This window comes from Triticum urartu, chromosome 4 (assembly GCF_003073215.2).
Source record: "Triticum urartu cultivar G1812 chromosome 4, Tu2.1, whole genome shotgun sequence".
NCBI classification, from domain to species: domain Eukaryota; kingdom Viridiplantae; phylum Streptophyta; class Magnoliopsida; order Poales; family Poaceae; genus Triticum; species Triticum urartu.
Window position 1 is genome coordinate 528744426 of NC_053025.1, and position 72089 is coordinate 528816514.

The following is a 72089-nucleotide window of genomic DNA, read 5'->3' on the forward strand; positions in this document are numbered from 1 at the left end:
TGAATGTAGGACACGACCACTAAGATGAGCCATAGGTCACTCTTCTCTACTCATTTCTAACTCCTCTCCATTTTCTACTCTATAGGATGGCGGACACAAGGAATAAGTTTACACAGCCAGATGAAGACACATCTTTTGAACGACACTTGAAGGAAGGCACTAGGTACCTGAACATTCGAATACCAAGCTTCGCCGGGACCTACACCGCCACATTACCAGAAGAGGAGCGATGGATGATTTGAGTTCAAGTTCCTGGAAGGACATTCACGCTAGTAACTGAGCCCATAAAGTTTTCCTTTGATGCACCAACCTGGAGTCTAGGCAAGAGCATGGCAGCCCACATTGCTATGGGACGCATCAGCGAAGTTTATCACAAGGATCTTAAGGATACTATCTACCAGATATGTGGGCGCCGAGATGAGCAATGGGAGATGACCAGCACCAGGAAGGACAGGTCCATTGCAACCTTCATCCAGGAGTTAAATCATCACATTCGTTGCCAGGAGAACCAGATGTGTGCAAGCATGATAGATCTGAAGAAGTTGATGACTAGGAACATGGAGCTGGAAGAGGAACTCAAGTCTACACGTGACGGATATGAGGAGGAAATCATCATACTAGTGGAGAAGAATGACGACCTGGCAAGGAAGCTAGGAGTATTCATGGGAGACCCTGCGCTAGGAGGAGATGATGACCACCCCAAGGACTACATCATCATCGACGACACCGACTCTGACCCCAGTGATGATGATTATGAAGACGAAGCTGGAGCAGATATCATGGAGTCTTCTACCGATCAAAATTTCTAGTAGACCACCATATTATTAGTAGTATTCCCCCTATGTATATATTAGTATTCCGAGCACTGTAATGATAGTTAGATTGATTGTATGCCCTTGCTTGATATTGTTTTGGAGTGATATTGATTGTGATTGTCTCATGTGCATATGGGTAGTGCTTTCTCACTAGACCTTATTCTATTCTAATCTCTCCCCTCTAAAACCCACCAGATGCCTCCAAGATGTGATCCCGGATTTGCCTTCCCACCGGAGCTCACTCAGTTGATCCAACAATAGAATACACTCATGCAGTTGCTAGTTCAGAATCAAGGCAACAACAACAACAACCCACCGCCACCACCTCCAGTTGACAACTTAGCCCGTTTTCTAAGTTTACAACCGCCGGTGTTTTCCAGTAGCACCGAGCCCATAGTTTCGGATGACTGGCTACGCAGGATTGGAAGGGAGTTAACCACTACAGGTTGCACAGATGCTGAGAAGGTGCATTTTGCCGCACGCCAATTGGATGGACCTGCAGCCTCATGGTGGGAGAATTACACAGCCACCTTCCCCATAGCCAATGTTACTTGGGAGCAGTTTCAGCAAGCATTCCGCACTGCTCATGTCTCAACTGGAGCTATGAGCATGAAGAAGCATGAGTTTCACAACTTACGCCAGGGCAACCGTACTGTAGGGCAGTACGTGGAGGAGTTTAGCAAGCTAGCTCGTTATGCCCCAGATGACATGGCCACCAATGCCGCGAAACAGGAGAAGTTTATGGAAGGGCTGAATGATGAAATGAGTATGCAGTTAATGGTGGCAACATTCAACAACTACCAGGAGTTGGTAGATAAGGCTCTTATGATTGAAGGGACGCAGCAACAGATTGAGAGCCGCAAAAAGGAAGAATGGACAAGGGAAATACAATTCTGGAGCTCAGCAGAAACCCCGTTTCACCCTGAACCCGGGAGGATATACCCATAACCATGGAGGCCATAACCACAATGGAGGAAGTTCGCATAACCACAATGGCCCTAGGAATGGAAATGGGAGTGGAGCAAGCAGTCAGAACCGCTCTAACCCAAGCACACCCACCAAGAAGGACCAAAGCCGCGTTACTTCTTTCAAGTGCGGGAAGACTGGACACTATGCCAATGAGCGCCCTGAACTCAAGAATGGAAATGGCAATGGAAGCTCTCGAAAGAAGCCCAACCCTTTCAACAAGGGACAAGTGAACCAAGTGAATGTGGAGGAGGTTAAGGAGCAGCCAGATGCAATTATTGGTAAGTTTTTGGTTAAGTCATTTACTGCAATAGTTCTTTTTGATACTGGTGCATCGCATTCATACATATCAAGGGGATTCATGGATAAGTATAAGTTGCCCACCAAAGTTCTTAAGACACCTATGTTAGTAAGCTCACCTGGAGCGGAGTATATGGCAAGCAGTGGATGTTTTCAGACGCCATTGACCATAGGTAGGCATGTTTTCCCCCCCAGACTTAATAATTTTGGAATCACAAGGATTGGATGTGATAGTCGGTATGGATTGGCTATCAAAGTATGGAGGAAACATTGATTGCGCCAGTAGGTCAATTCTACTCACCACACCGGAGGGAAAAAGGATTAAGTATGTATCCAAGCATACTCCTAAGAGTACTCACATAAATTCCCTCACAAGAGTTGTTCAGGAAGAAGTGCCTATAGTGAAGGATTACCCGTATGTATTTCCAGAGGAACTACCAGGCATGCCCCCAGATCAAGACATTGAGTTTTTGATAGAGTTATTGCCAGGCACTGGACCAATACCAAAGAGACCATATCGGAAGCCTGCAAATGATCCGGAGGAGATTAAGAAACAGATTAAGGAGTTATTGGAGAAAGGTTACATTCGACGAAGTTCGTCACTGCTACCTCTTTTAGCACTGCCTTGGTTTTCCCCGAAGAGGAAGGGATGATGCAGCAAAGTAGCGTAAGTATTTCCCTCAGTTTTTGAGAACCAAGGTATCAATCCAGTAGGAGGCTACGCGCGAGTCCCTCGTACCTGCACCAAACAAATAACCACTTACGAGAGTGAGATCTGATAGATATGATAAAGATAATATTTTTTGGTATTTTTATGATAAAGATGCAAAGTAAAATTAAGGCAAAGTAAATAGCAAAGTAAATAACTAAGTAGTAGGAGATTGATATGATAAAGATAGACCCGGGGGCCATAGGTTTCACTAGTGGCTTCTCTCGAGAGCATAAGTATTCTACGGTGGGTGAACAAATTACTGTTGAGAAATTGACAGAATTGAGCATAGTTATGAGAATATCTAGGTATGATCATGTATATAGGCATCACGTCTGAGACAAGTCGACCGACTCCTGCCTGCATCTACTACTATTACTCCACTCATCGACCGCTATCCAGCATGCATCTAGAGTATTAAGTTAAAAACAAAGTAACGCCTTAAGCAAGATGACATGATGTAGAGGGATAGACTCATGCAATATGAAGAAAACCCCATCTTGTTATCCTCGATGGCAACAATACAATACGTGCCTTGCTGCCCTTACTGTCACCGGGAAAGGACACCGCAAGATTGAACCCAAAGCTAAGCACTTCTCCCATTGCAAGAAAGATCAATCTAGTAGGCCAAACCAAACTGATAATTCGAAGAGACTTGCAAAGATAACCAATCATACATAAAAGAATTCAGAGAAGATTCAAATATTATTCATAGATAGACTTGATCATAAACCCACAATTCATCGGTCCCAACAAACACACCGCAAAAAGAAGATTACATCGAATAGATCTCCACAAGAGAGGGGGAGAACATTGTATTGAGATCCAAAAAGAGAGAAGAAGCCATCTAGATACTAACTATGGACCCGTAGGTCTGAAGTAAACTACTCACACTTCATCGGAGAGGCTATGGTGTTGATTAGAAGCCCTCCGTGATCGATGCCCCCTCCGACGGAGCTCTGAAACAGGCCCCAAGATGGGATCTCGTGAATACAGAAAGTTACGGCGGTGGAATTAGGGTTTTGGCTCATGTTCTGATCGTTTGGGGGTACGTGGGTATATATAGGAGGAAGAAGTACGTCAGTGGAGCAACAGGGGGCCCACGAGGGTGGAGGGCGCGCCTGGGGGGGGGGGGGCAGGCCCCGGGGGGGGGGGGGGGGCCGGGGGGGGGGGGGGCAGGCGCGCCCCCTACCTCGTGGCCTCCTGTTAGTTGGCTTGACGAGGGTCCAAGTCTCCTGAGTTGTATTCGGTGAGAAAATCACGTTCCCGAAGGTTTCATTCCGTTTGGACTCTGTTTCATATTCCTTTTCTTCGAAACCCTAAAACAGGCAAAAAACAACAATTCTGGGCTGGGCCTCCGGTTAATAGGTTAGTCCCAAAAATAATATACAAGTGGATAATAAAGCCCAATAATGTCCAAAATAGTAGATAATATAGCATGGAGCAATAAAAAATTATAGATACGTTGGAGACGTATCAAGCATCCCCAAGCTTAATTCCTGCTCGTCCTCGAGTAGGTAAATGATAAAAACAGAATTTTTGATGCGGAGTGCTATTTGGCATAATTTTAATGTAATTCTTCTTAATTGTGGTATGAATATTCAGATCCGAAAGATTCAAGACAAAAGTTCATATTGACATAAAAATGATAATACTTCAAGCATACTAACTAAGCAATTATGTCTTCTCAAAATAACATGGCCAAAGAAAGTTCATCCCTACAAAATCATATGGTTTAGTCATGTTTCATTTTCGTCACACAAGAATGCTATCATCATGCACAATCCCGATGACAAGCCAAGCAATTGTTTCATACTTTAGTAATCTCAAACCTATAAACTTTCACGCAATATATGAGCGCGAGCCATGGACATAGCACTATAGGTGGAATAGAATATAATGAGGGGGGTTTGTGGAGAAGACAAAAAATGAGAAAGTCTCACATCAACGAGGCTAATCAATGGGCTATGGAGATGCCCACCGATTGATGTTAATGCAAGGAGTAGGGATTGCCATGCAACAGATGCACTAGAGCTATAAATGTATGAAAGCTCAACAAAAGAAACTAAGTGGGTGTGCATCCAACTTGCTTGCTCACGAAGACCTAGGGCACTTGAGGAGGCCCATTGTTGGAATATACAAGCCAAGTTCTATAATGAAAAATTCCCACTAGTATATGAAAGTGATAACATGAGAGACTCTCTACTATGAAGATCATGGTGCTACTTTGAAGCACAAGTGTGGCAAAGGATAGTAACATTGTCTCTTCTCTCTTTTTCTCTCATTTTTTGGGCCTTTTCTTTTTTATGGCCTTTCTTCTTATTTTTTTATTCCTCACATGGGACAATGCTCTAGAAAATGATTATCATCACACTTCTATTTATTTACAACTCAATGATTACAACTCGATACTAGAACAAAGATGACTCTATATGAATGCCTCCGCCGGTGTACCAGGATATGCAATGAACCAAGAGTGACATGTATGAAAGAATTATGAATGGTGGCTTTGCCACAAATACTATGTCAACTACATGATCATGCTAAGCAATATGACAATGATGAATGTGTCATGATGAACAGAATGATGGAAAGTTGCATGGCAATATATCTCGGAATGGCTATGGAAATGCCATAATAGGTAGGTATGGTGGCTGTTTTGAGGAAGATATAAGGAGGTTTATGTGTGAAAGAGCGTATCATATCACGGGGTTTGGATGCACCGGCGAAGTTTGCGCCAACTCTCAATGTGAGAAAGGGCAATGCACGGTACCGAAGAGGCTAGCAAGGGTGGAAGGGTGAGAGTACGCATAATCCATGGACTCAACATTAGTCATAAAGAACTCACATACTTATTGCAAAAATCTACAAGTCATCAAAAACCTCGGCACTACGCGCATGCTCCTAGGGGGATAGATTGGTAGGAAAAGACCATCGCTCGTCCCCGACCGCCACTCATAAGGAAGACAATCAAATAACACCTCATGTTTCAAATTTGTTGCATAACGTTTACCATACGTGCATGCTACGGGACTTGCAAACCTCAACACAAGTATTTCTCAATTTCACAACTACTCAACTAGCACGACTTTAATATTATTACCTCCATGTCTCAAAACAATCATCAAGCATCAAACTTCTCTTAGTGTTCAACATACTCATAAGAAAGTTTTATTATTAATCTTGCATACCAAGCTATTAGGATTTTAAGCAAATTACCGTGCTATTAAGACTCTCAAAATAATCAAAGTGAAGCATGAGAGATCAATAGTTTCTATAAAACAAATCCACCACCGTGCTCTAAAAGATATAAGTGAAGCACTAGAGCAAAATTGTATAACTCAAAAGATATAAGCGAAGCACATAGAGTATTCTAACAAATTCCAAATCATGTATGGCTCTCTCAAAAGGTGTGTAAAGGAAGGATGATTGTGTTAAACTAATAAGCAAAGACTCAAATAATACAAGACGCTCCAAGTAAAACACATATCATGTGGTAAATAAAAATATAGCTCCAAGTAAAGTTACCGATAGAAGTAGACGAAAGAGGGGATGCCTTCCGGGGCATCCCCAAGATTTGGCTTTTAGGTGTCCTCATATTATCTTGGGGGTGCCATGGGCATCCCCAAGCTTAGTATCTTGCCACTCCTTGTTCCATAATCCATCAAATCTTTACCCAAAACTTGAAAACTTCACAACACAAAACTTAAAGTAGAAAATCTCGTGAGTTCCGTTAGCGAAAGAAAACAAAAGACCACTTCAAGGTACTGTAATGAACTCATTCTTTATTGATATGGGTGTTATATCTACTGTATTCCAACTTCTCTATGGTTCATAAACTATTTTACTAGCCATAGATTCATCAAAATAAGCAAACAACACATGAAAAACAGAATCTGTCAAAAAGAGAACAGTCTGTAGTAATCTGTAGCTAGCGCAAGATATGGAACCCCAAAAATTCTAAAATAAATTTCTGGACGTGAGGAATTTATCTATTAATCATGTTCAAAAATAATTAACTAAATATCACTTTCCAAATAAAAGTGACAGCAGTTCTCGTGAGCGCTAAAGTTTCTGTTTTTTACAACAAGTTCAACAAGACTTTCCCCAAGTCTTCCCAACGGTTCTACTTGGCACAAACACTAATTAAACACAAAAAACACAACCAAAACAGAGGCTAAATAATTTATTTATTAAATAAAAGAAAGTAAAAATATTGGGTTGTCTCCTAATAAGCGCTTTTCTTTAAAGCCTTTTTAGCTAGGCATTGATAATTTTAATGATGCTCACATGAAAGACAAGAATTGAAGCAAAAAGAGAGCATCATAAAACATGTGAAAAACACATCTAAGTCTAACATACTTCCTATGCATAGGCATCTTATAGGCAAAAAAATTATCACGGCAAGCAAAAACTAGCATATGCATGGAAGAGGAAAGAAACAATAGTAATCTCAACACAACGAGAGGTAATTTAGTAACAAGAAAATTTCTACCACCATATTTTCCTCTCTCATAATAATTACATACAGGATCATAAGCAAATTCAACAAAATAGCTATCACATAAAATATTTTCAACATGATCCACATGCATGCAAAGTTGACACTCTTCCAAAATAGTGGGATTAACATTAACTAAAGCAAAGATTTCATAAGATTGAACATTTTCCAAATATGTGGGTTCTAAAGTTGACACTCTTCCAAACCCACTTTCAATAATGTTGCAAACACTATTATCAATCTCATATTCATCATGGGGCTTAAATAAATTTTCAAGATCATAAGAAGAATCACCCCAATCATGATCATTGCAACAAGTAGAGGACATAGCAAAACTAGCATCCCCAAGCTTAGGGTTTTGCATATTATTAGCACAATTTACATAAATAGAATTCATAATAAAATCATTGCAATCATGCTTTTTATTCAAAGGTCTATCGTGAATCGCTTCATAAAGTAATTCATCACACTTTTCAGATTCACGAATTTCAAGCAAAACCTCATAAAGATAATCTAGTGCACAAAACTCACTAGCAATTGGTTCATCATAATTGGATCTCTTAAAAAGATTAGCAAGTGGATGAGGATACATAGGTCTTAGGTTCTCTGTTTAGTAATAAATAAACAACTATTCCAACCATACGAGCAAACAAGAAACGGGCAAAAGGGGCAAACGGGGAAAGAGAGGGAGGATAGAGAGAGAGGGCGAATAAAACGACAAGGGTGAAGTGGGGGAGAGGAAAACGAGAGGCAAATGGCAAATAATGTAATGCGGGAGATAAGGGTATGTGATGGGTACTTGGTATGTTGACTTTTGCGTAGACCTCCCCGGCAACGTGTAGCGACCCGACCCGAATGGATCAAGTCTCTGTGCTTAAGTGTCATCCCTAGATCGGTATGCTGACACACAAAGTACTCGAGGATTTATAACAGAGGTAAATCACATGTAAAAAGTAACGTAAATACTATTACCTCAATCCAAATAGCGGAAGTAACAAGGTTGTGGATTCCCATCAACACCAACGGCAAAGTTGAGTGTAGAAATCGTAACCCTAACGTATCACTTACTCGTCGTAAGATTCCTGCAACATGAGACGTTGCAGCCACAAAGGGTCAGTACATTGAATGTACTGGCAAATTCACACCATAGAGAGAAATGATGAACAATGGCTATCACTACATGCATATTTGGCTGGTGGAAAAGCTCTATGGTTATAGTTTTTGCGAAAAGCCAATTTTTCCCTACTACAAAGGAATAAATTTTATTTAACTATCATGGTGGTTGTTGAACATTGAGAATGGTTGACAGCATTCTCAATCCCAATTAAATAACATCATTAAACCCAACAAATTTAATTTAAAGTAACGTGATGAGATCAACAGGATAATCCAAGTACCAGAGACTCAAGATGTCCATAACCAGGGACACGGCTAATCATGATTAGTTTGTACACTCTGCAGAGGTTTGCGCACTTTTCCCCACAAGACCCGATCTCCTCCGTTGGATTTCTCGCACTACAAGGTGTTTGAGAAACGGATGGCCGAGACATAGTCTTTCAGAAGCGTTTGCACCTTACGATGGGTAGACCGTTCCACCTACAACCCCTACATCTACTAGTCTACCACTGTAAGAGTTCACACGAATTAATCAACTAAGCTAGAGCCCATAATAGCTTGTGGCTGCACACGGAAGTTTCTAGCATGAATAATCTTATGATCCCTTTGAGCCTGGGTGACGGACCGTAGGATGATCACACGGTATATCCCCGGGATCTCCAAGGACAACACTGGTATTTCCCCAGGTGTCCGGGCAAGTCCACTGGTATATCCCCAGGGTGCCCCTAGCAATCCACCCAGATGTGTATTAAAGTTGCCACCTTAAGTTGAACCATTAATTAACAATCTCACATCTGTCATGAAATACTCTCAAACCCAATCCACGTCTACGAGCATAGCATGGCAATGTAAGCATAACGTAATAGTAACTCCCAAGGTTTGAATGCAGGGAAATAGGTTCCTACCTCATCAACTACTTCCCAATACCCACATGTTATCAATCCTACTCATGCAATGTTTGAGGGTGAAACTAATGCATAAAAACTGGGTATGAAAGGGGATATGATCAAAGTGTGAACTTGCCTGCAATGTTCATGAAGATGATTCACACTCAAAACTCTTGATAGATCTACTCGTCTCACTTAGGTCAATCTATCGTAAGCAAGCAATAGTAACCACACATAAGCAATCACTCAAAGATCAGAAAGAACGAAGAAGGCGATTCGGAGAACTTCAAAACCAAATGAATGACTCTTGCAACATAAAACAATTTCTAATAGTACCAAAATTATGTGAATTTGGCCTTATCATAATGTTTAGGTCAAGAGCTTCGATTTGCAAAAAGAATCAACTCAAACAGAGTTACGAAACTCAAGTTATGCTCAAAAGAAGTTTGAATTCAAATCTGATCTAATTCAAATTTTAAAACTTTCAAAAACATGTTTGAGTTGGATTACTGGTTGGAGGGGATCATAACGAAGATGTGGGCGTTGGTTTTGTTGGATTTGGACTAACGAGTAAAAAGTTGTGATCGTTTGAAGAACAAGGGCCAATCTATAAATAAAATATTCACAAACGGGTCCCTGACAGAAAACTAAAAATAAAAAGAAAACTAAAAATAAAAAGAAAAAGACTAAATAGCGAACGTTCATTACCGAATGCTAACGAATGAAAACCGTTCGCTACAAACCCTAAACTAGCGAGCGTTCGCTATATAACTAAACCTAAAAAAACAGATCTAGGTTTTCTGAATAAAACCGAAAACGAATAAAAAAAAATAAACCCGGGAGGTTCGCGGTTTATACCGGTTGGGTTTTCTTCGAAAACCGGCGGTTTTCGGCGGCGGATCGAGTCCGGCGAGTCGGCGCGGCTCCGACGAGGGCAGCGCGCTCCGGCACGGCGGCGGCAGCGGCGCAGGGCGGCGGAGGCAGCGACTATGCAGGGCGGCGAGGGGCTAGGCTAGGCGCGGCTGCGGCGGAGGGGCGTAGTGCGGCGCGCGGCGCGGAACAGCGAGCAGCGAGGCGGCGGCGGCAACCAACGGCGGCGGTGAGTGCGGCAGAGGGCGGTGGCGACGAGAGGCGGGGAGGAGGAGGCGGCAGGGCTTTAAAGGGGGTCACGGGGCCTCAGGAGGCGTGGGGAAGGGGCGACGGCGGCGTACGGGCGAGGGACTCCGCCCGGGGTCGGTGGCGATGGTGCAGATGGGCTGGGCCGCGGCCTGGCTAGGAGCTGGGCCGGCTCGGCTGGGCTGGCTTGGCCTGGCCCGGTTGGGTGTTGGGCCGGCCCAGTCGGCGGAAAAGAGATTTTTTTAATAAAGATTTTTTTCCAGACAAACAAAACAGAATAAAACAAATAGAAATAAAAAAAATTATATAGGCATATAATATACCAAAATTTGCAGAAAGAGATTTTCTACAACATGGACATTCTTATAATGCCAAATAAAATCCGCACAAATTCAGATAATTCAAAGAGTGCTACTGGTCTATTAAAATCCAACAAAAATCATTTTAAAAAATACCAAAATGATTTCAAATTAATTTTTCTCCAATTTTCTATTGTAGGGAATCATGTTACCCTATTTTCCATATATTTTTATTTTGGAGAAAAATAATTTGAATAAAACTCAAATAACTCCAACTTGAAAATAAATTCAAAAGAACTTTGAATTTAATTCTTTGAAACTCCCAACTCATATTTCATATAATTTGAAGAAGTCATTTTATCTTCTCTCATGAAAATCATTGAGCTGCATGAAGTTTATGAATTGAAATATTTCCAAATGAAATTCAATTATTTTCAAATACCCTTTCATTTAATTTAAATGGAAGAAGTCATATCATCTTCGCTCAAGGGTTTTGTATTTGAAAATAATTTGAATTCATGGAGATCAGAAAGAAAATATGAAAGTTTGGGAAAGTCCTTTTATTCCCTCTCATTTAACTTTCAAAAAGTTTTGAATTCACTCACTTTCAGACAATCAATCAAACAATCAATCAAATCTATCTATTTATTATAACATTCCAAAATTTAGAATTTTGGGATGTTACAAACCTACCACCCTTAAAATGAATCTCGTCCTCGAGATTCGGAGAGGCTAGAAAGAAATAGGTTAGGTTCGGGGTCTTCTCAAAATCCATCGATCGTCTCCGGGGTCTCGGGTGCTACCACCCTTAGAAAGATTGTTACGGTCCCATCAATATTCATATACTCCATCCTTATTCTTGACAGGGTCGGTCTTCTCAGATCTTCAGTATAATTCCTTTCTCTGGGCTCTTCCGGTAACGGCATAACCTTTTCCTCAATTCTTTTGTCCTTTCATCATGGTAAGGTTATTCCGAGACTGGGTCTTCTTACCTGACGGGTCTGGCGCCAGTACTAAACAACTAATCGATATCTCATGGTGGTTAACAATTTATGGTTTCTCCTGCAGGAAATGGGTCTGGGTTGATCCTCACCGTATAACCTATGTTTGGCAAAGCTGCCTTGTACAAGGGAAAAAATACCTATACCATTCTAAGGCTTAAACAAGGTTAATATCGTCGTCTCTCTACTATAGGTAAGTCACTCAGATTTACCATCCCATATAGCAAGGCGAACAATAAGAGTAAGTCGGTATGGTGATCAATCCATCCCGCACCCAAATCATTACCTTGTATACGGTTTAGCGAATCTCGCATTCTAACACTCGGTCATCCTCACAAGCATTGCAGAATTTCTCTTGTCCGTGAACTGCGTTCGGAATAATCCATTGATTCTGCAAGCCAAACAAACATCTATCGTTCCTTCACAACTCTCAGGTTTTGCGTTACTCCTATAAAATCGTCTGTCGTTAAACGTCGTATCTTCCTCCAGGGTTTTTCCTTCAGCAAGAATGTGCTTGCTTCTTGGCAGGTCCTGGGGCCTGTGGGTTATGGCCCATCTCATCACTTGTAGTCCTTGAACTTATCATCGGGCAACTGATCATTATTCCAACTTCCAACTTCCTAGTATTTTTAAATCCATCCAATTGTAATGTCTTCCTTCCTTCTATTGGCACCAAACTAGGACATGATTACTCAGACTCATCATGGAGTTTCCATTGATCCATATTTTCGACATCATACCTCCTTTATATCCATTGGTAATTTATCTCCATCCTCGTGGGATATCCCACATACCGAGATAAAACTTATACTTATGGAGTCCATATTCCACTTCGTGGAACATCATTATCCTTTCCAGGGTCAAGCGTCCTTACAAGGGAATATTGGCCATCTCTGCATGGCACTTCTTCAACTGGGAAACGTGAAACACATCATGAACTCCTGACAGTCCTTCGGATGACTCCAACTTGTTGACCACTTCTCCCATACGTTCCAAAACTCGGTATGGTCCTACAAATCTTGGGGCTAACTTTCCCTTAACTCCAAATTGTTTATCTCCTCGCAGAGGGGACACACGAAGACATGCTCTATCTCCAATTTCATAGACTACCTCCTTGAGTTTTTGACTCTACATAACTCTTCTGCCTGGACTGGGCTACCTTCAGTCTATCTCGAATCAACTTAACATTCTCTTCTGACTCCTTGATCACATTTGGTCAAAACAACTGACGGTCTCCAACTTCATCCCACATACTCTTGGGGCATCACACATATCGAGACAAACTCGTATTCATTTTGTCCGAAATCCACTCAGTGGAGTATCCTTATCTTTTCCAGGGGTCAACGGTTCTTACAGGGTACTACCACCCTTAAAATGCACAAATCTTCCATAGACCATATTTCTCATATCCTTAGAATGGCCAAAATTCTTCTTCATAGAGTAACAACTCATAAAATCCATATCAGTTCCAACGATGCTAACTTTATTCATTCTCAAATGATTACAATCTCTTGCTTTTCCATTACATGTCTCAACTCAACACCTCAATATAAAAGAAAATGTTCTCACTTCTACTACTTCATTTCTTTTGTTGCAAACTCAACTATCTAGCACAAGTTTCCTTCTCCTTGGGGCATTCTCTGGCAAAGTGCCCTGCTCCATTACAATTAAAACACATTACTTCTGACAAGTATCGAGGTTTCCTTTTTGGGCAACTGTTGAGGTAGTGCCCTGACTCCTTGCACCTATAACAGGTGATATGAATCAGATCCTTCTTAGAATCCACTCTGCTTCTCTTCCTGGACCTTTCCATGCCCATCATGGCTTCTATTTCTTGTGGGTCATATTCTACTTCCTCTGTCGGGAATTCTACTAGATCCCCATTCATACAATTCTGGGAGATTTGTCCTTCTTCTCCACATGAATAGCAAGACTTGGTGCAGGGTTTACTTAGTTCTTCTTTGGGTGTGTCCTCCACCTCTTCCTTCATCATAGCTTCTTCTAAAATTTCCATGAGGGCTTCTTTCATTATTTTTTTCTTCTGCTGGATGGTTCGTTGTACCACGGGGTAAATGTGACACTGAGCAGGATAGTGGGTAGTCCCTTCACACAAGAAACAAGTAATCTGCCTAGTTGTGCATTCTTCAACTGGGTGACTTCCTTCACCATTTGGGCATTCATCCCTGTGTTCTTTATGGGTGTGTCCAATTTCTCCACAAATCTTGCATGCACAAGGTTTCTTCATATCCTTTCCATAAGGCTTCAACTTCTGGGACACAAGCCGAGACTTTGGCAGAGTCAACTTAAATTCTTTTCAAGTGGTTACTCCTTGCCATACATTGATGGTTTGGTACATCCTCCACCAAGTAGCAGCACCTCTTTCAAAGCACTGAAGAGCATGCTGGGTCATATCCTTTCTGACTATAGGGTTATTCTTCATGTGATCCTCCATGTTCTGAATCCATTGGTCCATCTCCAATTGACTCATCGGTCCAGAAAATATAAGCTCATCTTCATTCATCCTCTATTGGGTCCATGGGTTTGGGGTGAGATAAGAGAGATAGAGAGGGATACACACAATACAAACAAAAGTTTTGAAAAGACAGATTTTATTGTGGCTGTCGAAAAACATCAAACAAATGACAGCTCACAATCATCGCATCTAACATAGGCATATGAAAGGGGTTTGGTCTTCTAAAGGTCAATAAATCTTCAAGGTCGTATAACTCTTTGAGTCTTGTTCATGCCTCCAATGGCTTCTTCCGATCATGCTTGTCTTTCTCAAGTTCTTTTGCCAGATCAACTCTGTTGACGCGAAGTCTCTCGTGACGTCCTTTAATATTCTGGAGTTGCATTCCAAACTTCCGGGTTTCAACATCCTTGGCATGAACCACGGTCCTACTGTCCTTCAGTTCCTGACAAATCTCTGGTATCTCGAGGTTGTAGCTCCTCCAGCTTGGCTACTTTCAGCTTTTGGTTCCTGAGTTCTTCACGAAATGCTTCCTTTCAAATACGGCTTCTTGTGGCTCCATCTTAACTTCTTGATGTAATGCTCCAGATCCGGGTGATACACCGGCTAAGGTTAAAACTTCACCTCTTGCTGATAGATGCTCCATCAGCCTTCTACCATCCAATCCATCCATGCATATGCATGCTTAACTCAGCACGGTGACAATAGCATAAGCGGGCCATAACATCATGGATAACCGTGTTTCTGCCCTTGTCATTGCCATGAGCTATCTTCCATAGTTGATATCTCCCGCCTTAGGGTTTTCTTGACAAAACTTTGAGTTCTCATGCTCCATGCTCTGGTATTTCTCCGATACACCTTGATCTCGGGTATTTACAACTTCCATAGTCTGCCAAGTTCCATAAGGGTTGCCTTCCTAGGTCACACAAATCTGGAAATTCTTCAGAGCCTCCAATTTTCCTAGTCTTCAGAGTCTTCAACCGTTGTAGTTTCCCTTATTCAGATGCACAGTAAAACCCTCTTCATTCCGAAGCGGTCTTAGTTGTCCAATATCTTGAACTTCTTGGAGTGGTCTCATCAGTCGAATCTTCGTGTGGTCAAAAGGGGAAAGGGGTATGGTCTCACTAAAGGGAATTTTTGAATAAGCTCAGAAGATTAGAGAGGTAAAAGATCTTTTTGAAAGGGAAAGTTGTAGAGAAAAATCTTTGCTATGGGCTTGCCAGTTTCTAGGGTCACGTCCTACAGTCAACATGTGCTCTGATACCATCTTGTAGCGACCCGACCCGAATGGATCAAGTCTCTGTGCTTAAGTGTCATCCCTGGATCGGTATGCTGACACACACAGTACTCGAGGATTTATAACAGAGGTAAATCACATGTAAAAAGTAACGTAAATACTATTACCTCAATCCAAATAGCGGAACTAACAAGGTTGTGGATTCCCATCAACACCAATGGCAAAGTTGAGTGTAGAAATCGTAACCCTAACATATCACTTACTCGTCGTAAGATTCCTGCAACATGAGACGTTGCAGCCACAAAGGAAAGGGTCAGTACATTTGATGTACTGGCAAATTCACACCATAGAGAGAAATGATGAACAATGGCTATCCACTACATGCATATTTGCTGGGTGAAAGCTCTATGTTATAGTTTTTGCGAAAAGCCAATTTTTCCCTACTACAAAGGAATAAATTTTTAACTATCAATGTGGTGTTGAACATGAGAATGGTTGACAGCATTCTCAATCCAATTAAATAACATCATTAAACCCACAAACTTATTTAAAGTAACGTGATGAGATCAACAGGATAATCCAAGTACCAGAGACTCAAGATGTCCATTAACCAGGGAACACGGCTAATTCATGATTAGTTTGTACACTCTGCAGAGGTTTGCGCACTTTTCCCCAACAAGACCAAGACCCGATCTCCTCCGTTGGATTTCTCGCACTACAAGGTGTTTGAGAAACGGATGACCGAGACATAGTCTTTCAGAAGCGTTTGCACCTTACGATGGGTAGACCGTTCCACCTACAACCCCTACATCTGCTAGTCTACCACTATAAGAGTTCACACGACTTAATCAACTAAGCTAGAGCCCATAATAGCTTGTGGCTGCACACGGAAGTTTCTAGCATGAATAATCTTATGATCCCTTTGATCCTGGGTGACGGACCGTAGGATGATCACACGGTATATCCCCGGGATCTCCTAGGACAACATTGGTATTTCCCCAGGTGTCCGGGCAAGTCCACTGGTATATCCCCAGGGTGCCCCTAGCAATCCACCCAGATGTGTATTAAAGTTGCCACCTTAAGTTGAACCATTAATTAACAATCTCACATCTGTCATGAAATACTCTCAAACCCAATCCACGTCTACGAGCATAGCATGGCAATGTAAGCATAACGTAATAGTAACTCCCAAGGTTTGAATGCAGGGCAATAGGTTCCTACCTCATCAACTACTTCCCAATACCCACATGTTATCAATCCTACTCATGCAATGTTTGAGGGTGAAACTAATGTATAAAAACTGGGTATGAAAGGGGATATGATCAAAGTGTGAACTTGCCTGCAATGTTCATGAAGATGATTCGCACTCAAAACTCTTGATAGATCTACTCGTCTCACTCTGGTCAATCTATCGTAAGCAAGCAATAGTAACTACACATAAGCAATCACTCAAAGATCAGAAAGAACGAAGAAGGCGATTCGAAGAACTTGAAAACCAAATGAATGACTCTTGCAACATAAAACAATTTCTAACAGTACCAAAATTATGTGAATTTGGCCTTATCATAATATTTAGGTCAAGAGCTTCGATTTGCAAAAAGAATCAACTCAAACGGAGTTACGAAACTCAAGTTATGCTCAAAAGAAGTTTGAATTCAAATCTGATCTAATTCAAATTTTAAAACTTTCAAAAACATGTTTGAGTTGGATTACTGGTTGGAGGGGATCATAACGAAGATGTGGGCGTTGGTTTCGTTGGATTTGGACTAACAAGTAAAAAGTTGTGATCGTTTGAAGAACAGGGGCCAATCTATAAATAAAATATTCACAAACGGGTCCCTGGCAGAAAACTAAAAATAAAAAGAAAAAGACTAAATAGCGGACGTTCATTACCGAACGCTAACGAACGAAAACCGTTCGCTACAAACCCTAAACTAGCGAGTGTTTGCTATATAACTAAACCTAAAAAAACAGATCTAGGTTTTCTAAATAAAACTGAAAACGAATAAAAAAATAAACCGGGGAGGTTCGCGGTTTATACCGGTTGGGTTTTCGTTGAAAACCGGCGGTTTTCGGCAGCGGATCGAGTCCGGCGAGTCGGCGCGGCTCCGGCGAGGGCAGCGCGCTCCGGCGCGGCGGCGGCAGCGGCGCAGGGCGGTGGAGGCAGTGGCTATGCAGGGCGGCGAGGGGCTAGGCGAGGCGCGGCTGCGGCGGAGGGGCGGGGTGCGGCGCGCGGCGCGGAGCAGCGAGCAGCGAGGCGGCGGCAGCAACCAACGGCGGCGGTGAGTGCGGCAGAGGGTGGCGGCGACGAGAAGCGGGGAGGAGGAGGAGGCGGCGGGGCTTTAAAGGGGGTCAGGGGGCCTCGGGAGGCGTGGGGAAGGGGCGACGGCGGCGTATGGGCGAGGGACTCCGCCCGGGGTCGGTGGCGACGGTGCGGATGGGCTGGGCCGCGGCCTGGCTGGGAGCTGGGCTGGCTCGGCTGGGCGGGCTTGGCCTGGCCCGGTTGGGTGCTGGGCCGGCCCAGTCGGCGGAAAAGAGATTTTTTTTAATAAAGATTTTTTTCCAGACAACAAAACAGAATAAAACAAATAGAAATAAAAAAAATTATATAGGCATATAATATACCAAAATTTGCAGAAAGAGATTTTCTACAGCATGGACATTTTTATAATGCCAAATAAAATCCACACAAATTCAGATAATTCAAAGAGTGCTACTGGTCTATTAAAATCCAACAAAAATCATTTCAAAAAAAAAAACCAAAATGATTTCAAGTTAATTTTTCTCCAATTTTCTATTGTAGGGAATCATGTTTCCCTATTTTCCATATATCTTTATTTTGGAGAAAAATAATTTGAATAAAACTCAAATAACTCCAAATTGAAAATAAATTCAAAAGAACTTTGAATTTAATTCTTTGAAACTCCCAACTCATATTTCATATAATTTGAAGAAGTCATTTTATCTTCTCTCATGAAAATCATTGAGCTGCATGAAGTTTATGAATTGAAATATTTCCAAATGAAATTCAATTATTTTCAAATACCCTTTCATTTAATTTAAATGGAAGAAGTCATATCATCTTCGCTCAAGGGTTTTGTATTTGAAAATAATTTGAATTCATGGAGATCAGAAAGCAAATATGAAAGTTTGGGAAAGTCCTTTTATTCCCTCTCATTTAACTTTCAAAAAGTTTTGAATTCACTCACTTTCAGACAATCAATCAAACAATCAATCAAATCTATCTATTTATTATAACATTCCAAAATTTAGAATTTTGGGATGTTACACAACGGCGCCAGAAATCCTTCTTGCTACCTCTTTTAGCACTGCGTTGGTTTTCCCCGAAGAGGAAGGGATGATGCAGCAAAGTAGCGTAAGTATTTCCCTCAATTTTTGAGAACCAAGGTATCAATCCAGTAGGAGGCTACGCGCGAGTCCCTCGTACCTGCACCAAACAAATAAATCCCCGCAACCAACGCAAATAGGGGTTGTCAATCCCTATAGGGCCACTTACGTGAGTGAGATCTGATAGATATGATAAAGATAATATTTTTGGTATTTTTATGATAAAGATGCAAAGTAAATAGCAAAGTAAATAACTAAGCAGTAGGAGATTGATATGATAAAGATAGACCCGGGGGCCATAGGTTTCACTAGTGGCTTCTCTCAAGAGCATAAGTATTCTATGGTGGGTGAACAAATTACTGTTGAGCAATTGACAGAATTGAGCATAGTTATGATAATATCTAGGTATGATCATGTATATAGGCATCACGTCCGAGACAAGTAGACCGACTCCTGCCTGCATCTACTACTATTACTCCACTCATCGACCGCTATCCAACCTGCATCTAGAGTATTAAGTTAAACACAGAGTAACGCCTTAAGCAAGATGACATGATGTAGAGGGATAGACTCATGCAATATGAAGAAAACCCCATCTTGTTATCCTCGATGGCAACAATACAATATGTGCCTTGCTGCCCTTACTGTCACCGGGAAAGGACACCGCAAGATTGAACCCAAAGCTAAGCACTTCTCCCATTGCAAGAAAGATCAATCTAGTAGGCCAAACCAAACTGATAATTCGAAGAGACTTGCAAAGATAACCAATCATACATAAAAGAATTCAGAGAAGATTGAAATATTATTCATAGATAGACTTGATCATAAACCCACAATTCATCGCTCTCAACAAACACACCGCAAAAAGAAGATTACATCGAATAGATCTCCACAAGAGAGGGGGAGAACATTGTATTGAGATCCAAAAAGAGAGAAGAAGCCATCTAGCTACTAACTATGGACCCGTAGGTCTGAAGTAAACTACTCACACTTCATCGGGGAGGCAATGGTGTTGATGTAGAAGTCCTCCGTGATCGATGCTCCACCGGCGGAGCTCCGAAACAGGCCCCAAGATGGGATCTCGTGGATACAGAAAGTTACAGCGGTGGAATTAGGGTTTTGGCTCCTGTTCTGATCATTTGGGGGTACGTGGGTATATATAGGAGGAAGAAATACGTCGTTGGAGCAACAGGGGGCCCATGAGGGTGGAGGGCACGCCTGGGAGGGGGGCAGGCGCGCCCCCTACCTCGTGGCCTCCTGTTAGTTGGCTTGATGTAGGGTCCAAGTCTCCTGAGTTGTATTCGGTGAGAAAATCACGTTCCCGAAGGTTTCATTCCGTTTGGACTCCGTTTGATATTCCTTTTCTTCGAAACCCTAAAACAGGCAAAAAACATCAATTCTGGGCTGGGCCTCCGGTTAATAGGTTAGTCCCAAAATTATTTAAAAGTGGATAATAAAGCCCAATAATGTCCAAAACAGTAGATAATATAGCATGGAGAAATCAAAAATTATAGATACATTGGAGACGTATCAGTCACCATGGGGAGCCCAAGTGCTCTTGGTTGAGAAGAAGGATAAATCTCTGAGAATGGTTGTTGATTATTGTGCATTGAATGAAGTGAAGATCAAGAACAAGTACCTAGTGACGATGATCAATGATTTGTTTGACCAGCTGCAAGGAGATAAAGTATTTTCCAAGATCGATCTTCGATCAGGATACCACCAGCTGAAGATCCGAGAATAGGATATACCCAAGACAGCCTTCACCAAAAGGTACGGGCTGTATGAGTACACGGTTATGTCATTCGGATTGACTAACGCCCCTGCCTATTTCATGAGTATGATGAACAAGGTGTTTATGGAGTTCTTGGATAAGTTTGTTGTGGTGTTCATTGATGACATCTTGGTACACTCAAAGAATGAAGAAGAGCATAAGGAGAAATTGTGTTTAGTTCTCGAGAAGCTCAGGGAACATCAGTTATACGCCAAGTTCAGCAAATGTAAGTTTTGGTTGAAGGAAGTTGGATTCCTTGGACATGTTATATCAGGAGAAGGTATAGCAGTAGACCCTACTAAGGTTCAGTCAGTCACTGAGTGGTTGGTACCCACCTTAGTTGGAGAGATCCGTAGTTTTCTAGGACTTGCGAGATATTATCGGAGATTCATTGAGAATTTCTCTAAGATTGCGAAGCCTATGACGGAGTTTTTGAAGAAGGACACCAAGTTCAAATGGATAGATGAATGTGAGGCAAGTTTTCAAGAGTTGAAGAAACGATTGGTTACAGCCCCAGTGCTGATTCTGCCGGGTATACGCAAGGATTTCCAAGTGTATTGCGACGCGTCTCGCCTAGGACTAGGAGGCGTGCTTATGCAAGACGGAAGAGTTGTTTCATATGCCTCACGACAGCTTTGACCGCATGAATTGAATTATGCCACGCATGATTTGGAGTTAGCAGCCGTAGTGCATGCACTCAAAGCCTGGAGACATTTTCTTATTGGAAACCATTGTGATATGTACACAGATCATAAGAGTTTGGAGTATATTTTCACACAGAAGGAGTTGAATCTCAGGCAAAGGAGATGGTTGGAGCTTATAAAGGATTACTATATGAAGTTGCACTATCATCTAGGCAAGGCCAATGTTGTAGCAGACGCTTTGAGCCGGAAGAGTTACGCCAATACCCTCGTAAGCGGAGGATTGTCAACGGAGTTAGCTGAAGATCTCAGGGAGCTACGTTTGGAGATAGTCCCTAGAGGTTTTGTTGCAACATTGGAAATTCAGTCGACATTATTGGGAAAAATACGAGAAGCTCAGAAGGATGATAAGGAAATTGCTGAGATAAAGGAGAAGATGAGCAAAGGAAAGGCCAAAGGTTTTCGTGAGGACGAGCACGACACCTTGTGGGTTGAGGACCGTATATATGTGCCCAATAATGCAGAGATCAGGAAGTTAATACTCCAGGAAGCTCACGACTCGCCATACTCGATACACCCCGGAAACACCAAGATGTATTTGGATTTGAAGGAGCGTTTTTGGTGGACGGGTACGAAGAAGGACATTGCCGAGTATGTAGCTGTATGTGATGTATGTCAGAGAGTGAAGGCAGAACATCAGAAGCCAGCAAGATTACTGCAGCCTATGCCGATACCCGAATGGAAGTGGGATAAGCTTGGCATGGATTTGATCACCGGATTACCCAGGACACCATCAGGATACAATTCTATTTGGGTAGTTGTGGATCGCTTGACCAAAGTGGCTCACTTTATCCTAGTGAAAACCACCTATACCAGTGCAAAGTTGGCCAAGATATACATGACCAGGATCATATGTCTGCATGGAGTTCCAAGGACTATTGTATCAGATAGAGGAACACAGTTTACTTCATAGTTTTGGCACCAGCCGCACCAGACTTTGGGCACCAGGCTAGAGTTTAGTACATTTTTTCATCCGCAGACAGATGGACAGACCGAGAGAGTCAATCAGATTTTGGAGGACATGTTGAGAGCTTGTGCGCTCGATTACGGATCTAGTTGGGATGATAATTTGCCCTACGCAGAGTTCTCTTACAACAACAGTTATCAAGCTAGCCTAAAGATGGTCCATTTCGAAGCTTTGTATGGAAGAAGGTGTAGGACACCATTGATGTGGGATGAAGTTGGAGACCGCCAGTTGTTTGGCCGGATTTGATCAAAGAGTCAGAAGAGAAGGTTAAGTTGATTTGAGACAGACTGAAGGTAGCTCAGTCCAGGCAGAAAAGTTATGCAGACTCAAAACGCAATGAGGTAGTCTACAAAATCGGAGACAGAGCATATCTTCGTGTGTCACCCCTGCGAGGAGTTAAACGTTTTGGAGTTAAGGGAAAGCTATCCCCAAGATTCGTAGGACCATACCGAGTTTTGGAACATATGGGAGAAGTTGCCTACAAGCTGGAGTTACCCGAAGGACTATCAGGAGTTCATGATGTGTTTCACGTTTCCCCGTTGAAGAAGTGTCATGCTGAGATGGCCGATATTCCTCTAAGAGATATAGTGCCCCTGGAAGCAATTCGGTTGGATAGTGATCTGACCTATGAGGAGAAACCTGTCAAGATTCTCGAGTTTGCCAGCTGAGTTACACGCAGTAAGGTTATCAAGTTTTGCAAAGTTCAGTGGAGGCACCATACCGAGGATGAAGCCACCTGGGAACGAGAGGATGATCTACGGAAAGACCACCCACACCTATTTTCTAGCCAACCCGAATCTCGAGGGCGAGATTCACCTTAAGGGGGGTAGGTTTGTAACATCCCAAATTTCCAATTTGGAATGTTATACATAGGTCATCATATGCATATCATATTTCATTTGCATTTCGGCTTTGTGATCCAAAAAAAATCCTAAGCAACTCATGGACCCACGGAGAGAGTTGGGGATTTTATTGTTTTCATATTTGAATTTTCTCAAATATTGAAAAGTGGATCATTTTGGTTTTAGTTATTTTTCTCTCCAAATAATATTTCCAATATTAAAATATATGAGAGGAGATAATATGGCTTCTCCAAAGTAATTGAAATATTGGAGGAAAAATTATTAAAATCAAATAAATTATTTTGTTTGGATTTTATCGCTATTTTATTTGAATTAGAAAAATATGCATGTTTCAAAATTGCATTTTAGGCCAAGAAAATGTTCACTTTGTTCTATTTTTTTATATAGACGGCAAAAATTTGTTTTGGCATTTTTAGATTTTATTTAGGATTTTCCTCGGCGGAATCGTTTTTTTTAAGTTCCGCACCGAACTATGCCGAAGGCCCGGCTGGCCCAGCGCAGTGCCGCCGCCTTCCCGCTCGCCCGCGTGACCGAGCTAGACTCCGCCCGGAGTCCGGGTTGCCCCCGCCGCCGTGGCCTACCCCTTCCCCAAGTCGGTTCCGCCCTCCTCTTATATAGCGCCGCCGCCGCCCCTTGCCACCACCTCGCCCCGCCCCGCAGCAGCAGCAGCGCAGCCGCCACCGCCGCGCCACTCCGTCGCCGCCTGCAGCCGCCGCCGCAGCCCCGCGTTGCCTCGCCTCGCCCATCCGCCTCATCGAGCGCCGCCGCCCGCCGGAAAGCCGCCGCCCGCCCGTCGGATCTCGCCAGAAACTACCGCCGTTGACCGCCCGTTGATCGGTCGGTTCTTCTTCGGTTAACCCCGGTTTTTTAGTTTCATGGTTATTTTTCTTAGATCGGTTTTTGTTGGTTTATTTACTTAGTGGACGTTCGTCCGTTCGTTCGTTAGTGTTTTCTTTTTATTTTATTTTTGGCCAGGGACCTATCCGTGATTATTTTTATCGTAGATTAGCCCCTGATCTTCAAACCCTCGCTGTTTCTTAACCGTTTGCCCAAATCCAGGGAAACCAATGCCAAAATCTTCGTCTCGAACCCCTCTTCCTGTTTAATCAACTTGAACAATGTTTTGACAAATTAAAATTTGGTTTCAAGCAGATTTCTCTATGAAGTTCTTTTGACCGTAGTTTCAGTTTCGTATCTCCGTTTTGATCGATTAATTTTTTTTCAAATTGAACCTCTTCAGTTGAACTTTCCGTTTGGATCTTCTTATTTGAAGTTTTCCCCTTGCATCTCTGCTTGAGTGCTTATGTATGCTATTGTTTGTTTGCGCTAGAATTCCCGGAGTGCGCAACGTGCTACTACGAGTCACTAGGTTTTGCGGATCATCAGCAAGGCAAGTAACACTTTGATCATATCCCTTTTACCAAGTTTTTATGCATTAGTTACAACCCTCAAACATTGCATGAGTAGGATCTCTTAACTTGTGGGTTTGGGAAGTAGATGATGAAGTAGAACGTATTACCCTTTTTATTATCAAACCCTGGGAGTTACATCTACGTTATGCTACTTATTGCCATGCTATGCTCGTAGACGTGGATTGGGTTTGAGTGTATCCATGACAGATGTGAGATTATTAATTAATGGTTTACTTAAGATGGCTACTTAAACACACATCTGGGTGGATTGGTTGCGGGCACTTGGGGATATACCAGTGCTGTCCTTTTTGGTTCGCCACCCAAGCTCAAAGGGATCATAAGATTATTCATGCTGGAAACTTCCGTGTGCAGCCACAAGCCATTATGGGCTCTGGCATAGTTGAGTAAGTTGTGGGGATCCTTTCCATGATGGGATAGCATATGTAGGGGATTGTAGGTGTACCGGCCTATCTATCGGTTAAGGGGACCTCTTCGGAAAGACTGTGTCTCGGACATCCGTTTCCTAAACACCATGCAGTGCGAGAAATACAACGGAGGAGATCGAGTCTTGTGGGGAAAAGCGCGCAAACCTCTGCAGAGTGTACAAACTAATCATGATTATCCGTGTCCCCGGTTATGGACATCTTGAGTATCTGGTTCTTGAATTATCATGTGGATCTCATCACTCTAAATTAATTTGTTGGGATGTTTTTACTTTTAATTAGGATTGAGATGGGGATTTACCATTCTCAACATTTATCAACTACCTTGATAGTTAAATAAAATATATTCCTTTGTTGTAGGGAAAAATTGGCTTTTCGCAAAAACATTAAACCATAGATCCTCCACCAGCCATTTATGCATGTAGTGATAAAATTTACTTGATCATTGCTCTACTTTGTTATTTTGCCAGCATATTCCATGTGCTGACCCTTTGTGGTTGCAACGTCTCATGTTGCAGGATTATCTTACGACGAGTAAGTGATACGTTAGAGTTACGATTTCTACACTCAGATTTGCCGTTGGTGTTGATGGGAATCCACAACCTTGTTGTTACTTCCGCTATTTGGATGGAGGTAATAGTATTTACATTACTTTATACATGTGTGTGTTAGCATACCATCCAGGGATGACACTTAAGCACAGAGACTTGATCCATTTGGGTCGGGTCGCTACAAGATGGTATCAGAGCACACCCTGAACGTAGGACACGATCAAATGCGAGTGGGGCCCTCTTGGCCGGCGCGCCGGTTCAATGCCTGCGCTACGAGAGGTCGCGTCCATGTCATAGCAATCACTCCCTCCAGTCATTTTTTGTTTGGGTATAAAAAAATTCTCGTTTTCCATTCACATTTTACAAGTAAAATTCGTGGACAAACTTTGACCCAAAATACAATGCGGACTAGTAAACCAGGACGAAGGTAGTTGTTTTATTTTTGATCAAAGAAGGGTTTCCCCCTTCCGATTTTCATTACTGAAAACCAACATCTAGACCATAGTATTTGCCCTAGAACTACTAGGTTCAACATCTCGCAACATAAAACCATACAACCATATGCCAGGAAGGTAGTAGTTATGAATTCCATTTTCGCTCCATACCAATCATTCTAAAAACTACTTAAGTACTTCTAACGCGCCATTGAAAATCTGAACTCTTACCCCGCTAAAAAATGATATTTTAAATGTGGCTACTCGATCTATGGCAACTGGCGAGCCACCGCCTCCAGGTCGTTCACCTGTGATCCTGACCATCAACTCCTACGGATCAATTTATCACGCGAGATGACTATTCCTACAAAGGTGCACTTCACCATGTACCCGGTACCCACGCATGCAGGAATCATGCACCTAGGGTTTTAGGGTTTATTTGTTAACGGTGCCTTTACGTAACTCTCATGTGTGCGAGACAGTGAGGGACCGACTGCGTGCGTGCGCCTCTTCTCTTCGTATATGTACTCCACCGTTTGTCTAGTGTCCAAAAAAGTATACAGTAGTAATAACTACTAGCAATGTGCCAATGCATTGCCACACGATCAAAGTAGATTAATAAGTATTCACCGATTTGATAGAAAAAGAGTCTAGTTTTGAAATATGTGTATCACTAAAAATATGTTATGTTTCACTCAAAATAAATTCCTTTGGCGGTTTTGATGAGATAAGGGAGGAATGTTGTTGGTTTCAGGATTCGAGAAGTGGTATATCTCTAATTTCTATTATTACTAGAAAGATACCGGTGCGTTGCACGGAACATCAAGATCTTGTGGGAGAAAAGGATGAACGAGGGAAGGCCTTATCTGCAAATGTGGGGAGGAGTGCGGGTAAATTGCCATAGTTTCTTTCCTATTCGTTAAATATAGATCGGACAGCCTATATTGTAGGATGGCAGGCACACCATCATAACCGACTATAATTTTTATAAGAGTAGAGATAAAAAAACAGAGTTGGTGATGATGGTGTGCCTGCCATCCTGCAATATAGGTCGTCGGATTTATATCTGACAGATAGGAAGGAAACTATGGCAATTTTGCAAAAAGATACCCACACCCCTCTCCACATTTGCAAATAAGGCATTCCCTCATTCATCCTTTTCTCCCACAAGATAAACTACTCATACAAATGCATCTTGATGTTCCGTGCAACGCATGGGCATCTTGCTAGTTGTTACAGAAAGCCCATGTGTGTGTGTGTGTTGTGTGTGTGAGAGAGAGGGAGAGAGGAGGAGGACGGAGTGTGTGTGTGACAAAGACACAAAGAGTGTGTGTGCGAGAGGTATCAACTTAAAATGAGGCGATAGTGTGTGTGCATGATCGAGAGGGCGTGTCTCAAGAAGGGACGAAAAATCTACATAGATACAAGGAGCGCGAGAGAGACATGTATGCGATAGTGGAAGCACGAGTGTGCGGGTGTATAAAACTATCTGGAGGCTAGTCGATCAATGATTGTGAGAGAAATACGAGTCGGGGTGCGAAAGCGAGAGTTTTGTGTGTGTGAGAGAGAGAGAGACGGTAGTCGGGAAGGGGAGTGGAAGCAGGAGTTGTGTGTGTGAGAGAGAGAGAGTGGGGGGGAGTTTGTCTGATCAATAAACAAATGAATAATGTCAGTTTTATAACTGGGATGGAGACGGAAAGGAGACCGCAACAAATGTTGTGTCTGCTGGAGAGAGTAATTTTAGTGGTATGAGTCATATCTAGAGACATATAGGGTGTGTGAGAGAACCCCGTAGAGAGAAAGACGAAGTGAAAGACGAGTGACACTGTGTGTGTGGCGGTGAAAAAGAAAGCTTAGGTACCTAGTGATACCAGAGAATGGTAGAAACGTGAGAGATAATGAAAACCGTGTAATGTATAATGATAGGGAGAGTGTGACACTTCTCAAGGGAGACGTCGAGAGACCATGTTTGCGAAGATAGGAGAAACATGAAGTGAGCATGCGGGTGAGCTGGAGAAAAGAGAATGATAGCTACATGAAGGAGCATGCGAGAGAGATGGGCATGAAAGGAGTCAACATAAAAGGGATTCAAATATTTGAATTCAAGATGATGATACATGTAATTCATACTCGAACCAAAATTGATATATCAAACATGGATACTCATATGAATTCACGCGCATCTATGTTATTTAATATGTAGATATTACTGATCCATACATTTTAGTAGAACATATTGTGGTTTAAATTTTTTTGAATTCAACCTTATGATTTTGAGATGATTGTATTTGTAAATCATATTATACATATAAAGGAGCAGAATTCTTTGTTGTGCTTTTGAAAGTATATATAAAAAATGATGTATATAGAATTTTATTCCAATTGAAAATGGATCCTGCCCGAAAAAAAATAAAATACAAACTGGATTCGAATTGAGTTGGCACGGTAAACGTGCACTCTTGCTCTGCAAAAATTTGAACGAAGCGGGGAAAGTCGCAGTAACCGCCCGAAACCAAAATCTGCGAGATGGAAATTACTGCCTATCCCTGACACGCAAAGCCTATCGGCTCGTTTTCTATAGGTTTCAATAGGGGTAGGTTTGTAATTTCATTCAAATGTGACATAACCGCCTCTCACCCGGATTCATACACGGTGGGTGAGGGAGTCCTGGATTAGGGGGTCTTCGGACAGCCGGACTCTCTCCATTGGCCGGACTGTTAGACTATGAAGATACAAGATTGAAGACTTCGTCTCGTGTCCGGATGGGACTCTACTTGGCGTGGAAGGCAAGCTAGGCAATACGTATATGGATATCTCCTCCTTTGTAACCGACCTTGTGTAACCCTAACCCTCTCCGGTGTCTATATAAACCGAAGGGTTTTAGTCCGTAGGACAGCAACCATAACATACAATCATACCATAGGCTAGCTTCTAGGGTTTAGCCTCTCTGATCTCATGGTAGATCTACTCTTGTAACACCCATATCATCAATATTAATCAAGCAGGACGTAGGGTTTTACCTCCATCAAGAGGGCCCGAACCTGGGTAAAACTTCGTGTCCCTTGCCTCTTGTTACCATCCGGCCTAGACGCACAGTTCGGGACCCCCTACCCGAGATCCGCCAGTTTTGACACCGACATTGGTGCTTTCATTGGGAGTTCCGCTGTGCCGTCGCCACCAGGAAGGATGTCTCATCCCGTCTTCAAAGACGGCACTATCGCTGAGGGAGCTTTGGCTATCGGCCAAACTCTCCGACTAGGTGGTTTTCTTATGACCGCCCGTTCGGCCGCTGCACCGACGATGACTTCTCAGGTCATCGAAAGCAATATTCACGTCAACTCGGAACTCGCCGAGCAGTTAGATCCAATGGAGCTCTCTTCCCTGAACGAGCTCTTGGATCGCATCGTCGCCCTGGGAGTCGCTACAGACTACGATCAGATTGGGCCTAAACCCGATCTGAGAGAGATCAACTCTCCCCAGGTCACCCATCACGTTGCAGTGGTGGAGGAACAATGCGGCAACCCTTCATCTACCTTAAGGACTAGCCATGTCTGGATTCCCGATCCCTCCAAGCCGGATACCCGCGGAGGGGAGGACGTCACTCAAGGCCTGAACCTAGAATCAGGCAGCGGGCTAGATTCATCGAAAAACATCCAAGACTCCAAACCTTCGAGTTCGGAAACTCCTTGGCCCCTGAGTCTCAGATTGGGTAAGGATTCGGACTCAATTACACCCAGCCACCCAAACATACGCGATCTATCCCAAATTAGGCAAGAGCCCGAAGAAACAGTACACCATTACTGGACCAGATTCCTCCTGATCATGAACAGGATAAAGGACTGCCGCGAGGAAGACGCAATTTCATTCTTCTGCAATAATTGCATGGACAAGGGAATCCTCAACGCCATAAGTCGTCGCGAAATTACACGCTTTGCCGACTTGGTGTCCATAGTACGAAAGTACTGTGCGATGGAAAGCGCCTGGAAAACCAAAATAAAATTTTGGGATAATCCGGCCCTGAATACAAACCCAGTCCGAAATAAAATGGTGCATTATCACAATTCACCTGGGTTAACTACCAAAAAGCAAAAGCCCTCTACGGGGAAAGGAACCGTACTGGAGGGATGGCTCAACGGACCCTGCAAAATTCATAGTACAGCGGATGCAATACCAACGCACAACCTTAGAGCATGTTGGATACTCCGGCAGGTGGCCAAAAGTGGTGAGGATCTACTCCTCCCAAAAACCACAGAGCACCATCCCGTGGACAACAATGCGGTGTTAACGGTCTTTTAGACCTTCGCGTCAAATAATAGAAGCTAGCGAACACTCCGCAGCATAGCCGAAATCTGCCACGTAGCAGAAATAAATCCTTGGAGTGACACGGCTATTACCTTCACCGCCAGTGACGAACCCAAATAACGAACAGCCCGAGCACCAGCCGCACTGGTCCTCAGTCCAATCATGGACGGCTTTCGACTCACCAAGGTACTCATGGACGGCGGCAACGGATTAAACCTCATCTATGAGGAAACTCTTCAAAAGATGGAAATAGACTAGAGCCGCATTGAGCAAAGCAGCACAACCTTTAGAGGAATCATCCCCAGTCGGGAAGCACGCTGCGCTGGAAAAATCACACTAGACGTGATATTCGGCACGCCGGATAATTACAGGTCCGAAGAAATTACATTCCAAGTGGCCCCGTTCAGCACCGGATACCACGCTCTATTAGGGCGGGAGGCGTTTACAATCTTCCAAGCCATACCCCATTACGGGTACATGAAGCTCAAAATGCCCGAGCCCAACGGAATCATCACTCTTGTTAGTGATCCGGACATAGCACTCCGCGCCGAAAATAAGACAGCTGCACTGGCCCTTGAGGCACTATCCGAGGCCCCAGCGGCTGAAGAACTAACTGCGCTGCGCTCCACGGTGAACAGGGACGACGTGATACTCGGTAAAATATCCAAGTCCACCTCCTTTAAGCCGGCAGACGAAATAGTCAAATTCCAAGTCCATCCAACGGACCCTACAAAAACAGCTTCCATCGGGGCACAATTAAACCTTGATGTCGACGCCACACTGCGAGAGTTCCTACGCGAGAACTGGGACATTTTTGCCTGGCACCCTTTAGACATGCCAGGAATCCCACGCAGGCTGGCCGAACACAGCCTAAATATCCTAAAAGGATTCAAGCCAGTCAAGCAGGCTCTTCGATGTTTCTCCGAGCCTAAAAGACAAGCCATGGGAGAGGAACTAGCCAAGCTATTGGAGGCCGGATTCATCAGAGACATAAAACATCTAGACTGGCTAGCAAACCTGGTGATGGGACCAAAGAAGGACAAATCCTGGCGCTTGTGCGTCGATTTTAAGGACCTTAACAAGGTCTGCCCAAAGGATCCCTTCCCCCTCCCCCGCATCGATCAAATCATCGATGCTACCGCAGGACACGATTCACTGTGTTTCCTCGACGCATACTCCGGCTACCATCAAATCAAAATGGCAGAGCCAGACCAAGCCGCAACGGCATTCATCACACCATACGGCCCATTCTGCTTCAACACAATGCCCTTCGGGCTAAAAAACGCCGACGCAACATATCAGCGCATGATTCAGACATGTCTGGCAAACCAGATCGGCAAAATAGTGGAGGAATACGTGGATGACGTGGTCATTAAAACCAAGCATGTCGAAACTCTAGTAGACGACTTGAGGGTCACATTCGACAACCTCCGAACATATGACATCAAGCTCAATCCAGAAAAATGCGTTTTCGGCGTACCAGCCGGAAAGCTCCTGGGATTCATCGTCTCTAGTAGAGGCATCGAAGCTAATCTGGCCAAAATCCGAGCGTTGTCACAGTTGGCTACCCCAACAGACCTCAAACAAATACAAAAATTGACTGGATGCGTGGCGGCTCTAAGCTGCTTTATCTCCCGCTTGGGAGAAAAGGCATTACCCCTTTATCGCCTCCTCCGGCGCACCGAACACTTCGAGTGGACGGACGCCACCACGGCCGGACTCAACGAAATAAAAGCCATATTGGCAACAAACCCAGTCCTGGTCGCGCCAAACATTGGCGAACCAATGCTATTATACATTGCGGCAACTCATCAAGTAGTAAGCGCAGTGCTCGTCGTCGAGCGAGAAGTGGACTGACACAAATTCCCCCTTCAAAAGCCGGTTTACTATGTGTCCACTGTCCTTACTCCATGCAAATCACTGTACCCGCATTATCAAAAGATAGCGTATGCAGTATTTATGGCATCCCGAAAGCTGCGACACTACTTTCAAGAGTGTTCGATAACGGTAGCCTCGGAAGTACCACTTAACGATATTATAAACAACCATGACGCGACGGGCCGGATTGCCAAATGGGCCATTGAGCTCCTCCCGTTCGACATAACTTACAAGCCACGACGAGCTATTAAGTCGCAAGTTTTGGCTGCCTTCGTCGCTGAATGGACGGAAGCCGAACTCCCTAAAGAGTACGACACATATTTAAACTGGATCATGCACTTCGACGGCTCAAAAATGTTGGCCGGTCTGGGGGCTGGCGTCGTTTTGACGTCCCCAACAGGAGATATCGTTCAATACGTATTACAGATGATGTATACGGACTCCAACAATGCAGCCGAATATGAGGCCCTTCTACATGGTCTCCGAATGGCAGTATCCATGGGCATTCAACGCCTAGAGGTGCGCAGGGATTCGAACCTCGCGATGTCACAAATAAATGGAGACTTCAACGCTAAGGATCCGAAAATGGCAGCTTATCGCAATGCCATCCTAAAAATGTCAGCTCGGTTCGAGGGGCTCGAATTTCACCATGTTGCTCGGGAAAACAATCAGGCGGCGGATATCCTCGCCCGCATCGGCGCAAAACGTGACGCGGTACCTCCCAACATATTTCTGGAACGACTCTTCAAGCCATCTGTAGCATGGGAAGGGACACCGGTAACAACAGTCTGGACCCGGCCAAAATACCTGAAACCGAACTCTCTGACACAATCGGAGGCTCCACCACCGAAATAACACAATCAGCCCATGAAATAATGGCCATTGTTGCCCCGTGGACAGAACCATTCCTGGCCTACTTAACTAGACAGGAACTTCCAGAGGACCAAAATGAGGCACGCTGCATAGTGCGGCGATCCAAGGCCTACAGGGTCCACGAGGGAGAATTGTACAAAAAAGCGCTACCGGAGTCCTTCAACGGTGCATCTCTGAAGAGGAAGGGCGGAACCTTTTGGCAGAAATTCATGCCGGACTCGGCGGTCATCATGCCACAGCCCGGGCTCTTGTAAGCAAGGCCTTCCGTATAGGATTCTATTGGCCAACGGCCCGGGCAGACGCACAGGACTTGGTCCAACGTTGCGCCGGTTGCCAGCTCTTTGCAAATCAAAGCCACATGCCACCCACCGCCCTCCAAACAATCCCCATTACATGGCCCTTCGCAGTCTGGGGGCTTGACATGGTTGGACCCCTTAAAGGGTGAACCCACAAGAAAAAAATACTTATTGGTCATGGTGGATAAATTCACCAAATGGATAGAGGCCAAACCGGTTAAAACAGCCGAATCCGGACCGGTGATAGATTTCATATCCGGGGTTGTACACCGTTACGACATCCCCCACAGCATCATCACTGATAACGGCACGAACTTCATGGCCGACGAGGTGCAGCAAAATGGGCATCAAGCTCGATTATGCTTCAGTCTATCACCCACAAACCAACGGTCAAGTCGAACGAGCAAATGGTCTTATAATGAGCGGCATTAAACCCAGATTAGTGCGCTCCTTAACGGAGTCTGACACGCACTGGGTAGAGGAGCTCGACTCCGTACTCTGGGGGCTGCGGACCATGCCGGATCATAGTACCGGATACACACCATTTTTTATGGTGTACGACGCAGAGGCAGTCCTGCTCTGTGACATAATTCATGACTCACCTCGAGTGCGCATGTACGAAGAAAGAGAAGCCGAGCTCAATCGGCAGGACAGTCTGGACACCTTGGAGGAAGAGCACGACGTAGCCAAAGCCCGTTCTGCATATTACCAGCAACAGGCTCGCAGATACCAAAGCAGAGAAGTACGGGCCAAAACTTATAACGTTGGCGAACTAGTTCTTCGGCTGCCGGATAAGAAAAAGAACAAGCTAGAGCCCAAATGGGAAGGTCCCTTCATCATCGACCAAGTTCTGACCGGCGGAGCGTACCAACTGCGGGATGCATCGACTAGTCGACTCGAGCCGAACCCATAGAACGCAGCCAGGCTCCGAAGATTCTACGCCTAGCACCGGACTTTATGTTAGTCCCCTCCCTTTGTCCAATTTCTGCATATGCGTCATCTGTATTGTTTCCCTTTCTTTAATTTATTTCTCTAGGCCTTCAAGGGTCACCTTGTGCCTCACTTGTACATTATAGATGTGCTAGCCGCACTCTATACACCTGGGGGCTTCTTTCATAGAAGCTTAAATTATTCACCTGGGCATCACGCCCAACACATGCGTTATACTTCCGCTTGTACCTTTTTTCACCATTATATGCATCGATATGACTTAAGTTTTGGCCAAGCTGGGTTGCCTGGCTCTTGTATTTATGCCCTACGTTCCCGTTAATTCGGCTAGGGCATAAGGGGAGCACCTTTGCGATTGTTACCGCCGGGTCAGCCGGACGTGTACCTCAGGCTGGGTGAAGTCGAAAGCTAGCGTTCTTAAGAGAATATTCGGTCGGTGAACAAAAGATGACTTTTCTTTATTATCCATATCTGCCCCTAGCTGTTTTTTCTGCGCTTCTTGTCGCAGTCCGGACATGCACTTTAGGGCATGCCTACCCAGGGAAAGGAACCCTTAACGAAACTATTCTCTCTGGAAGATGTTTCTTACTACCCATGTAATATAACATAACTAGTTGGGCACTTGTCTGATAAAGCACTAATGACCCCTACGCCTGGTCTCCACGCATGCCCCGGTTCTTACATAACCGAAAGGGTATTCGGATACACTCCGGACTGTCGGGTCCCGAGGTTGAAGCGAAAAGGTCCGCCACGACAAACGATCTACAATCCGGCTAGAAGGCATCATACATGTCACTTTAAAATTACATAGTCAATTTGACTGGTTGAATTCCTCTTCAATGCCATCCAATAGGCTGTCTAGTCTACAGTCCTGTTGGGAATACTTTGCGGCAAATTCTACTTGGCCGTACACTAAACTGACAGGGATCTCCTTGCCATCAGGCCCCACAGGTCCGACTTCGGCCATGTGGTTCGGGTCAGCCTTCGTGTGTCGTGTCTTCACCATTGCCCAGGCTTCCCTGGCACCCTGACGGCAGGCCGATATCTTCCATAATTGGAAGCGCCGCCGTGCTCCCATCAGCCTTTCTGCAAGCTCTCCAAGGCCTTCGGGTATGGAGACGGACGGCCACAAGGCCTGGGCGACGCCTTGCATCACCTGCCGAACTCGTTCGTGCAACTGCGAGAGCTCGGGAAGAAGATCACCCGTCGAACCAGGCATCTCTTCGGCAGGACGACCTATTAGCATACCTACAAACATAACTCTGTCAGCCAGCTTCCTCGCCGAACTCTTTTTTCAAAGTTTGTTCAAGCACATACTAAATATGCCGCGTCGAAGCCGCCGATTCTCCTTAACAGAGTCCGACAGTTGGGCACGAACATCTTTTAGTTCCACGCACAACTTGGTGTTGGCATCTTGGAGATCATTCTTCTCCCGCCTCACCCTCGTCAGCACACTCTCACCGGCCTTCAGCTGGCGTATGAGCTGTTGCTTATCCGGATTTACTCCAGCGTCATCTGCAATTTTATCGTCAGATCTGCATATACGCCGCACTCTAATACGATACTTATCATTTGAAGGATATGTTACCAGAGGGGGTCTTTTTGGGCTCCCCCGCTGCGGCTAGTGCGGCCTGCAGTTGGGCTTTGCACTCTTCCAGCTCCTGGGACAGTTGAGTATTCTTTTCTGTAAGAACCTGCATAACAAATGATCCTTAAATCAGTTATCCTAACTGTTTCAAGTCTCAGGGGCTACTGATATATATAATCATCAAATTTTCTCACCCGTATGTCTTTTACATACTGCTCCGTGGCTCTGGCTAGACCATTTTGAGCGGCACGGAGGTGCGCGTCTCCCGAGTTGAAGGCATCCAATGCCTCTTGGGAGAAACAAGCGTCACGAAGAACAGTCCGGCGATGCCTATGGTTCATGGCACTTTCCACCTCGGAATGGGTGGCGGACAGTTTATCCGCATCCTCTGTCGGAGGAGCACCCGGCGCACGCCTTGTATTCGTTCCCGCCTCTAAATCCGGCCTTGGAGCCTGGCTTGTGGAGGCGCGATTGGTAGCCTCTCCGGGTATAGTTCGGCGAGCTCTCTTTTTCCTGAAAAGAAGGCATGGGCGTAAATATGCCTCCGCAAATAATGTCTTGCAATAAAGACGACGCGCCGTACCGCTGCGCCGGTGCCTCAATCCGGACTGCAGATCTTTTCAGCCTGCCTGACCTTGCGGCCCCTTGTTGGCTAGTTGCCACAGGCTCCACCTTCTGCCCCGAGGACCTCCCCTGCAAAACACGGCTGTTATACGGCAATCAAAAAGCGCAAGGATGGATCCCTTTTTACGTGTTGGGACTTCGGTCTCAGTCACCTGTGAGGCTGGAACTAGCCCAGGGTAATCGGCCGTAATGGCCACCAAGGCGTTGTCATTACTCCATTGGTAAAATACCCCGCCGATCAGCTCCACAGATACGTCCGGATCCTCCTGGGACGCCGGGTCAAGGGACCGTCCGGGGTCCTCGGGTTGCGGAGGAGGGCTGTTTATCTCCTTTACTGCCTGGCGCAGCTCCTGCGATACAATCGCTAGAATAAATACTTAACTACGGGAATACGAAATGGATGGGCGATAAAAAGTCTCCGCTTACCCAGCCCAGAGGATTGTACATAGAAAATCCGCCCTGCGGGTTGACACGAAGGAATTCCTCCTCTTCTCCCTTGTACAAAGTGGATAAGATCTTTATTAGATCGGCAGCTGATCCGGCCCTTTGCGGCCATGGCGGGTGGCGTCATCCTCCCCGTTGAAATCCCACATGGGGTGGCCTCTATACTGAAGTGGCTGCACCCCCCGCATGATGCATGTGGCCATGACCTCGATCATGGTCAATCCGGATCGAGCTAAAAAAACTTATCCGGCTCATCAGGTAAAGAATGTCCCTGTCATCTTCCTCCAGGGAGCTCCGTGGACGCCAGCTCCGACACTTCTTCAAAGGGGCGTTGTCGAACTCCGGAAGGCCGACCCGAATAGGGTCCGGGAGGGGACATCTTCTATATAAAACAAATCTGAAGGCCAGTCTTCGGATGCCTTCTTTGGGGTCCCGGACAGGTATCCGGTCCCGGCAATACGCCACACTTCGGCTCCGCCAACTTGATATATTGATCCCTTAGAACGGGGCACAAGGCAGAACAGCTTCTTTCATAGAGAGATATGAGCCTCACAGCCCAAAAATAACTCGCAAAGGGCTACGAATCCCGTGATATGTAGCAGGGAGGCAGGCGTAAGGTTGTGCAACTGGAGGCTGTAGACCTCCAGAAGCCCCCGGAGAAACGGATGAATTGGGAATCCGAGCCCTCTTACCAAATAAGGGACAAGGCATACCCTCTCTCCCTTGGAGGGATTGGGACGGCTCTCCGCTTGCTCTCCGCCATTGTAGGTGGCAAGCCCGGCTCAAACCGGGACCAGGTACGCTGGGGGAAGAAATCCCTTGGACTGAAGCATCACCAATTTGCTGTACGGGATGGAACATCTCTCCCAATCTCCCGGTTTGGAGCTAGGGGTGCGAGAGGAGGAGCTGCGTTGACCGGCCATGATGGAATGGATCTCTGTCGGGTGCGCTCCGATGAAGGCTCACCAAGGGGGGATGGTGTGATTTGGATCTGAATCCTCGTCTTTTTAAATAGGCGGCTCATTCACACAGCTAGGGGGGTAAATATGAAAACACCCTGGCTCTTCACATTCGCTCGACACGTGGAAAGTGGCCATTATTGGGCGTGGAAGCCGAGGAGTACAAACATTCACAAGAAACTGGACATTATTTCGACAGGTACACAGAATTTGGAGAGGAACCCGCCTTGCAATGCCGAAGACAATGCTGTGCGCCGGACTCGTCGTCATTGAAGCCTGGTTCGGGGGCTACTGAGGGAGTCCTGGATTAGGGGGTCTCCGGACAGCCGGACTCTCTCCATTGGCCGGACTGTTAGACTATGAAGATACAAGATTGAAGACTTCGTCTCGTGTCCGGATGGGACTCTACTTGGCGTGGAAGGCAAGCTAGGCAATACGTATATGGATATCTCCTCCTTTGTAACCGACCTTGTGTAACCCTAACCCTCTCCGGTGTCTATATAAACCAAAGGGTTTTAGTCCGTAACAGCAACCATAACATACAATCATACCATAGGCTAGCTTCTAGGGTTTAGCCTCTCTGATCTCGTGGTAGATCTACTCTTGTAACACCCATATCATCAATATTAATCAAGCAGGATGTAGGGTTTTACCTCCATCAAGAGGGCCCGAACCTGGGTAAAACTTCGTGTCCCTTGCCTCTTGTTACCATCCGACCTAGACGCACAGTTCAGGACCCCCTACCCGAGATCCGTCGGTTTTGACACCGACAGTGGGCGCCAAAACATAGTGTCTCCTCGGCCGAAATCGACTCCCTCCCCGATTCATACACGGTGGGCACCAAAAACAAACTCTCGTCGGCAAATATTCGGTGTATGTGAGATTACTGTCCTATCCCCAACCGACTAATATTGCTGTGATGTAGGAAATTTTATACGGGGGCTAAGTTTGTAAATTTCCTCGCATTTGAGACAAGCGCGCCCTGAAGACATGGTTCCCCCCTTCCTCTCTCCCCCCATTTCTCCATTCGTACTCCGTGGGCGCCAAAACACCCTCTCCACCCCAGCCTCCTCCGTCCGCCACTTATCCACCGCCATCCTCCTCCACCATGCCGGAGCTGATACCCTGACGCCGTCATCCATTACAAGAGATCGATCTTTCTCATCCACGGCTTCGGACCGGGATCCTTGCATCCCGTCCTCTCGCTTCATCCTCGCCAACGTCCACCTTGCCGGCGCCGCTCCTATGACCGTCTCGTCCACCGCGCCCCGCCGCCACCGTCTACCCTCCTAGATCTGCTTCCACGCCACCGAAAGCCATCGCTACCGCAACACCGTCAAATTCTCAGCAGATGCATACACGGCGCCGCACCAGAGGCGGTACTCTTTCGTATCTGCTCAACTTATTTATCGTAGCAAGAAAATAGATCACCACTGCTTTACTCTGATTTCTTGTCCATCACTTACTTGTTAGTTGAAAGCAAACATTGGTTGCGAAGTTGCCTTTGCCTGGCTTGCACCTTCAAATCTGCCATGGCGCGCTCAACACTATACTCTCAACGCTTATGGTTTTCCCGTTTTATATTCCACACTAGTTAAATGACAGTAGACTAAATTTCAAAATTGGGTCAGTCGATTTTTGAGAGCTCGCCGGAGTTCGCCGGTGCGAAGGAAGGGGCTCGGGTGGGGACGGTGGTTGTGGGGGGCGGTGGTGGGGCCTCCTCGAACGTAAAAAAACTAGACGCGGGTGGGTGATGTCGCTTGAAGCTACGTCGGTTTTTCCCCAAAGAGGAAGGGATGATGCAGCACAGCGGCGGTAGGTATTTCCCTCAGATATGAAACCAAGGTTATCGAACCAGTAGGAGAACCAAGCAACACAACGTAAACAGCCCCTGAACACAAATAACAACCACTCACAACCCGACGTGTTAAAGGGGTTGTCAATCCCTTTAGGGTAACAACGCCAAAAATGGTGCGTTGATGGGAGAGAGTTGTAAATATTGATAGATCAAACGCCAAATAAAATAAATTGTAGAAAGGTATTTTGGGGTTTTTTGGTTTAATATATCTGAAAATAAAAGCAAATAAAAATAGACCGCGACGGTAAATAATATGAGAAAGAGACCCTGGGGCCGTAGGTTTCACTAGTGGCTTCTTTCGAGAAAAATTTCAAAGCGGTGGGTGAACAAATTACTGTCGAGCAATTGATAGAACCTCAAATAATTATGAAGATATCCAGGCAATGATCATTACATAGGCATCACGTCCAGGATTAGTAGACCGACTCCTGCCTGCATCTACTACTATTACTCCACACATCGACCGCTATCCTGCATGCATCTAGTGTATTAAGTTCATGGGAAAACGGAGTAATGCAATAAGAATGATGACATGATGTAGACGAGATCCGTTTATCTATGGCAGTAGATATAGATCCCATCTTTTTATCCTTAGTAGCAATGATACGTACGTGTCGGTTCCCTTTCTGTCATTGGGATCAAGCACCGTAAGATCGAACCCACTACTAGGCACCTCTTCCCATTGCAAGATAAATAGATCAAGTTGGCCAGACAAAACCCAAATATCAGAGAAGAAATATGAGGCTACAAGAGATCATGCATAAAAGAGATCAAAGAAACTCAAATACTTTCATGGACATAAAAAGAAAGATCTGATCATAAACTGAAAGTTCATCTATCCCAACAAACACACCGCAAAAGAGTTACATCATATGGATCTCCAAGAGACCATTGTATTGAGAATCAAGAGAGAGAGATATGAAGCCATCTAGCTACTAACTACGGACCCGAAGGTCTACAAAGAACTATTCACGCATCATCGAAGAGGCACCAATGGAAGTGGTGAACCCCTCCGTGATGGTGTCTAGATTGGATCTGGTGGTTCTGGACTCTGCGGCGGCTGGATGAATATTTCGTCGACTCCCCTAGGGTTTCTGGAATATTGGGGTATTTATAGAGCAAAGAGGCGGTTCGGGGGATACCCGAGGTGGGCACAACCCTCCAGGGCGCGCCTGGGCCTCCTGGCGCCCTGGTGGGTTGTCCCCTCCTCGGGACTCCCCCAGGTGCAACCAGGGCCCAATATCTTCCATCTGGTCCATAAAAAAATCTTCGTAAAGTTTCGTGGCATTTGGACTCCGTCTAATATTGATTTTCTGCGATGTGAAAAACATGGAATAAACAACAACTAGCACTTGGCACTATGTCAATAGGTTAGTACCAAAAATGATATAAAATGACTATAAAATGATTATAAAACATCCAAGATTGATAATAAAATAGCATGGAACAATCAAAAATTATAGAGACGTTAGAGACGTATCAACATCCCCAAGCTTAACTCCTATGCGTCCTCGAGTAGGTAAGTGATAAAAACAGAATTTTTGATGTGGAGTGTTGTTCATCATGTCATTTCATATTCTTTTCTTTATAGCATGGACATTTGGACTTTTATGTGATTCAAAGCAATAGTCTAGTTTTGACATAATAATTTTGATACTCAAGCATATCAATAAGCAACCATGTCTTTCGAAATATCAACGCTAAAATAAGTTATCCCTAGCCCATCATGCTCATACATTGATCCATTCATGAAACACACTCGAATATTAACTACACCCAATACTTAAGCATGATCATATTGATACGTCTCCAACATATCTATAATTTTTGATTGTTCCATGCTATTATATTATCTGTTTTGGATGTTTAATGGGCTTTAATATGCTCTTTTATATTATTTTTGGGACTAACCTATTAACCGGAGGCCTAGTGCCAGTTTATGTTTTTTTTGCCTATTTCAGTGTTACGTAGAAAAGGAATATCAAACGAAATCCAAAAGGAACGAAACCTTCACGAGGATCTTTCTTGGAACAAACGCAAACTAGGAGACTTGGAGTGGAAGTCTGGAACTCCGTGAGGCAGCCATGAGATATGAGGGCGCACCCAGGGGGTAGGCACGCCCCCACCCTAGTGGGCCCCACGAAGCTCCACCGACGTACTTCTTTCACCTATATATACTCTTATACCCTAAAAACATCAGGGGGAGCCACGAAACCACTTTTCCACCGCCGCAAGCTTTTGTACTCATGAGATCCCATATGAGGCCTTTTCCGGCGATCTGTCGGAGGGGGATTCGGTCACAGAGGGCTTCTACATCAACACCATAGCCTCTCCGATGATGTGTGAGTAGTTTACCACAGACCTTCGGGTCCATAGTTATTAGCTAGATGGCTTCTTCTCTCTCTTTGGTTCTCAATACAAAGTTCTCCTCGATGTTCCTAGAGATCTATTTGATGTAATACTTTTTGCGGTGTGTTTGCCGAGATCCGATGAATTGTGGATTTATGATCAAGTTTATCTATGAATAATATTTGGTTCTTCTCTGAATTCTTATATGCATGATTTGATATCTTTGCAAGTCTCTTCGAATTATCGGTTTAGTTTGGCCTACTAGATTGATCTTTCTTGCAATGGGAGAAGTGCTTAGCTTTGGGTTCAATCTTGTGGTGTCCTTTCCCAGTGACAGTAGGTGCAGCAAGGCACGTATTGTATTTTTGCCATCGAGGATAAAAAGATGGGCTTTATATCATATTGCTTGAGTTTATCCCTCTACATCATGTCATCTTGCCTAAAGCATTACTCTGTTCTTATGAACTTAATACTCTAGATGCATGCTGGATAGCGGTCGATGTGTGGAGTAATAGTAGTAGATGCAGAATCGTTCTGGTCTACTTAACATGGACGTGATGCCTATATTCATAATCATTGCCTAGATATTCTCATAACTAGGCACTCTTGTATCAATTGCTCGGCAGTAATTTGTTCACCCACCGTAATACATGCTATCATGAGAGAAGCCACTAGTCAAACCTATGCCCCCGGGTCTCTTTCTTAATATATTGCATCTCTTTTATTTACATTGCATCTTGTTTACTATTTTGCAATCTTTACTTTCCAATCTATACAACAAAAATACCAAAAATATTTACCTTACTATATTTATCAGATCTCACTTTTGCAAGTGACCGTGAAGGGATTGACAACCCCTTTATCACGTTGGTTGCGAGGTTCTTGACTGTTTGTGCAGGTACTAGGTGACTTGCGTGTTATCTCCTACTGGATTGATACATTGGTTCTCAAAAACTGAGGGAAATACTTACGCTACTTTGTTGCATCACCCTTTCCTCTTCAAAGAAAAACCAACGCATGCTCAAGAGGTAGAAAGAAGGCTTTCTGGCGCCGTTGCCGGGGAGATCTACGCTCAAGTCAAGACATACCAAGTACCCATCACAAACTCTTCTCCCTTGCATTACATTATTTGCCATTTGCCTCTCGTTTTCCTCTCCCCCACTTCACCTTTGCCATTTTATTCGCCCTTCTTCCGTTCGATCTTGTGTTACCATGTACCATCTTTTTCCTTGCATCTTCGCTTGCTAAAAGTTTATGGATCCTCATCCACTAACTAATATCTTTAAGAGATCCAATTATGATGAACCTATTGCTAGTGAGTTGAGTGCACTAGATTATCTTTATGAGGTTTTGCTTGAAATTCGTGAATCTGAAAAGTGTGATGAATTACTTTATGAAGCGATTCACGATAGATCTTTTAATAAAAAGCATGGTTGCAATAATTTTATTGTAAATTCTATTGATGTAAATTGTGCTAATAATATGCAAAACCCTAATCTTGGGGATGCTAGTTTTGCTACGTCCTCTACTTGTTGCAATGATCATGATTGGGGTGATTCTTCTTATGATCTTAAAAGTTTATTTAAGCCCCATGATGAATATGAGATTGATAATAGTGTTTGCAATATTATTGGAAGTGGTTTTGGAAGAGTGTCAACTTTAGATCCCACATATTTGGAGAAAGTTCAATCTTATGAATTTTTTGATAAAAGTGGGTTTGGAGAGGTCATGACTTTAGTTAATGTTAATCCCACTATTTTGGAAGAGTGTCAACTTTGCATGGATTGTGTTGAAAATATTTTATGTGATAGCTATTTTGTTGAATTTGCTTATGATCCCACATGTAATTATTATTAGAGAGGAAAATATGATTGTAGAAATTTTCATGTTACTAAGTTACCTCTCGTTATGTTGAGATTGCTATTGTTTCTTTCCGCTTCCTTGCATATGCTAGTTTTTGCTTGCTATGATAATTTGTTTGCCTATAAAATGCCTATGCATAGGAAGTATGTTAGACTTAGATGTGTTTGTCATGTGTTTCACGATGCTCTCTTTGTGCTTCAATTCTTGTCTTTCATGTGAGCATCATTGAAATTATCAATGCCTAGCTAGGGGTGTTAAACGATAGCGCTTGTTGGGAGGCAACCCAATTTTATTTTTGTTCTTTACTTTTTGTTCCTGTTTAGTAATAAATAATTTATCTATATTCTGTTATGATTGTGTTTTTTATGTTTTAATTAGTGTTTGTGCCAAGTAGAGCCTTTAGGATCTTCTTGGGTGATTGTTGTTTGATCTTGCTGATAAAAAAAGAAAGTATACGCTCACGAAAATAATTTTCATTTTTGTACCAGAGAGCGATAAAATACCAATTCCAACTGGAGTAGATCATTATACAAATTTTCCTGGTCGTCCTAATTTTTCAGAATTTTTGGAGTTACAGAAGTATACGAAACCTCTAGATTGCTATAGACTGTTCTGTTTTGACAGTTTCTGTTTTTCGTGTGTTGTTTGCTTATTTTGATGAATCTATGGGTAGTATCAGGGGGTATGAACCATATAAAAGTTGAAATACAGTAGGTTTAACACCAATATAAATAAATAATGATTTAATTACAGTACATTAAAGTGGTGGTTTGTTTTCTTATACTAACGGAGCTCATGAGATTTTCTGTTGAGTTTTGTGTTGTGAAGTTTTCAAGTTTTTGGGTAAATATTTGATGGATTTTGGAACAAGGAGTAGGAAGATCCTAAGCTTGGGGATGCCCAAGGCACCCCAAGGTAAAATTCAAGGACAACCAAAAAGCCTAAGCTTGCGGATGCCCCGGAAGGCATCCCCTCTTTCGTCTTCGTCTATCGGTAACTTTACTTGAGGCTATATTTTTATTCACCGCATGATATGTGTTTTGCTTGGAGCGTCTTGTATGATTTGAGTCTTTGATTTTTAGTTTACCACAATAATCCTTTCTGTACACACCTTTTGGGAGAGACACACATGGATCAGAATTTATTAGAATACTCTATGTGCTTCACTTATATCTTTTGAGCTAGATAATTTTGCTCTAGTGCTTCGCTTATATTTTAGAGCATGATGGTGGTTTTATTTTATAGAAATTATTGATCTCTCATGCTTCACTTATATTATTTTGAGAGTCTTTTAGAACAACATGGTAATTTGCTTTGGTTGTAAAATTAGTCCTAATATGATGGGCATCCAAGATGGGTATAATAAAAACTTTCATATAGAGTGCATTAAAAACTATGAGAAGTTTGATACTTGATAATTGCTTTGAGGTATAAAGATGGTGATATTAGAGTCGTGCTAGTTGAGTAATTGTTAAATTGAGACATACTTGTGTTGAGGTTTGCAACTCCCGTAGCATGCACGTATGGTAACCGTTGTGTGACAAATTTGAAGCATGAGGTGTTCTTTGATTGCCTTCCTTATGAGTGGCGGTCGGGGACGAGCGATGGTATTTTCCTACCAATCTATCCCCCTAGGAGCATGCGCGTAGTTCTTGGTTTGATGACTTGTAGATTTTTGCAATAAGTATGTGAGTTCTTTATGACTAATGTTGAGTCCATGGATTATACACACTCTCACTCTTCCACCATTGCTAGCCTCTCTTGTGCCGCGCAACTTTCGCCGCTACCATAAACCCATCATTTACCTTCCTCAAAACACCACCATACCTACCTATTATGGCATTTCCATAGCCATTCCGAGATATATTGCCATGCAACTTTCCACCGTTCCGTTTATTATGACACGCTTCATCATAGTCATATTGTTTGCATGATCATGTAGTTGACATCGTATTTGTGGCATAGTCAGCATTCATAATTTTTCATACATGTCACTCTTGATTCATTGCACATCCAGGTACACCACCGGAGGCATTCACATAGAGTCATATTTTGTTCTAAGTATCGAGTTGTAATTCTTGAGTTGTAAGCAAATAAAAGTGTGATGATTGTTCGGGAACGTAGTAATTTCAAAAAAAAAATCCTATGCACACGCAGGATCATGGTGATGCATACCAACGAGAGGGGAGAGTGTTGTCTACATACCCTTGTAGACCGTTTGCGGAAGCGTTATATCAACTTTGTTGATGTAGTCGTACGTCTTCACGATCCGACCGATCCAAGTACCGAAAGCATGGCACCTCCGAGTTCTGCACACGTTTGGCTCGGTGACGTCCTCGCCTTCTCGATCTAGCAAGAGGGGCAAAGTAGTAGATGAGTTATGGCAGCACGACGGCGTGGTGACGGTGTTGGTGAAGAACAATCTCCGTAGGGCTTCTCCTAAGCACTACGAAAACCATGATGGAGGATAAACTAGAGGGGGCGGGGTTGCGGCACACGGCTTGGTGTTTCTTGATGTGTCTTTGGTGCTAGCCCTGCCCCTGTATTTATATGTTGAGCCCTGGGGTCGAAACTTGGAGCAAAAGCCTCCTCAAAGTTGGTTTTGCCCGAAAGGCAAGAGTCCCACTCGGACTCCAGGTCCAAATGCCACAATCCTTGGCGTCTGGCCCAGGGCCAGACGCCAGGGTCTCCGGCGTTTGCCCCCCTGGCCTCCGCAAAACTCCTTTTGCACCGACTTATAGCCCCGTGGGCCTGACCCCTTGGCCTAACCATATCATCCAGTATATGGATCTTTACCTCCGGACCATTCCGGAGCTCCTCGTCATGTCCGTGATCTCATCCGGGACTCCGAACACCCAAAGAGTACTAAGGTGTGATCATGTTTTACTTGTGAGAGAAGTTTAGTCAACGGGTCTGCCACATTCAGATCCGTAAGTATTTTGCAAATTTCTATGTCAACAATGCTCTGCATGGAGCTACTCTAGCTTATTGCTCCCACTTTCAATATGTATCCAGATTGAGACTTTGAGTCATCTGGATTAGTGTCAAAACTTGCATAGACGTAACCCTTTACGACAAACCTTTTGTCACCTCCATAATCGAGAAACATATCCTTATTCCACTAAGGATAATTTTGACCAATGTCCAGTGATCTACTCCTAGATCACTATTGTACTCCCTTGCCAAACTCAGGGCAGGGTATACAATAGGTCTGGTACACAGATGGCATATTTTATAGAACCTATGCCAAGGCATAGGGAATGACTTTCGTTCTCTTTCTATCTTCTGCCGTGGTCGGGCTTTGAGTCTTACTCAGTTTCACACCTTGTAACACAGGCAAGAACTCTTTCTTTTACTGTTCCATTTTGAACTACTTCAAAATCTCGTCAAGGTATGTACTCATTGAAAAACTTATCAAGCGTCTTGATCTATCTCTATAGATCTTGATTCTCAATATGTAAGCAGCTTCACTGAGGTCTTTCTATGAAAAACTCCTTTCAAACACTCCTTTATGCTTTACAGAATAATTCTACATTATCTCCGATCAACAATATGTCATTCACATATACTTATCAGAAATGTTGTAGTGCTCCCACTCACTTTCTTGTAAATACAGGCTTCACTGCAAGTCTGTATAAAACAATATGCTTTGATCAACTTATCAAAGCGTATATTCCAACTCCGAGATGCTTGCACCAGTCCATAGATGGATCGCTGGAGCTTGCATATTTTGTTAGCACCTTTAGGATTGACAAAACTTTCTTGTTGCATCATATACAACTCTTCTTTAATAAATCCATTACGGAATGTAACTTTGTTTATCCATTTGCCAGATTTCATAAAATGTGGCAATTACTAACATGATTCGGACAGACTTAAGCATAGATACGAGTGAGAAACTCTCATCATAGTCAACACCTTGAACTTGTCGAAAACCTTTTTGCGACAATTCTAGCTTTGTAGATAGTAACACTATTATAAGCGTCAGTATTCCTCTAGAAGATCCATTTAATCTCAATGGCTTGCCAATCATTGGGCAAGTCAATCAAAGTCCATACTTTGTTCTCATACATGGATCTCATCTCAGATTTCATGGCCTCAAGCCATTTCGTGGAATCTGGGCTCATCATCGCTTCCTCATAGTTTGTAGGTTCGTCATGGTCAAGTAACATGACCTCCAGAATAGGATTACCGTACCACTCTGGTGTGGATCTCACTCTGGTTTACCTACGAGGTTCGGTAGTAACTTGATCTAAAGTTACATGATCATCATCATTAGCTTCCTCACTAATTGGTGTAGTAGTCACAGGAACAGATTTCTATGATGAACTACTTTCTAATAAGGGAGCAGGTACAGTTACCTCATCAAGTTCTACTTTCCTCCCACTCACTTCTTTCGAGAGAAACTCCTTCTCTAGAAAGGATCCATTCTCAGCAATGAATATCTTGCCTTCGGATCTGTGATAGATGGTGTACCCAACATTTTTCTTTTGGGTATCCTATGAAGACACACTTCTCTGATTTGGGTTTGAGCTTATCAGGTTGAAACTTTTTCACATAAGCATTGCGACCTCAAACTTTAAGAAACGACAGCTTAGGTTTCTTGCCAAACCATAGTTCATACGGTGTCGTCTCAACAGATTTAGATGGTTCCCTATTTAACGTGAATGAAGCTGTCTCTAATGCATAACCCCAAATCAATAGTGGTAAATCGGTAAGAGACATCAGAGATTGCACTATATCAAATAAAGTACGGTTATGACGTTCGGACACACCATTACGCCGTGGTGTTCCAGGTGGCATGAGTAGTGAAACTATTTCACATTGTTTTAACTGAAGGCCAAACTCGTAACTCAAATATTTTACTTCTGCGATCATATCGTAGAAACTTTTATTTTTGTTACGATGATTCTCCACTTCACTCTAAAATTCTTTGAACTTTTCAAATGTTTCAGACTTGTGTTTCATCAAGTAGATATACTCAGATCTGCTCAAATCATCTATGAAGATCAGAAAATAATGATACTTGCCGTGAGCCTCAATATTCATCGGACCACATACATCAGTATGTATGATTTCCAACAAATATGTTGCTCGCTCCATTGTTCCGGAGAACGGAGTCTTAGTCATCTTGCCCATGAGGCATGGTTCGCAAGCATCAACTGATTCATAATCAAGTGATTCCAAAAGCCCATCAGCACGGATTTTCTTCATGCGCTTTACACCAATATGACCTAAACGGCAGTGCCATAAATAAGTTGCACTATCATTATTAACTTTGCATCTTTTGGCTTCAATATTATGAAAATGTGTATCACCATGATCGAGATCCAACAAACCATTTTCGTTGGGTGTATGACCATAGAAGGTTTTATTCATGTAAACAGAACAACAATTATTCTCTAACTTACATGAATAGCCGTATTGCAAAAAACATGATCCAATCATATTCATGCTCAAAGCAAACACTAAATAACATTTATTTTAGGTTTAACACTAATCCTGAAAGTATAGGGAGTGTGCGATGATGATCATATCAATCTTGGAACCATTTCCAATACACATCGTCACTTCACCATTAACTAGTCTCTGTTCATTTTGCAACTCCCGTTTCGATTTACTATTCTTAGCAACTGAACTAGTATCAAATACTGAGGGGTTGCTATAAACACTAGTAAAGTACACATCAATAACATGTATATCAAATATACCTATGTTCACTTTGCCATCCTTCTTATCCGCCAATTGCTTGGGTAGTTCCGCTTCCAGTGACCAGTTCCTTTGAAGTAGAAGCACTCAGTTTCAGGCTTAGGTTTAGACTTGGGTTTTTTCACTTGAGAAGCAACTTGCGTGCCATTTTTCTTGAAGTTCCCCTTTCTTCCGTTTGTCCCTTTACTTGAAACTAGTGGTTTTGTTTACCATCAACACTTGATGTTTTTCTTGATTTCTACCTTCATCGATTTCAGCATCACGAAGAGCTTGGGAATCGTTCCGTTATCCCTTGCATATTATAGTTCATCATGAAGTTCTACTAACTTGGTGATGGTGACTAGAGAATTATGTCAATCACTATTTTATCTGGAAGATTAACTCCCACTTGATTCAAGTGATTGTAGTACCCAGACAATCTGAGCACATGCTCACTGCTTGAGCTATTCTCCTCCATCTTTTAGCTATAGAACTTGTTGGAGACTTCATATCTCTCAACTCGGGTATTTGCTTGAAATATTAACTTCAACTCCTGGAACATCTCATATGTTCCATGACGTTCAAAACGTCTTCGAAGTCCCGATTCTAAGCCGTTTAAGCATGGTGCACTAAACTATCAAGTAGTCATCATATTGAGCTAGCCAAACGTTCATAACATCTGCATCTGCTCCTGCAATAGGTTTCTCACCTAGCGGTGCATCAAGGATATAATTCTTCTGTGCAGCAATGAGGATAAACCTCAGATCACAGATCCAATCCACATCATTGCTACTAACATCTTTCAACTTAGTTTACTCTAGGAACATATCAGAAATAAAACAGGGGAGCTAAACGCGAGCTATTGATCTACAACATAGATATGCTAAGACTACCAGGACTAAGATCATGATAAATTTAAGTTCAATTAATCATATTACTTAAGAACTCCCACTTAGATAGACATCCCTCTAATCCTCTAAGTGATCACGTGATCCAAATCAACTAAACCATGTCCGATCATCACGTGAGATGGAGTAGTTTCAATGGTGAACATCACTATGTTGATCATATCTACTATATGATTCACGCTCGACCTTTCGGCCTCCGTGTTCCGAGGCCATATCTGTTATATGCTAGGCTCGTCAAGTTTAACCTGAGTATTCTACGTGTGCAAAACAGGCTTGCACCCGTTGTAGATGGACGTAGAGCTTATCACACCCGATCATCACGTGGTGTCTGGGCACGACGAACTTTGGCAACGGTGCATACTCAGGGAGAACACTTTTATCTTGAAATTTAGTGAGAGATCATCTTATAATGCTACCGTCAATCAAAGCAAGATAAGATGCATAAAAGATAAACATCACATGCAATTAATATAAGTGATATGATATGGCCATCATCATCTTGTGTTTGTGATCTCCATCTCCGAAGCACCGTCATGATCACCATCGTCACCGACGCAACACCTTGATCTCCATCGTAGTATCGTTGTCGTCTCGCCAATCTTATGCTTCTACAACTATCGCTGCCGCTTAGTGATAAAGTAAAGCATTACAGGGCGATTGCATTGCATACAATAAAGCGACAACCATACGGCTCCTGCCAGTTGCCGATAACTCGGTTACAAAACATGATCATCTCATACAATAAAATTTAGCATCATGTCTTAACCATATCACATCACAACATGCCCTGCAAAAACAAGTTAGACGTCCTCTACTTTGTTGTTGCAAGTTTTACGCGGCTGCTACAGGGCTTAGCAAGAACCGTTCTTACCTACGCATCAAAACCACAACGATAGTTCGTCAAGTTGGTGATGTTTTAACCTTCGCAAGGACCGGGCGTAGCCACACTCGGTTCAACTAAAGTTGGAGAAACTGACACCCGCCAGCCACCTATGTGCAAAGCACGTCGGTAGAACCAGTCTCGCGTAAGCGTACGCGTAATGTCGGTCCGGGCCGCTTCATCCAACAATACCGCCGAAGCAAAGTATGACATGATGGTAAGTAGTATGACTTATATCGCCCACAACTCACTTGTGTTCTACTCGTGCATATGACATCTACGCATAAAACCTAGCTCTAATACCACTGTTGGGGAACGTAGTAAATTCAAAAAAAGAATTCCTACGCACACGCAGGATCATGGTGATGCATAGCAACGAGAGGGGAGAGTGTGGTCTACATACCCTTGTAGACCGTTTGCGGAAGCGTTATATCAACGCGGTTGATGTAGTCGTACGTCTTCAAGATCCGACCGATCCAAGTACTGAAAGCACGGCACCTCTGAGTTTTGCACACGTTCAGCTCGGCGACGTCCTCGCCTTCTCGATCCAGCAAGAGGGGTGAAGTAGTAGATGAGTTCCGGCAGCACGACGGCGTGGTGACGGTGTTGGTGAAGAAAAATCTCCGTAGGGCTTCGCCTAAGCACTACGAAAACTATGACGGAGGATAAACTTGAGGGGACGAGGTTGCCGGCACACGGCTTGGTGTTTCTTGATGTGTCTTTGGTGCTAGCCCTGCCCCTCTATTTATATGTTGAGCCTTGGGGTCGAAACTTGGAGCAAAAGCCTCCTTAAAGTCGGTTTTGCCCGAAAGGCAAGAGTCCCACTCGGACTCCAGGACCAAACGCCACAATCCTTGGCATCTGGCCCAGACGCCATGGGCCTCGGCATCTGGCCCAGGGCCAGACGCCAGGGTCTCCGGCGTTTGGCCCCCTGGCCTCCGCAAAACTCCTTTTGCACCGACTTATAGCCCCGTGGGCCTGACCCCTTGGCCTAACATTATCATCCAATATATGAATCTTTACCTCCGGATCATTTCGGAGCTCCTCGCCATGTCCATGATCTCATCCGGGACTATGAACAACATTCGGTCACCAACATACATAACTCATATAATACTATATCGTCAACGAACGTTAAGCGTGCGGACCCTACGGGTTCGAGAATTATGTACACATCACCGAGACACCTCTCTGGTTAATAACCAATAGTGGAACCTGGATGCCCACATTGGCTCCTACATATTCTACGAAGATTTTATCGATCAGACTGCATAACAACATACGTTGTTCCCTTTGTCATCGGTATGTTACTTGCCCGAGATTTGATCGTCGGTATCTCAATACCTAGTTCAATCTCGTTACCGGCAAGTCTCTTTACTCGTTCCGTAATACATCATCCCTCAACTAACTCATTAGTTGCAATGCTTGCAAGGCTTAAGTGATGTGCATTACCGATAGGGCCCAGAGATACCTCTCCGACAATCGGAGTGACAAATCCTAATCTCGAAATACGCCAACCCAACAAGTACCTTTGGAGACACCTGTAGAGCACCTTTATAATCACCCAGTTATGTTGTGACGTTTGGTGGCACACAAAGTGTTCCTCCGGTAAACGGGAGTTGCATAATCTCATAGTCATAGGAACATGTATAAGTCAGGAAGAAAGCAATAGCAACAAACTAAACGATCAAGTGCTAAGATAACGGAATGGGTCAAGTCAATCACATCATTCTCCTAATGATGTGATCCCATTAATCAAATGACAACTCATGTCTATGGTTAGGAAACTTAACCATCTTTGATCAACGAGCTAGTCAAGTAGAGGCATACTAGTGACACTCTCTTTGTCTATGTATTCACACATGTATTATGTTTTCGGTTAATACAATTCTAGCATGAATAATAAACATTTATCATGATATAAGGAAATAAATAATAACTTTATTATTGCCTCTAGGGCATATTTCCTTCAATAATCTCCATTATTAGAGCATTGTCCCATGTGAGGAAAGGATGATGGAGACTATGATTCCCCCACAAGTCGGGATGAGACTCCGGACGAAAAAAAGAGGCCATAAAAAAAGAGAAGTCCAAACAAAAAATGAGAGAAAAAGAGAGAAGGGGCAATGTAACTATCCTTTTTCCACACTTGTGCTTCAAAGTAGCACCATGATCTTCATGATAGAGAGTCTCTTATGTTGTCACTTTCATATACTAGTGGGAACTTTTCATTATAGAACTTGGCTTGTATATTCCAATGATGGGCTTCCTCAAATTGCCCTAGGTCTTCTTGAGCAAGCAAGTTGGATGCACACTCACTTAGTTTCTTTTGTTGAGCTTTCATACACTTATAGCTCAAGTAGGGATTTGTAGAGGTTCCAGAGCTCAAAGCAAAAAATTTAGAGATAAAAACATTTTTGAGAGGTGTATCCATCCCACCAACAAAAATGACTTAGAGTTCCCAATACTTTCCACGCATAGATATATCATAGGCGGTTCCCAAACAGAAAATAAAGTTTATTCCTTTTTCCACCATAACTTTCACTATCCATGGCTAACCGTATCCACGGGTGCCCTCCATACCAACACTTTCCAAGGAATTTATTATTTGACAGCATAAAGTAAATTCATTTGTTTTTGCATTTCGGGACTGGGCATCCCTAATACCTTTGCCTTAATCTCGTGCAATGACAAGTGAATAAACACTCATCTTGAGAATAACACATCTAGCATGGAAAATATTAGCCACCCCTCACTGCTCCGCGAGCGAAACAAACACACAAAAGAGAAGTTTATTTTGAAAATTAGAGATGGCACATGCAAATTTGCTTAGAACGACAAAAGAACACCACATATAGGTAGATATAGTGGACTCATGTGGCACAATTGCTTTATTAGGATTTTGGATGCACAAGTAGTGATCATACTTGGTGCAAAATGAAGGCTAGCAAAAGATTGGGAAGCGACCAACCAAGAAACGAATAATCTCATAAGCAAGCATTAAGCATAATTAACAACGAATAATGCACCACAAGTAGGATATAATTTCATTCATGCTTATTGACTTTCATGCATTGCCGGGGTACTGATCCACGGGCACCTATGGGACCGGGGGACCGGGTCCCTTTTGGTTCGGCGAGGGCGGAGATCGTGCAAAGAGCAAATTGAGGCGATGCATGCGAGCGATTTACCCAGGTTCGGGCCGCACGGATGCGTAAAACCCTACTCCTGCTTTGTGGTTTGTATTGATTTCTTGCTCGGGAGCGTGAAGTGCTACAGTACACTTCAGCAGCTAACGAGACCAAGCGTGAGTGTGCTTCGAACCAGCTAACCCCCCTACGTTGCACATGGGCCTCCTTTTATATGCTCAAGGGGTCACTGACAGGTGGCAACAGAGGCAAGGGTAAAAACGGAAAGGTGCTGTGGTAGGTACAGCTACCTGCTACAGTGTATCATACCTAACCCTGACGGCAGGGGACAAGGGCCTTAAATGCCCGTCTGTGTCGCCTAAACAGTGTAAAAGGGACCGTCAGGGACGCCACCGCTCGCCACGATGGCAAACTTGTCAGCGCCGCTTGCCACCGCATGCCCCTGGCTGCACAGCCTTCCGCCACGTGCGCCTGGAAAGGCCCCAGAGCGACACGTTGGTGGATGTGCTGGAGCGCGGACTCGGAGAGGTAGCTTGCCGCGGCAAGCGCCTTGCCCCGGTTGTTTTCTTGTCGCGTCCGGGAGCTTGTCGCTCACCGGGCCTTGCCAGGACGCGTGGTGCGCCGCGGCAAGTTCCTTGAAATGCCTTGGGTGGCCTTCCCGGCAAGCTCCTCTTGCCGGGGTCTTGGGATGCTTTTGTTAGCCTTCCCGGCAAGCTCCTCTTGCCGGGGTCTTGTCTCTTTGACTTGGATACTTTGTTCTTGAATGGCTCCAAAGGAACCACGGAGGATCTTGGCGGTCACCCGGCAAGCCTTGCCGCGGGATGCTGCGACTGCCCGTGCACAAGTTCGGGATACCAGGGTACCCTTACTCTAGTACACCGACAGGAGCCCCCGGGCCTGGGCCATACACAGTGCCGAGCGCTGTTGGGCCAGGCCCAAAACAGGGCACGGGCACGCGCGGCCTAGGTTACGCCGTATCTTACTCCGTATCCACCGTGCCCTCCCCGAACGGCACGCGTTGAGTGCGGCGTCGTGGGAGAGATCGTGGGTGGTTTCTTTATTTGGAAATGCGGAACGTCCGCCCCCTCCCTCTTTATAAGCAGGGGAAATAGGGGCAGTTCGCCCACTTGCCCGTTGCCGTTCCAATCTCAGAAATCTCCGCCGCTCCCTCGCCTTCCCAAAGCTGAGAGAGAGAGAGCAGCGCTCCGCCCCCACATCGCCACCAGCGCCACCAACGCCGTCGACCTCCTCCACTACTTCCGCCATGGCTCCAAAAGCTGACAAGGGGAAGGCCGTGAAGTCGACCGAGGCGCAGCGGCTCGCGGCGTTGCGAAAGGAGCGGGTCGTCTTCCCCCCCCCCCCAAAGCTTGGCGCGAAGGAGCTGAGGGAGAACTACTACCTTTTCTGGTCGGCGGAGATGCGCGTGCACGCACAAAGGTACTCCCCGCCGCTGCATGGAAGAAGGCCCCAAATGGATACCCCTTTTTCGCATTGTTCTTCTACTGCGGGCTCTGCCCGCCTTTCTCTAATTTCTTCTGCGACATCATGAATACCTATGTATTCCACCTCCTCGACTTCACCCCCAATGTCGTTCTGACGATGGCAGTTTTCGCACATCTCTGCGAAAACTTTGTCAGAGTCCTTCCCAACGTTGCCCTCTTCCGCCACTTCTTCATACCCCGAGTAGAGAGAGGAGAGGCTCTATCCGGCGAAATCGCCTGGATCTCAAGGGCCGGCAAGAAGGAAACGTATCTGGAGGGAGAATTCCGCGGCAAATGGGAGGAGTGGAGGGCTGATTGGTGCTGGATTGACGAGGAGAGCCCGCAGCCATTCACCACTCGGCGCCGAACCCCAGTAGCACGCGGCAGCGATTGGAGTGATGTGGCCCCGGAAGATGACAGGCTGAAGATTGCTGTCACCAGGATCCTGCGCCTGAGGCTTGCCGGGCTTACAGTTGGCGCTGTTGGCGCAGACTTCCTTCGCCGCCGCATCGCCCCCCTGCAGGAATGGGGGAGGCCCACTTGGGAGTTCAAGAACGCGGCAGATATCATGAGGCTGCGGCCGGGCCTCAACTACAACTTCACAGTCCTGGAGCTCAACGTGATGCTGCAGGAGCTGTTCAAGTATGACCCCCAACATCCCGAGGTTTTCAGGTTGCCGGGGGGCGTCGTTCCGCTGTGCAACAATTCCTCGCTCGACCGCATCCGCGCAATGATGCCGGAGTGCGACTCGCATGGAATTGTGCCAACTTGGCAGGAGCCTGCAGACGAGGTCGTGTAGCAGTTCTTCGACGACTTGGTAGAAGTGCCAATCCGCTCCGACGAGAAGGATGGCCTCACCCGCGACACCACCGACGCAGAGATGGCGCTTATCGCCACTAGGCTAGAGGAGGCAGCGGCAGCCGCAGCCGCGGGCGAGTTTGGGTTCACGGTGGAGGAGGCAGACGCAGCAGAGGCGGCAAGCCGTGCCGAGCGAGGGGAGCCCACCGGCAAGAAGGAGCTTGCCGGGCATGGCGCCGAGCCGAGCGAGCCCGCCAAGGACACGAGCGGCTCGTTGGAAATCAACTCCTCTTCCACCTCGTCTTCAGACAGCCCACCTCAAGCAGAGCCTCCATCCCCACCAAGAAGGCGTCTCCGCAAGGTCGGTGACGTGGCGGAGCGGCAAGCGGGTCAACAGTCACCACGCCGCGTGACACGCTCCACCGCGGCAAACACCGTTGCCACAGGAGTGCCTCATGCTGCGACGGCAACTGGAGCGGAGTCTAGCCGGACCACCGCTTCAGTTCCTGCCGCTGCTCACGCCGCGCCGACAGCCAGAGCGGGGTCGTCTCAGACCGCCGCCACTGCTCCCGCCAAGCGGCCAAGGGAAGCTTCTCCTCCGCCTCCTCCCGCCGGGCGCGCACCGGGCTTCGATTTCTCCGCGTTAAGCTCCGACGAGGAAGAAGAAGAAGAGTAAGCTTCTCTTGCTGTACTTGCATTTCTTCAGTCCTTGCTGTTTGTCTTGTATCTGACTTGCTTTTCGCTGAACTTGTTCCTCTTTAGGACTCTAGCCCAGAGAGCGGCAAAGAGAGCTAAGGTCCCGGTGATCGTCATCGAGGACGAGCCCACTGTGATAGCAGGTGGCGCGCCCGAGAAAACCTTGCCGGACCCGGCGACTTCCCTCCAGGGCAGCCCCCAGCGTAAGTGTATGAATTACTTTCCGCGGCGAGGCGCGCATGGGTACTTGTCTTTGCTGATATCTGCTTGTTGACTTGTGTAGGAGCCGAGCAGCCCCACCAGGAGCCAAGGGAGAATTCCCCGACAAGGGAGAACTCTCCAACAAGGGAGGGCTTCCCGGTAAGGGAGAAGTCTCCGGCAAGGGGCAGTACCAGCGGCCCCCCGACGGCGGATACCACTACTGCAGAGCCTGGTGCATGTACTCCTCTTGCTTCAAAACTTCCCTTGGGTTCTTCTTCTTTTGATCTTCTTGAGTTTTTGCTGGATTTTGCTTGACTCTTCTCCCCTTGCCGGCTATCAGACCCATCTGCTGCGGAGCGGATGGAGAGCGAGGTCGCCGCCGAGGACGTAGCCGGCGCGGGTGATCCCGCCGGCGCCGAGGCCGCCAAGGCTGGCGCCGTGGCGACTGGCGAGGGATCTGGCGATCGTACTGACGGCCCAGAGGCCGCAGGAGCGCCAGGCGCTACACCGACCACCGACCCGTCCGCCGAAGCCGCGGCGCCAAGCACGGAGGAGCCCCAGTCGGGCGTTTACTTGAAGGCCGGCGAATGCGTCTTCATCAACCTCCCCTGGGCGTCAAGCTCCAGGGCGCCAGTCGAGGGGGAGATCTTCGACGGAGAAGTGCTTGCCTCCGCGGGGTTGAAGCTGGTCGACGCGCCAAGCAGCAGCAGCAACGAGCCCGAAGAAGAGCGGCTCCTGCGGAAGTTGATGTCGCTCTACCGCGCGCGGCAAGCCAAGCTGGAATCCCGCGAGGCGCTTGTCGCGAAGGCGGGAGCAGACATTGAAAAACGCGCGGAAGAGCTCGGGGGTTTCCACCGGGAAGCAGTCCGATCCCTAGCGGAGGAGCGAGAGCAGCTCGCTGAAGCACAGAAGGCCTTCCTCCTTGAGAAGGCCGAAGTCGAAGAGCGGCAGCGACTTGCCGCTGCGAAGCTAGCCGCGGAGGAGGGCGAGCTGGCACAACGGAAGGTCAATCTTGACTCCCACGAGGAGGAGCTTGCCGCGCGCGAGGGAAAGCTTGGTGAAGCCCTCAAACAAGCAGAGGACGCCAAGGTCTCCAACGTGGATCTTGAGTTAAAGCTAACCACTTTGACCAAGACTCTAGACAGCGCCAAGAAGCGAGAGGCGGCCTTGAAGGAGGAAATCAAGGCCGACAAGGCGCTGCTGGAGAGTGCTGTCGCCGCCCAGAACGCCTTCAGGGAGACTGTGACACACTGGACGGAGAGTCTGGTGAACGCCGCCACAGATATCGACAAGGAGCTGGCGCAGCTGGGGATGGAGGATCTTGGGTATCCCTCCGACGACAACCTCCAACCCAGTGCCAAGCTCGTCCTGTTCTTCAAGGGCGTGGCGACGGCCCTCCAGCGACTCCGGGAGAGGATTCCCAAGCAGCTGGCCGACGAATCACGCAAGATCTGCGCAGGAGCCCTCCAGAAGGTGTTGATGAAGGTGGCCTTCCACAATCCGGGCCTCCGCCTCACCAACATCCTCAGGACCTTGCCGCCGGAGGCTGATCTAGAGGAGCTCAAGGCCCTTGTCGCACCCATTGTGGACAAGGTGAGCGGGATCAAGCGGGTCGAAGGCGATTGCATAGATTAGGCCGCCCATTTCTTCTTTCCTTGTCGCTGTTTATCATGTCATGAAAACAATCAGTTAGAGCTGCGACAAGCTATCTTTGTAATATAGCTTGGTTCTATGGAATGATTGCAATGTTATTCCCTTTACTTGATTCCTTCCTTTGTATGTTTTTGCCCTACGCTTTTAGGGAACTTGCCGGTGCAGGCACCTGAGCCGCGAGCACTGAGTGCGGAACGTCAGCAGCCTGCTGGCGGTGCCGCTACCGGCAAGAAACCTTGTCGCAACTAGTTGCAGCTCACTTAAGTTGCTGAGCGGACTCGAAACAAAGTAAGGGCACTAGCGGCTCACTTAAGTTGTTGAGCGGACTCGAAACAAAGTAAGGGCGCTAGCAGCTCACTTAAGTTGTTGAGCGGACTCGAAACAAAGTAAGGGCACAACTAGCTACGAGTTGGTTCCTCCGCGCACAGGTTTAACATACAAAGTGCGGTCGTTCAAGGGAGATAACTTAAAAATTCTAAAAAATTTGATTGCTCAAACTTTGGCAACTTAGCTTTTTCTGTTGTTTGCTTCCCGGCAAGGCGAAACTTTCTTGAACGGCGCCTGGTCCATACCATCGTCTTCTCCTTTCCTCCCCGGCAAACTTGTGGGCGAGGGGAACCTTACTTTCAAAAGAAAGAAGAGACAATACAGATATGCGCCTTTACGGCTCGTTATTGCTTACCGGGGTTTAGGTGCTGCATAAAGTGTCAGATCATATATGCCAGAAAATAGAAAGCATAAAATCGACAAAATGTGCGGAGCACATGAGCTTTACTTATGCACGGGGTCTGCGCCCGGCTTTATACAAAGGATTACATGCAACAGCGGCAAGACTTGTACAAAAGGTGGTTGCCGGAACAGGTTCCGACAACCGCGCCTTACGGGTAAAACTTACGAAGATGCTCAATGTTCCAGGAGTTGCTCACGGGAATGCCATCTTCGGTCTCAAGGCGGACAGCGCCAGGCCTAGTGACTCGTTTCACCCGGTAAGGGCCTTCCCACTTCGGCGTCAACTTGTTGGAATTCTTGGCGGACTGAACACGCCGAAGAACAAGGTCGCCTTCCTCGAGACTTCTGGCGTTAACTTTGCGGCTATGGTAGCGGCGCAAAGCTTGCTGGTAGCGAGCAGCTCGCACAGCAGCCTGAAGACGATCTTCCTCAGGAGCAGCGCGTCATCTTGTCGCAGCTGCTCTTGCTCGAGCTCATCATAAGCGAGCACTCGAGGTGACCCGTATACGAGTTCCGTGGGGATAACTGCCTCTGCTCCATAGACTAGAGCGCCAAGCTTGGGGGGGAAGACGACCCGCTCCTTCCGCAGCGCCGCGAGCCGCTGCGCCTCGGTCGACTTCACGGCCTTCCCCTTGTCGGCTTTTGGAGCCATGGCGGAAGCAGTGGAGGAGGTCGACGGTGTTGGTGGCGCTGGTGGCGATGTGGGGGCGGAGCGCTGCTCTCTCTCTCAGCTTTGGGAAGGCGAGGGAGTGGCGGAGATTTCTGAGATTGGAATGGCAACGGGCAAGTGGGTGAACTGCCCCTGTTTCCCCTGCTTATAAAGAGGGAGGGGGCGGACGTTCCGCATTTCCGAATAAAGAAACCACCCACGATCTCTCCCACGACGCCGCACTCAACGCGTGCCGTTCGGGGAGGGCGCGGTGGATACGGAGTAAGATACGGAGTAAGATACGGTGTAACCTAGGCCTTAAATGCCCGTATGTGTCGCCTAAACAGTGTAAAAGGGACCGTCAGGGACGCCACCGCTCGCCACGATGGCAAACTTGTCAGCGCCGCTTGCCACCGCACGCCCCTGGCTGCACAGCCTTCCGCCACGTGCGCCTGGAAAGGCCCCAGAGCGACACGTTGGTGGATGTGCTGGAGCCCGGGCTCGGAGAGGTAGCTTGCCGCGGCAAGCGCCTTGCCGCGGTTGTTCTCTTGTCGCGTCCGGGAGCTTGTCGCTCACTGGGCCTTGCCGGGACGCGTGGAAGAACTTGACTGCTGACTGTGCTGTCACCTTCCTCACTGGTTCCACTTCCGGCCACTTTGTGAACTTGTCGATTGCAACGTACAAGTACTCAAAGCCCCCAACAGCTCGGGGAAAGGGGCCGAGGATGTTGAGCCCCCAGACCGAAAATGGCCAGGCTAAAGGGATCGTCTAGAGAGCTTGAGCTGGTTGGTGCATCTGCTTGGAATGGAACTGGCACGCTTCACACTTGGTTACTTGTGCAGTTGCATCCTGGAGGGCTGTTGGCCAGAAGAAACCTTGCCGGAATGCTTTGCCGACAAGTGCTCTCGCGCCAACGTGATGACCACATATGCCTCCATGTATCTCTGCCAACAGCTTTTGTCTGTCTTCCCGGTGAATACACTTCAATTTCACACCGTTGAGTCTTCTTCTGTACAGTGTCTTGTCTACAAACTGGTACATACTTGACTGCCGAGCACTCTTTCCGCTTCTTCTTGCTCTTCGGGAAGTTCTCCTGTCTGAAGGAAATGGACAATCTGCTGCGCCCATGCTGGAGCTTGTGGCTCGACAACAAGGACTAAAGGCGAATCTGCGGCTGCGGGAACGTCCACTTCTACGGCGAGAACCTGGGTCTCTGCCGGAGCTTGACGTTCCCCGGCAAGCTTGCCGGAGCAAAACTTGTTGGGAGCTTCTGCTACAACGGAGCAAACCCTAGGGCTTGCCGGAGCAGACTGCTCCTCAGCGCTCTTGGTGTTGATCTTGGGGACTGCTGCGGGAACATCTGCTTCTACGGCAAGAACCTGCGGCTCTGCCAGAGCGTGACGTTCCCCGGCAAGCTTGGCGGAGCAAAACTTGTCGGGAGCTTCTGCTACAACGGAACAAACCCTAGGGCTTGCCGGAGCAGACTGCTCCGCAGCGCTCTTGGTGTTGATCTTGGGGACCTTCTTGGCGGTGGCTTCGGGAAGCTCTGCCGGCAAATAGTCACCAGAAACCAACTTCCTCTTCTTGCTCTGTCCAGTTGATGGCGTTACGGACGGCTCATTCAGCTTGAGCACAAAGATCCCTGGTTCCACAGGTAACTTAAGTGCGGCGCACTTTGACAGGCCATCTGCAATGGCGTTCTGAGCTCTTGGAACATGTTCCATTTGTAGGCCGTCAAAGTGCTCTTCTAGCTTTCTCACTTCGTCGACGTAAGCTTCCATCAACGGACTCTGATAACTCTTGTTTACTTGGCGGACGACAAGCTATGAGTCACCCCTGACAATGAGCTTCTTGATCCCAAGGTCTGCCGCGATCCGGAGACCGGAAAGCAAGCCCTCATACTCTGCCGTATTGTTTGTTGCTTGCTCCTTGGGAAAGTGCATCTGGACTACGTACTTGAGGTGCTCTCCGGTGGGTGCGACAAGCAGCACACCAGCGCCGGCGCCTTGCAGCGAAAAGGCACCATCAAAGTACATCAGCCACTCTTTGCTTGCTTCCTTGTCGGGGATGCTCGTTTCTGGAATTTCTTCATCTGGTGTTGGCGTCCATTTTGCTATAAATTCTGCCAATGCTCTGCTCTAGATAGTTGAAGTGCTCTCAAACTTGAGGCCAAAGCTTGACAGTTCTAGTGCCCACTCAACAATCCTGCCTGTCGCTTCTGGATTCTGCAGTATCCTCTTCAGCGGAAAGCGAGTGACAACTGTGATCTCATGTGCTTGGAAGTAATGGCGCAGCTTTCTCGAGGCCATGAGAAGGCCAAAAAGCAATTTCTGCACACCAGAGTACCTTGACCTTCGTTGCCGGACTGCTCCACGACTAGCACCTCTTTGCCTTTCTTCTTCCTGTTCCGCCGCCGGTTTTTCTTTGCCGGGGCAGCATCTTCGCTGTCAGATCCTCCCGCTCCTGCATTCTCTCCGGGGAGTCTCCTCCCTTCCTCAGCATGTGCGCACTTGTCGGCCAGGGCATATAGCTCACTGACGTCTCTGATCCTGCACATCGCCATCTCCTCCTGCATCCTGCGGTTACGCACGTTCTGATGAAACGCGCTGATGACCGCGGCGGGGTGGACGTCTGGGATGTTGTACTGTACACGGCTGAACCTCTGAATGTACTTGCGCAGGGGCTCTCCTTCCTTCTGGACGAGCAGATGAAGATCACTCTCTTGGCCGTGAGGTTTGTGGCCGCCTGTAAAGGCGCCAACAAACTGATGGCATAGGTCTGCCCAGGAGGATATGGAGTTGTCCGGCAAGTGCATGAGCCAGGACCTGACGTTGGGCTTGAGCACCAATGGGAAGTAGTTGGCAAGGATCTTGTCGTCCCGCCCCCCAGCAGCCTGCACCGCGATGGTGTAGATGCTGAGGAACTCCGACGGATGCGACTTGCCGTCGTACTTCTCTGGCACATCTGGTTTGAAATTCTACGAACTGGGCCACTGGACTTGCCGCAACTCACGAGTGAACGCAGGGCAACCTACCGCGTACGGCAAGTTGCCTGGTTCCCCTGGCGCATGCATGTTGACAGAGGGCCCAGCGCGCTGGTCTAATTGACGTCACGCTTCTCTTCGGCGCTCGATGCGAGTACGAGCGTCTTCTTGTTGTCGTTCTTGAAGAACTTGGCGTTGATCGCGACGAGCTCGCGGATCCGATGACGCAGTGGAGTCGCTGTCGAGATGGATCCGGTGAGTCGGCGATCTTGGCCTTCGGGGCGGAGAGTGCACAGAGGTTGCACCCCCACCGGTTTTGTCGCCACCGGCTCGTGCCTGGCTGACTTGCCGCGGCTACGACGTGCTCGACTGCCGTGGGGTGTCGCCGTTGGCGAAGCCGATGAGACTCTGGATGGTAGCCCTCCAGCCGTCGATCTTGTCCGCCGTTGGAGGGCAATCTAGGAGCAGCTGAGCTCGCGCCAAAGCTTCTGCTGCAGTGGCGGGTGGCGGTGGCGAACGGTGCGAGGAGCGGGATATGCTCGGACTTCTAACCACGTTAGAAGGAGCAGTATCCCGTCCAGGCGACCGTGTCTCGCTCGCGCCAGCATGTTGGCGTGCATGGTGGTCTTGAGCGCTTTCAGATCCACCAGCTCGATCTTGGTCTAGCAAACGCATGGTACCGTGAGTACCATGACGCTGTCGGTCCCGTGCCTCCTGAGACGGGCGCGGTGCAGGCACGGACGCCGAGGTCTTGGAGTGTGCCCGGTCATTGTGGGAGCCGGCCACGCCACCGATGGGCAGCGCAGCCTCGTCCTTGGACCTGGCAGCACCGTGAGCTCCCTCGTCGACGCGCGTTCTTCGCCGGCGCCCGCCCCATCAACCGTTTGCTGCGGCGATGGTGGGTTCGGCGCGGACGGAGCAGCTGCCTCCGAAACCTTCTTCTTCGGCGGCATGTTGATGAAGATGATGAAGATCTAGCTTGTGAGAACGCCTGATCTGGTTCACACAACTTCGACGCCCCCCTACCTGGCGCGCCAAAGATGTTGGGGTACTGATCCACGGGCACCTATGGGACCGGCGGACCGGGTCCCTTTCGGTTCGGCGGGGGCGGAGATCGTGCAAAGAGCAAATCGAGGCGATGCACGCGAGCGATTTACCCAGGTTCGGGCCGCACGGATGTGTAAAACCCTACTCCTGCTTTGTGGTTTGTATTGATTTCTTGCTCGGGAGTGCGAAGTGCTACAGTACGCTTCAGCAGCTAACGAGACCGAGCGTGAGTGTGTTTCGAACCAGCTAACCCCCCCTACGTTGCGCATGGGCCTCCTTTTATATGCTCAAGGGGTCACCGACAGGTGGCAACGGAGGCAAGGGTAAAAACGGAAAGGTGCTGTGGTAGGTACAGCTACCTGCTACAGTGTATCATACCTAACCCTGACGGCAGGGGACAAGGGCCTTAAATGCCCGTCTGTGTCGCCTAAACAGTGTAAAAGGGACCGTCAGGGATGCCACCGCTCGCCATGATGGCAAACTTGTCAGCGCCGCTTGCCACCGCACGCCCCTGGCTGCACAGCCTTCCGCCACGTGCGCCTGGAAAGGCCCCAGAGCGACACGTTGGTGGATGTGCTGGAGCGCGGGCTCGGAGAGGTAGCTTGCCGCGGCAAGCGCCTTGCCGCGGTTGTTGTCTTGTCGCGTCCGGGAGCTTGTCGCTCACCGGGCCTTGCCGGGACGCGTGGTGCGCCGCGGCAAGTTCCTTGAAATGCCTTGGGTGGCCTTCCCGGCAAGCTCCTCTTGCCGGGGTCTTGGGATGCTTTTGTTAGCCTTCCCGGCAAGCTCCTCTTGCCGGGGTCTTGTCTCTTCGACTTGGATACTTTGTTCTTGAATGGCTCCAAAGGAACCACGGAGGATCTTGGCGGTCACCCAGCAAGCCTTGCTGCGGGATGCTGCGACTGCCCGTGCACAAGTTCGGGATACTAGGGTACCCTTACTCTAGTACACCGACATGCATGCATAGGGAATCACGAACCTTAACATCAATATTCTTACTAAAGCATAATTACTCATCAAGATGACTCACATATCACATCATCATATCTCAAAACTATTATTAAGAATCAAGTTTATTTTGTCCAATGATCTTCATGACATTTTTTTCTCTATCCTTCTTGGATATCTATCACTTTGGGACTAATTTTCATGTGTTGCTTTTCTTAAGCTCAAACAAATATAAGTGAAGATCATGAGCATAACAAATTTTCTTTCTCTCAAAATAATTTAAGTGAAGAAAGAGAGAATTTCTTCAAAATTTTACTAACTCTCAAACAAATCTAAGTGAAGCAAGAGAGCATTTCTTCAAAAATACTAAGCACACCGTGCTAAAAAAGATATAAGTGAAGCACTAGAGCAAGTCCTAGCTCATAAAAGATTTAAGTGAAGCATAGAGAGCAATTCTAACGAGTAATGACATAATTTTGGCTCTCTCAAATAGGTGTGTCCAGCAAGGATTGATGACTTAAAACACAAAATAAAACAAGCAAAGACACATATCATACAAGACGCTCCAAGGAAAGCACATATCATGTGACGAATAAGAATATAGTCTCGAGTAAAATACCGATAGTTGTTGGAAGAAAGCGGGGATGCCACTCGAGGGCATCCCCAAGCTTAGTTGGTTGCTCATTATTGGATAATAGCTTGGGATGCCAGGGCATCCCCAAGCTTAGGCTCTTACATCCTTCTTCATGCATCGTAAGATAACCCAAAACTTGAAAACTTCCATCACACAAAACTCAACAAAGCCTTCGTGAGATCCGTTAGTATAACAATAATAAATCACTACTATAAATGTTGTATCAAGCCAATTCATATTTTGTTTTTCTATCATATCTACTGTATTCCAACTTTTCTATTGCAAAAACTCATCAAAGAAAACCATAGAGCCATCAAAATAAGCACACAACAGAAAGAAAATAGAATCTGTGAAAACAGAATAGTCTGTAGCAATCTGACTATTTCGAATACTTCTGTAACTCAAAAAACTCTGAAAATTAGGACAACGTGAGAATTTGTATATTGATCTACTACAAGTGGAATGGGTATTTTATCGCTCTCTGGTAAAAATGAAGATTAATTTCGTGAGCGCAAAACTTTCTTTTTTTCAGCAAGATCAAACAACTATCACCTAAGAAGATCCTAAAGGCTTTACTTGGCACAAACACTAATCAAACAACTATCACGAATGTTGGCATGTTGGGATCCTACGAAGCTTTCGGCCGAATACATTACTAAGATAAACCTACACTATACAAAAATAGCGTCGTAATTATTGCAGCCTTTGGCAGCATCATAAATGTTGTATCACAACAAAATAAATTCCAACCATACAACAAAAGGCTTGTTGGCATAAAGTTTATAGTCCTTGCAGATAAAAGCACCATTAGATGTATAGAAGCACGAATCATTTGACCTGAGTGCTAATGTTTTAGGCTGTAGAATCTGATGGAGCAGCACGACCTTCGCCTTTTTCCGCCATTGCTCTTGGACAACGAAGCGAATGTCTGATAGTCTGGTTTCCAAACCATTCATATCTTGATGACATTTGTCAACCACTATTCTTGTTTCCATAACATCGTCCATTAGGGATTGGACTTGTGTCTGGAGCACAGATATATCACTCTGTCTAGCAGGAAGATTTTGTTCAGTAGGCGATTTGGACGAGGTTACCTTGACAACCAACCCAGAATTACGCAGGAAGGTGCTTTTTGCACTGTTAGTGGAGAGATACTGACGCACTGCAGCAAGAGGTGACATTGTGCCTGTGGTAGCCTCGTCACCTTCAGGTGGTTGTGGCTATTCAATCATTTTTTTCCATAGCTTCCTGAAAGTTTGAACTTGTAGATTAGTGTACCAGATAAGTTACTAATGAGACAAAAACAAACAAAGTAGGTTACACATTTATACATAACTTATTTTGGTGAACTACTGTAATACATTAGCATGTATTGTAGTGCCAACTACATAATAAAATCACTTTCGGAACATATGTCCATGTAGCATACCTACTGTATTGTCTATTTCCTCACATTCATTGACATCTAAGGATAAAGAGACATGGTTTAAAGTAGGATGAACATAGTATGACATCATTCATATCATGGGCAAACAGATATAAAACAAACAGGCTATTTTATCATTGTGTGCGCACGTGAACATAACAACTATAATACATATCAAGACCAAAAGAATATCCTTCATCTATTTAATGATACGTTAAGACAACTGTGTATAAAAGTGAACAGAGTAACTGACATTGGCTGCAAACCAAGTAGTTAAATGAACACATCACAATACCAATCAGTTCAAAGGCAGGATGAGTAAGGACTTACAACATCGGCTTGAACTGGTGTGCTCATGCCCTTCATCTTGCTGGTGTGGCAATCGTTGAAGATTTGCACTCCATTCGGTTCAGGTTCTTTTTGGTCCGCACAGGCTTTCCTCTGTCTTTGGAACAAGTCAATATAGATACGATAATATGGCATAGAAAAAAGAAAGAAGTAGCAGCTATTTACAAGAGCCTCACTGTGTGCAATATAGCTACGAGATCCAGTTGTCTGTTGGAATTTCACTTTAGAACGGTTGGTCTTGTTCTTCAAACAGTTAGCCTAGAAGAAGATACACGTGTAAGTCACATACATAAATACAAGTTCAATATGTGGTCTGATCAAATACATATAGCCTACCTGATACTTTGGATCAGACCAGTGTTTAACAAGGGTTGTCCGGTCTTCATCTGTAATATATTCCACTAGAGATGTTTGAGCGATTTTATTGTTAGCCTTGGCTTCAAAGTGAGATTTTCTAAGGTGGTACCGATACTGTCGTAGAGCAGACTGAAAAACATGAGTGCATGCTTGTTTAGTTGCATCATCTTTCGGATCCAACTTGAACCTCATATGTTGAAAATAGAATGTGAGTCTTATTAGGAGGAAGCTAGAAAGTATGGGATAGAGCAAGACAATATTACTAATTGCGATGAATAACATTACTTATGGATAAATGGTCAAGGAAGGTGTTAAACTGGGTATTGTCTTTCTCATTCCTGTACTGGATCCACGTTGGGAGGATACGTGCATGCCACCAAACGGCAACGGCTGCCTCTGATACTAACTTGGCTGACTCTGTAGCATCACGTGGCCTTTTTTAACCTGCCTCAAAATGGATCTCCATTCTTCCTCCTTTAGATTTTGTTAATCTGTCAAGCATTATCCTCGATGTCTATTTCCGCTTGCGTCGTGGTGCTAATTCAACAACGAATATGGAAAGTGTTAGTGTACATCAAAATGTGAGAGTACATATAAAGGGTCATGCAACTGCAACTTGACTCGGTCAGGTACCGTCTTGGTGTCGATGCTCATGAGGTTCATCTGATCTTGCCAAGCCCTGTTGTGTGAGCAGTGCTTCGGAAGTAGTGTTAGGTGTGAAGGCAGCTTGGGAACTGGCCAGTTCCGGAGCAAACGAACGAGTAACTCGTTGAGATGCTGGTACAGTTGAAGCGGATGCTGCAGCTGGTGGAGTAGGTGATACTGTGTTTGTAGATTTAGCCGGTGGACTTGGACCTTCTACTGCACTATAAGTACCAGTAGAATCTGGACGGTAGATCCTTTTCCGTTTCACCCGACGAGTAACACCACTCCCTGCTATATTATTTTCCTTGCTCTTTTTTGACTTTGCCATGTCAAGCCGTACCCACAACACAAAAGAATAAAATCGCTCTTCAGAACTCATTGATGCATGATACAGACAAGCAATACTTTGATGTAAGACAACCGTATGAGGATGGAATACGTAAGATAAACAGGACTACATGACATATTCACAGCTACGATGTGTAAACTAAGTAGAAGGATTTTCAAGAAAATAGAAGTAATGCAAGCTAGACACCATATGAAAGATGCAACCAATATTACTCTGCCAAGTTAAAAGTGTCTTGTCATAAGTGGCAATTCGAAAAATTAGAAGCAGTACAACATAGAAATCATGCTTGAGACTTCTTGAAATATTAACTCGGGATGCCTTGAGCATCCCCTGGCTTGAGCTCTTGTGTCTCCTTAATTCCTCTCATGTCACGGTTTCCTTAAATCTTAAGAACTTCATTCGCACAAAACTCAACAAGAACTCGTGAGATAAGTTAGAATAAATCAATGCAAAACCTTATCATTCTCAACTGTAACAAATTACTAAAATTATAATTATTCACTGCATACTGAATGCCTCTGCATATTTAATACTCCTATCCTCAAATAGAATCATTAAACAAGCAAACATATGCAAACAATGCAAATATAATAGCAATCTGTCTAAACAGAACAACCTATAAAGGATGAAGAAGAATCCACACTTATTTAACTCAAAAAATTCTGAAAAATTACCACATTGTAGAAAATTTATCATAGATTATTGTGTCAAAATTTCAAGATTTTATCACATTCTGACTTTTTTAGGGAATTCAAGCAATAACAGAAAACTTTCTGTTTTGAAACAGCAACTCTTGAACGTGCAAACTAAGCATGGTGAAGGCTGCTGAAGATGGAACTAAAGAGGGAGGAAACAAAGGAAGCCATCAAAAAGGACAAGGTCGAAGAAGTTGCAGGGAGTTATGACCAAGAAGGAGGGCAGGCCATGCCCATGGAGGAAATCGCGAAAGAGGGAGATATCCTTCAACCTCTCTATGCTTATCTCACCCCATCTGAAATCGAAACCCTAAGGGTCTTTGAAATAGTTTGTGTTTAGAATACATATCTCACTCGTGAAGCTATTTTGTTGGAAGAGCAAAACATCTCCCTTCGGAGCATCAACCGTACATTGGAGTACCTGCTAAGGCTGAAGTGCGAGCCCGCTACTTCATCACCACCACCATCACCAAAGAAGGAAACTTGAGTACACGGGTATGGGCACTCCCCTTGGCTTGTGCCAAGCTTGGGGGAGGTGCCTCGGTATCGTATCATCATCACTTTTACTATCTTTACCTATTTTTCAGTTTGATCCCAAGCTATTTCGTGATTTAGTTGAATAAAAGTTTAGTATGATCTATTTCCGAGTTCTAGTTTCACGATCTATCTATCTATGTTATCAAGTGAGAGTTATATAATAAGGATTAGTTTGATTTTTTGCTTCTTTACTTTTATGTTTTAATCATAACAATGAAAATAATGAAAAAGATGATATGCTAATCTTATGGTAAGTAATGACATTACATAAGGAAAAGTATAAGTGGTAAAATTTATTGAAAGTTGACAAACATAGAATAGGTCAATGATGCAATTCATGAAAAAATTAATAAGGGAAGAGAAGATTCACATGCAAATATACTATCTTGGACATCTTTTATGATTGTGAGCCCCCATTAAGTATTTTATGCCAAATTGTTGACCTTGGACAAGGAAGACAACATAATATTTATGTTTGTTCATATTCACATGGAAGTTATATGGTCATAGATCCTCTAACATGTGGTGCTTGCCCAATATCTTTGCTAGCCAAAAATCTGCACCAAGTAGAGATACTACTTGTGCATCCAAAAACCTTAAACCCAGTTTCATGTTACAAGAGTCCACCATACCTACCTATGGACTGAATAATATCCTTAAAGTAAGTTGTCATCGGTGCATAAGGCAATAAAGATTGGTTCTAAATATGTATGATATTTTAGTGTAAGGGAAAGTAAGCGTTGTACGAACTTGTGATGGCAAAGAAATAAAAGCGACAGACCGCATAATAAAGGTTGCTGTCACAAGGGGCAATATAACATGACGTTCTTTTGCATTAAGAGCTTGTGCATCCAAAAATAAAAAGTGCATGATGACCTCTGCCTCCCTCTATGAAGGGACTATCCTTTACTTTTCTGTATTTACTTTTTATGAAAGAGTCAATAGTGTTCCTCTATTCCTTTTTATTTTTCTATTTTGCAAGCATCATGTGGCGGGGAAAGATCTAGGAACACATATCTAGTTGGATATGAGTGATGATGAGTTATTATTGTTGACATCACCATTGAGGTGAATAGGTTGGGAGGCGAAACTATAAGCCCCTATCTTTCTATGTGTCTAGTTGGAACTTTTTGCTCCGTATGTATGCTTGCGAGAGGGGTTAATCATAAGTGGGAGGCTTGTTCAAGTAAGAACAACACCCAAGCACTGGTCCACACACATATGAAATTATCAAAGTAGCGAACGTGAATCAAACAAAAATGATGAAAGTGACTAGATGAAATTCCCATGTGTCCTCAAGAACGTTTTACCTATTACAAGAGATCTTTCCGGCCTTTCCTTTGCACTAAAAAGGATTAGGCTACCTTGCTGCACCTATTGCTACTTTTTTTAATTGTCA